Consider the following 72089-nt stretch of genomic DNA (forward strand, 5'->3'; position numbering starts at 1 on the left):
ATTATTTTCTCCCATTCTGAAGGCTGTCTTTTCACCTTGCTTATAGTTTCCTTTGTTGTGCAGAAGCTTTTAATTTTAATTAGGTCCCATTTGTTTATTTTTGCTTATATCTCCAATATTCCGGGAGGTGGGTCATAGAGGATCCTGCTGTGGTTTATGTCAGAGAGAGTTTTGCCTATGTTTTCCTCTAGGAGTTTAATAGTTTCTGGTCTTATGTTTAGATCTTTAATCCATTTTGAGTTTATTTTTGTGTATGGTGTTAGAAAGTGTTCTAGTTTCATTCTTTCACAAGTGGTTGACCAGTCTTTCCAGCACCACTTGTTAAAAAGATTGTCTTATCTCCATTGTATATTCTTGCCTCCTTTGTCAAAGATAAGGTGATCCTATTATACAGAGTGAAGTAAGCCAGAAAGAAAAACACAATACAGTATACTAACGCATATATATGGAATTTAGAAAGAAGGTAACGATGGCCCTATATGCGAGACAGCAAAAGAGACACAGATGTATTTAACAGTCTTTCGGACTCTGTGGGAGAGGGAGAGGGTGGGATGATTTGGGAGAATGGCATTGAAACATGTACAATATCATATGTGAAATGAATCGCCAGTCCAGGTTTGATGCAGGATACAGGGTGCTCAGGGCTGGTGCACTGGGATGACCCAGAGGGATGGGATGGGGAGGGAGGTGGGAGGGGGGTTCAGGATGGGGAACATGTGTACACCCATGGTGGATTCAAGTCAATGTATGGCAAAACCAATACAATATTGTAAAGTAAAAACAATTAATTAATTAATTAAAAAATAAAATAAACTGCTCAACCTGAAAAAAAAAAATGCACCAAGATGCACCACAACTGAAAAATATCTATTTATGGAGAAAACTATTAATTTGTGGTAAAACCATCCTTCTAAAACACCATTTTGTCTTACTGGTTTACTTTCACAGCTTGAACACTCTAATACTTGGTATATAATGAGATATTAAATAAATATTGCTGATGAAAAAAAAGAAAATGTTACACGTTCCACATTTCTCATCCTTTTGAATGTTACTACTCTATCTCTTGTGTTTTCCGCAAAACACACAGACACACATATTCTATCTTCAGATACTTATAATTTGATGCCTCTTGACTAAGCTAGCTTCCTGGTCCATCACTGCTGCTGCTGCTGCTGCTGCTAAGTCACTTCAGTCGTGTCCGACTCTTCGCGACCCCATGGACTGCAGCCCACCAGGCTCCTCCGCCCATGGGATTTTCCAGGCAAGAGTACTGGGGTGGGGTGCCATCGCCTTCACTAAGCGAGTGCAAAGCCTTTCTGAGTGGCAAAATGCCCGAGTGACTGCATACCTTCTTACTCTATCAATGCTTCTTACCCTTGAGTCTGCTTTGGATACCAAGCACACCCGTTTTCTGTTGGTTAATACTTGCATGAGAAGTCTTTTTCCATCTTTTTACTTTCAACCTTACTTTCAGCTATCCTTACATTGTACTTAAGGCATGTTGTTTTCAAGTCTTGTAGAATTGGGTTTTGTTCTCCTTGTAGTTGATTTCTAATCTCATCATAAAAAAAATTCAGAGTAATGATAGTAAAGATGATCCAATACAGATCAAGAAGATACAAGAAACACTAAACACACCAATATTTGCATTATAGGGGTCCAAAAAGGAGAAAAGAGAGGAAAAGGACCTGAGAAAATATTTAAAGATACAATGGGTGAAAATCTCGCTAAGGTGGGACGTGGAACGGTCACCCTAGTCCAGAAAGTGCAGAATCGCAGGCAAGACAAACCCAAGGAGGAACACGCTGACACACATGGTGCTCGCCGGCTTCTCTCATTGCTCAGGAAAGAATCCGACTGCAGTGCAGGAGACCCGGGCTCGATTCCTGGGTCAGGAAGATGCCCTGGAGAAGAAAATGGCAACCCACTCCAGTATTCTTTCCTGGAGAATTCCATGGACAGAGGAGCCCACCCGGCCACAGTCCATGGACCGAGTCAGACACGACTTAGCGACTAAACCACCACAAAGACAAAAAATATTAAAATCAACAAGAGAGAAGCGACAAATAACATACAAAGGAATCCCCAGGTTTTGTCTTTAAGTTGTAATATTTAGTCCATTTATGCTCGATGTATTGCTACATTTGGATTTAAATCTACCTTCCTGGTTTTCTGTTTTCTGTTTGCTCCCAACTACTTTTTTTTTCTCCATTCTTGCCTTCATTTGAATTTAAATTTCATATTCCTTTTCTATCGTCCTGTTAGTTTTACATTTTTATTGGTTTTAAAAAGTATCATAGAAATTAAAGCACACACCCTGATTTATTCATTTCTCATATAAATTAGTGTCTTGATCATTTCCAAGACAATTCAAGGACGTCAGGATACTCAATCCTATTTACCTCCCATCAGAGTTATATGCTATTTTTGTCATGTATTTTAATTCTCTATACATGTAAGACCCCATAAAGCATAAATTGATTATTTTATGGCAATATCCTTTTAGATTTATGCACGGATTTACCTTTCCAATGCTTTTCTGTTTTTTTCTGCACCTCCAAACTGTGATATGTGATAATTTCCCTTCTGCCCCAAAACCCATTAGTATTTTCCTTTAGTACTTTCCAATGGTGCCAAATTCTGTTTTCATTTGCCTGAAAATGTCTTTCAAAGGATATTTTTGCTGCAAGTTATCTTCCATATTGGCTGTTATTTTCTATAAGCTCTTTGAAAATATCACTTACTAGGCATACTTACTGTTGCTCCTTTGAAAATAAGCTACATTTTCCTCTGGCTACTTTTAAAGTTTGTTTCTCAGCAGTTTTACTCTGTAGTAATTTGTCATGATTTTCTTTGTATTTATTCTGCTTGGAAGCCAATAATATTTCTACTATCTGTGGCTCAGTGTCTTTCATCAATTTTGAAAAATTCTTAGCCATTATCTCTTCAAGTGTTGTCTGCCCTATTCTCCTACAGCATCATTCTGAATAAATTTTTTACCTTTTGGTTCACTAATTCTCTCTTAAACTGTGACTATCAAAGCCATCTACTGATTTAACTTCAGTCATATTATTTTTAAGTTCTAGAAATTTTATTTTTATATAATTTCCAGTTGTCTTCTGAAGTTTCTCCATCTTGTCATGTAAATCCTTTAACATTTTGATCACAGTTATTATAAGGTCTCTAGCAGATAATGCTAAATGTATTAATTTTCTGAGGTTTATCTGTTTCATTTTCTTTTTGGTCAAATCTTAATGTGTTTGTATTGCTAGTTATTGTTTTATTGGGATTAACAGACTTTGAACAATTATAGAGACAATTTGAGAAACTGCATGATGTTACCTTTCTTCAGAGGGGTTTACTTTTGCTTCTGACTGTCCACTAGGGTTGGGGCCAGTTGCCTCATTCAGTTAGGGACTGAGACCACTTGAGGCTGGGCTTCGATCCTTGTGCGTATAGAATCAATTTCCAGTTCTCCTTCACTCAAGGGGTAGGCCTTTGGGGATCCAATAAAAAAAAGCCCAGGATGTTTAAAGGACATTTCTTCTTGGTGCAGTCAGAACTCTAATTTTTGTTTCCTATAAGTCTACCAAAAATTTTGCTGTTTCTCTCACTTGTTCTTGAATTACAAGGTGCTTCTAAGAGTAAAACGTGGCACCAAACATAGGTCTCATCTGTGTGGAGTACTGGCCCCTGCTTTCTTGATAGCTCTCTGATGCTTTAATATATCCTAACTTTTCTAGTTTTCTCAGCAGAGGGGTTGGGGTAAAACAAGCTAATCACCCATTACTGGAAGCTGAAGTCTCTACGTGCTTTATTTGAAAAATTACTTTTAGAAAATTCAAGTTCTGAAGTAAAATAGACTTCATTCTGTTACTTACTAGCTATATGACTTGAAGTGAGCTATTTAATGAGTCTTCGTTACCTTATCTGAAAAATGGAACTAACAATAGCACTTATCTTGAGTTGCTTTTTCAATTCAGGTATAGTATTTAGCACAAAGCCAGAAATATAACAAATGTTCAGATGTTAGTAATAACAATTTTTAAAACATTATAATGGTTTCTATTATATAAATTAACACACAATGACAGCCTTTCTCCATGCACCCTCTGTGAGGAATGGTAAATGGTAAAGATGCTATATAGATCTTAATTTTTCCAACTTTCCTATGGCTTGGGAATAGCTGGGCAAAATGGACCACACCATTTCACTGCACCACATGAAATAGTTTATGTAGCCATCAATATTTTCACTTTGGAAAAGAGAGCAATTGGAGTAAAAGAGCTAGAATGTAGCAGCAGGATCAAAGTTAGCTTTGGCAAGAAGGCTCTTGAAACTAGCACCCTATACTGGGGCCTCCAGGGCTTATCCCCCAAGTGTGATGTGAGACAGTAACCACTGAGATGTGCTCTGGAAGGAGTCAGATCTACTGTCCTCCCTATTTGGGCTGAGGCCCCATGATGCTGGGAAAAGCCTTCCACTTACTAAGACTCTTGGACAGTCGAGAAGCTCCAAGTGCTTTTGGAATAGGAAACCTAATTATTCTTAGCTCTTTTTATAAGAAAAACTTTTATTTCAAAGATGCCATGTATTTTAATTTAAAAAGGCTCGCATTGTTCCCCAACACTTTTATTCAAGAAGTATCATTATTCTTGTTTTTACATCTTATTTAAATGTTCTTAAATGCTACTCTGTATTACACACTTAAACATCTGTTGACAGTAGACTTCATGGTAAACATTCTTATCATAATTTTTCAAATTAAAAAAAATTTTTTTAATGTTTAAATATTAAAACAACCAAAATATCATTTATTTATGTGTAAGATATAAGTGAAGTAAAAGTCAGTCATGTCCGACTCTGCGACCCCACGGACTGTAGCCCACCAGGTTCCTCTGTCCATGGAATTCTCCAGGCAAGAACACTGGATTGGGTTGCCATTCCCTTTTCCAGGCGATCTTCCCAACCCAGGAATCGAACCCAGGTCTTTTGTATTGCAGGGGACTCTTTACCATCTGAGTCACCAGGGAAGCCCAAGAATACTGGAGTGGGTAGCCTATCCCTTATGCAGGGGATCTTCCTGACCCAGGAATTGAATTGCAGGCAGCTTCTTTACCAGCTGAGTTTCCCGGGAAGCCCTTGTAAGATATAAATACAATATATATGCTTTATACCCACTATGCAGCCAGTTTCCCAGGTTGCAGTGAGTGTGTGATGCCATGTTGAGGGGTGAGTCAGCTAGCCACATCAGGACTCTCAGGAAAGATCAGTAGTTGGGAATACCACATTCCATCCATCAACATAATTCCAGATACAACGGGCCTCAGGGTCTAATATACACCAGACGTACAGAGAGCAGACATACAGAGCAGCACACCTTAGTCTCTTCTCAGTGAAGCAAAAAACGCCACGGGGTCTACACTAATGAGGCTCCAAATTTGGCCTTGCCTCCCCTACTTTGAAAAGCCAAATTTCAATAGGGATGATGCAGCCAGAGGAACTCGTTAGAATGATGATAGATGGTAACATCAAACTATGGTGAAAATATTTCCAATTCTTCAGCCCTCAGGATCACTCTTTCCTTTTACCAAGCTATTAAAAACCAACGCTTTCACCCATACTGCTTGACCTGGTGCCTCAAATGGAGAAGAATCTGAGGAGACCCAGAATCTCCTCAGATGGTAAAGAATGAGGGAGACCCAGTTTTGATCCCTGGGTCAGGAAGATCCCCTGGAAAAGGGAATGGCTACCCACTCCAGTATTCCTACCTGGGAAACCCCATGGACAGAGGAGCCTGGCGGGCTAGAGTCCATGGGGTCGCGAAGAGTCAGACACGACTAAGCGACTAACACTAGACTAGATATAGAAAGTCTAGCCCTGGGAAGTATTTCAATCCCATCCTGACTGTTGCTAGTCACCACTTAGCCTAGAGACCAGTATCTGGGCTTCTGTGTGGCTCTTTTTCCATCTGGAAACCGTCTCCATGCTACAACTGCCTTCTAAGCACCATCTGGCCCCAGCATGGACAGAGCTCCTCCCTTAATCATCCAAAACATAGCTGACACTGGGCTGTAGTTTCTGACAAAGACTTACTGGAAGTAAGACTAATATGAGGGAATTAACAATGCAGGGAAAATAATTAACATAGAGTAGTATAATACATTTCACTTTTATTAGAATGCTTAGCTACAGCCTTTCACAGGGGGTCAACGAACAGAATCCTTCTCCTTAGGGCCCAACCTGCAGTTAGGATGCAGAGACCTGCTCATTTCCTTCAGATAGGTGTCCCCCACAATAATGCTCCCCTCTATGAATTCTGTGGCTCCAGTTCTCCCCTGTCCAACTCCTAACTGAAAAGACGAGATTGAGACTGCTCAATCTCATAATTACATCTGCTTTCATACCCTACCCATTGACTCTATTTTTAGGATCTGACCTATGGAACATTTCTTTCAGCTCTGACAGTTTATTTATTTAGTTCCCAGGTTAAAATCCACATGCTCCCTCTGGATGCAATGATTGTACAGCCTTGAAACAAGCCATCCCTAATCATGAACCCAAATGGTGTACAAATGTACCATAGTTCACCCTGGTGAACAGCCATCATATACTACTGTAACAGTACTACATATACGTTTATAATACATTTCACATAAGATAAAGTTCTTCCATAGTAAGTTCTACTATCTGCATTTATTCCATTTTAGTTAGCTACCCTATAAGAGACTTACTCCTTTCTTAAGAAAAATCAAATTGACTTTCACAGGGATTTTTAAATAAAGAGGTGGCGACTGCAGCCATGAAATTAAAAGACGCTTACTCCTTGGAAGGAAAGTTATGACCAACCTAGATAGCATATTCAAAAGCAGAGACATTACTTTGCCAACAAAGGTCCGTTTAGTCAAGGCTATGGTTTTTCCTGTGGTCATGTATGGATGTGAGAGTTGGACTGTGAAGCAGGCTGAGCACCGAAGATTGGTGCTTTTGAACTGTGGTGTTGGAGAAGACTCTTGAGAGTCCCTTGGACTACAAGGAGATCCAACCAGTCCATTCTGAAGGAGATCAGCCCTGGGATTTCTTTGGAGGGAATGATACTGAAGCTGAAACTCCAGTACTTTGGCCACCTCATGAGAAGAGTTGACTCACTGGAAAAGACTCTGATGCTGGGAGGGATTGGGGGCAGGAGGAGAAGGGGATGACAGAGGATGAGATGGCTGGATGGCATCACTGACTCGATGGACGTGAGTCTGGGTGAACTCCAGGAGTTGGTGATGGACAGGGAGGCCTGGCGTGCTGCGATTCATGGGGTTTCGAAGAGTCGGACATGACTGAGTGACTGAACTGACTGAACTGAAAGAGGTTTTAGACTCTCTGAGAACTAGAAGATATCCATCTGGAATAAAAAGAGGTGAAAATGACCTTGAAGACTTCAGCAACCCCAGAACTACTGAAATTTACATAGATTTTTGTACAGAGACAGTATAATATGGAAGAGTTTAAATAAATATACCACAAGACAGTTTTACCATAATTGACCTTTTATTTTAAAAAAATTACAGGGAGTGATTTCCAGAATCTTATTTTATAAAAGTACTGCCTATATCAAACATTTTATATCACTACTAATTCCATTGAAGAGCTGCCTTTTTTTTAAAGGTACTAATTCCAATTGATGGGATACATGCCCTTAAAATAGAAAGTTTCCATTTATTCAAATGTCAAAATGAATATTATTGAGAAGTTTATTGCTTTATGGCTGGGTAAGATGCTACTAGCACATTTTAGGTAATTAATATTCTTCATTAAAAACTATGAGGTCATTCTGTTTAAAACTTTTAGGACAAGTCACAGAAAATAGATATATTTATTCAAATTATACATTGAAGGGCTGGGCTATAAGCTATAGACATTTATATGTGAAGCAGCTCTTTAAAGAAATAAGACACACAAGTCTGTCTTGATATAATATACATAATTGAAATTAACAAAACCTGGAAGACCAATATTGTTATGCTATGTTCTGTTAGAATCTTAAAAAAAAAAAAATCACATATTTAGTAGTCTATTTGTGCTTAAAATATTCATATGCATGAGAAGTTTAAAGAAAAAACACCTCTGTACATGATGATGAAAAGAAAGTTATAAATTTTTTGAAATTGCACTGTTATTTAAAACACTTTCCTAAATTCAGACCCTCCTTTGCAGCTGGCACAGTTTTTCAAGTCTAATTGGCAACCTGGGGAGGCCCCTCTGGTATAAGTGAAGTAAAGAATGTGGTGATAAAAGACCAGGCTGACGCCATTAATCCAGGCCTTTGAATCGCACTGGCATCTTCACCTGCATCTTCTCCACTCTCATCTTCAAGCCCATCATCCATAAGACGCTCCTTTCAAACAAAACAAGAAACATATTCCTAAGTGATCTTAACAGCTACCATGAACTCATTACAGAAAAGGAGAGAGTTAAATTCTTCCCAAAGAAGGAATATGAGTATATAATAAGGAAGTAGAACTATCTGGTCATTAGAGATCTTCCTCAAGTCCAAAACTGATAAACTCCTCCTTGTTCAAGTTCAAAGGAATAACTGCCAGTTTAATGCAATAATTTCTCACTGTGAGCATAACTTTCTTTCTAGGCTATTTTCAGGAAGAATGATGTTAGTTCTTTCCACTTAATTCTAATATATGACTGACTCAGTATTATAGGTTCTCTGGGATTAAACCACAAATGTTACATGTTAACTTTTCTTCAATACTATGAAATACCCAGGATTCTTTTATTATATTGGTCTCATACAGTGCTGAAGAAACACCTATATTTAAGTATATGAAAACTTCATAAGCATACCATTTCTTCAAGTTCTAGATTGTTTGCATTCTGTACATCATTGTTAACTTCAGCATTATTGTTGGGAGCCTGGTGCTGAACTCCTTCTTGCCTAAAAGGAAACCATCCAGCTTGGTGTCTGCTCAGTAAAATAAACAGAAAAGAAAATAAGTCACAACTGTTTTTACTCGTAACACTATGAAATATTAGTGTCCTATAACAGCAAAATGATTAGAACATTTTCATTCATGGGTTGAACTATGATAAATGAAAAAACCAAATTTCCTTCTTCAGGTCAAGAACTACCCCTCTCAAAGCAATGACAGGAAAACAGGAATCAATTTAAAGTCTATCCTGAGCTAGTAAGACATATCAGGAGTCATAAAATCATTTTTTGATATTTTTCAAAATGAAATTCAACAAGGTATTTGTTTGCTTCTTAAGAAAAAAGGGGAGCAAGGGACAGTGAGTCTACTTATGAAAAAAAATCTGACCTATATCCAACAGACTTACTATTGATAACTATAATTAATTAAAAAGAAACTCCTCTCCAAGACTTCATCATATACTCAAGTTCTAAATGATTACTAGAGCATACCTAACTGAACTAACAATTTTTATAAGTAGTAAAGGGAAAAAATCTGCTTCTAGACAATTCTCATAAACATTCTTACAAAACATAACTTGCTTTGCTCTTGATGCTAGGTATCTGAAGCCCAACATTCATATTCCTTCACTCAACATTCACAACAGACTACCACGTGCCAGATTCCATGCTTAACAATTTTAGAAAGTAATTATAATGAATGAACATCACTCACAAATAAACCAGTAGCATGGCTCCCATTACCATGATAAACCGACTAAAAGAAGAATAGAAGTATACAATGCTAAGGAGAATTGCAGCTCGTGAGAACGTGTACATCCAGTCTAGCCAGTCTCGATTGAAGTCTTCTTCGTTCAGCACTGGACCTCCCTGTGCATTCATTTGAACATTTTCATTCATGGGTCGATTTTCTTGGGCCACTAGGTTTGGAGCTGGTGGGGGTTCTTCTCCAGGCACATGTGCCAAATTTAGAGGCTGTGTAGCAGCAGGCTGGGCTGGGTTAGCATTTGATGTGGCCTGAGCTGAAACTGCAGCTTGACTGAAATAGTCACCAAAATAAATATTAAAAAGAAAAAGAAAAACATTTATCATACTACATTATATTTTTCAGAACTTCCTGGGAAGCCATATGTATTTTTCATAAACCATACATGAAATATCACAACTCCTATACCACATTTCCTAGGTAAGTATAATTCCCAGTGCAAAAGTAGAGCCAACATGGACGGTAGGAGTTCAGGAAAGGATGTTCTCCCAGCCTGGTAGTCTAGGACAGCAAGGGGAGACGTGGAAGAGATTAAAAATGGCCATGTTATCACTCTTTCTTTCACTAAATTATAAGGCTGTGACCAAATCTTTCTCCAAAACTTTTCCCTAATTGCCTCTTTTGTTCTTCTACATAGGATAAATACTGATTGCCTGCCCCCCACACACTCACCACTTCTCCCTTCAGACCCATGTTTGAAAAGATTTGTCTAAATAAGTACATTAATCATTACCCTGTGTGTACACTCTCAGTAATAAATGATTTGTATTGGTATTTTCAAATATTAACTAGGTCCCAGATAACAATCCCTCAATCCCAATCCTGACTTTTGAGAACTCCACCTGGAGAACACTGGTGTAGATCCTTGTCAAGTTACAAAGATGTGTGGTCCTGAAGTTTGCTTATAATTTGACTGCTTAAGAGTCAGAATAAATTTTCCTGTAAAAGATTACCAGTAAAGTGATAATATACCTGAAATTTGCTTTGAATTATTCAGCAAAGAGGGGAAAGTTGTAGAATCAGACAGTCATGAATTGATAAATGTTTAAAAGCTGGGGGGTAAGAACAGAGGGGTTCATTTTATTTATTCTGTCTTATATATGTTGAATTTTCTCTACAAGAAAGTTTTAAAATCAAGATAGCAAAATGAAATAGAAGTTTTCCATGGTACAAAAGCTTATTTAAGCCAGTATGCTGATACACTGTATCTATAGTGAAAGTCACTCAGTCATGTCCCATGGACAATACAATCCATGGAATTCTCCAAGTCAGAATACTGGAGTGGGTAGCCGTTTCCTTCTCCAGGGGATATTCCCAACCCAGGGATTGAACCCAGGTCTCCCTCATTGCAGGCAGATTCTTTACCAGCTGAGCCACAAGGGAAGCCCCATATTCATTTCCAGAATACTTTCTACCTCATGGACATTCTGATTCATAAGTGAGTTATTTCATTAAAGGTGAAAACTTGAGTCTCTGAAGTCAAATGATGTACATAAGATTATATGATTCAGTACCTAACTACAATAAGCCCCACTTATCTTACACAGTTCCGGTGATGCTGTAAACAAGACAAGAGGTGTAAAGATAAGGTGTAACACTAAGGCTTCCCCAGGTGGTGCTAGTGTTACAGCCCAATAAGAGACGGGTTCAATCCCTGGGTCAGGAAGATCCTCTGGAGAAGGGCATGGCAACCCACTCCAGTATTCTTGCCTGGAGAATCCCATGGACAGAGGAACCTGGCGGGCTACAGCACACAGGGTCACAAAGAATCGGACATGACCGAAGAGACTAATTATAATAACGACTACCGTGACAACAGGTAAGGTATAAAGAGCCTGCCTGGAGCCAAGATATTACTCAGGAGAGCATTAGGATATGAAGTTAATAAAGCAGGTTAGCTTTATGGGGTAAGGTATAGAGGAAGAATCAGAGAAGGCAATGGCACCCCACTCCAGTACTCTTGCATGGAAAATCCTATGGATGGAGGAGCCTGGTAGGCTGCAGTCCATGGGGTCGCTAAGAGTCGGACACGACAGCGACTTCACTTTCACTTTTCCCTTTCATGCATTGGAGAAGGAAATGGCAACCCACTCCAGTGTTCTTGCCTTGAGAATCCCAGGGACGGGGGAGCCTGGTGGGCTGCTGTCTATGGGGATGCACAGTCAGACACAACTGAAGCGACTCAGCAGCAGCATAGAGGAAGAATAAGGATACAGACTTCACACTGTAGGCAAGAGGGCCATCTGTATTTTAGGGAATGGAGAATGATGGACTCAATTATGTGTTAAGTTAACCTGGCAAGTAGTACAATGAAATACAGTCAAGAGCCTATAGGGAGGAGAAGTGATTGCATTAAAGTGGGTCTAATATTAGAAATATCTAAGCAAAACATCAGAAGTAAAATATAGGAAGGGAAGGACAGAAGCTAGAAACAACATACTGATTCATCTTGGTAAGTTGTTGAGTTCAGGGATAACAGAAGCTAGAATCAAAGCTGATTAATGTTAAGGGCTTGGAGGATGATTAAGAAGAGACAGTATCACTGACAAGTCAAGAAGGAGAATGCACATAACAAGATGATGCAGTCGAAGTTCAGACCTAACTGAATTTAAAGGAAAGGCAAATTTCTCTATGGAATTCTCCAACAATTAAGTGGAGGCACAAGATGAGGCACAGGAGATGAAGAACTGGGAGCCATCACACAGAGCTAACAACTAAGGCCACAGAAAAAGGAAAACCAAGAGGACTAGCCTGGGGCTAAATCCTATCTTCCCTACCAGACTGTGTATCGCAAGGCACATGGTAAGTATACAAATACTTAACTGAACAAGGAATGTTACCATTTAGAAAAAGGGGAAAAAACAGGCTATCAAAGAATACAAAATGAGTAATCAGAAAGAGAAAAAGAATGAACAGGGTAACAGAATCACAGAAACAAGGAGAGGAGAACACTAAAGAGAAGCTAGAAATGTTAAATGAATACATGGGAAGCCCAGCGCAAAGAACACCAAGAAACTATTCCATGCTAAGGATGTTTCACGCTGATCAGAAGCAAAACTTACTAAAATACAGAAAAGTCCAGAAGGCATATTAGCCACAAGGGAACCCGACATCAATATGAGCCTCCCTGATGTATGATTCTTTCTATTCCCTTTTTTAGTTGACATCCTATCTTCACACAGATTTGTTGCCTTCCAGTGAAACTTTCCTATGTTTTCTCCTCTTAAATAGATAAAATGTTCTCTTAAAGAAAGCACCTGAATACTGTCAAATATAATTAAGGAAGAGAGGAAGAAGCAGAGAATAGGTTTAGTTGATGTGAACAGGATGTGTATGTACCCTTTTTCCTTTAACCAAATAATTTAAAATAATTTTTAAAAACAAATCATATACATCAGTAAATGAAATCTCAAATCAACTTACTTAGGATGAAAAAGAAAATAAAGCAAATAACACCATGTGTAAAAAAATCAACTCAAACTGACTTACTATTGCATATAATACTGATGAGCATACATCTGTTGCCACCACAGCATCTGCAGTGGGTTGAAAGCGGGATACACCGGGAATCCAGCCGGAACAGCCTGCCCGGGAAGCTGGTTGTCTACATTTCTGCAATAGAGTAATAAGAAAATGTCTTTTAATGCTCCAGAAGAAGTTGAAAGCATTTCTCTACATTTTTATTTCTGAACTATGTCATCCGTTGACAAAACATACTAAAACTCACCGAAAAAAACTTATGTTCAACATTCCTGAAGTAAGACACTGTGTATGTGTGTTAGTCACTCAGTCGTGTCCCACTCTTTGCAGCCCCATGGACTGTAGCTCTCCAGGCTCCTCTGTCCATGGGATTCTCCAGGCAAGAACACTGGAGTGGGTTGCCATTCCCTTCTCCAGATCTTCCTGACCCAGGAATCAAACCGAGGTCTCCTGCATTGCAGACAGACTCTTTATCATCCAAGCCACAAGGAAAGTCCCAAGTAAGACATTATGGCTTATCTAAGATGATCCTGATCCCACACATACAGAACAACTAACATCACAGCCTAGAATCAGACTACTACATGAGTAAGAAACAAACTTCTATGATGTTAAGATTCTAAAATTTTTAGTTATGTTGTTAATTGTAAGTCAATTGTCAAACTGTTTTATAAAAGTGATTTAATAAATATCACATTTTCCATATAAGCTTAAGTAAAAATAAATAAAATTTAAAAGTTGAACTTTGGGCTTCCATGATGACATAGAAGTAAAGAATCTGCCTGCCAATGCAGGAAACATGGGTTCTACCCTTGATCAAGGAGAATCCCACATGCCACGGAGCAGCGAAGCCAATGTGCCACAATTACTGAGCCTGTGCTCCAGAACCCGGGAGCTGCAAATACTGAAACCCACTTACCCTAGAGCCACAAATACTGAAACCCACTTACCCTAGAGCCTGTGCTCTGCAACAAGAGAAGCCACCACAGCAAGAAGCCAGCACATGATAACTAGAGTAGCTCCCACTTGCTGGACCTAAAGAAAAGCCCACACAGCAACAAAGACCCAGCACAGCCAAAAATAAATAAAATTATTTTTTTTAAGCTGAACTTTTTAATATTTAATCAGGCCCTAGATCTAACTACCAGTTTACAGTCAATCTATGAAAACAGAGGAAAATACTAATGATACCACATGGATGCAGTGAGCTGAATCTAGACTACTATGGGAAATTAGAACATAGAACAACAGAAAAAGCATAAAGTAAAAAAAGATAGGGATAGGGATTAGATTAAAAGAGCCTTAAGAAACAAAATTACTCAACCAAATGCAGTAAGTCAATCTCTGAAACTGATCCGATCAAAACCACCATAAAAAGACATTTGGGACAATCAGGGAAAATGGAACACGAATTGAGTAATAAATGATATTAAAGAATTTTTAATTCTGTTGCGTGTTCTAATGGTATTGTGATTCTTATAGTCCATATCTGTTACAGATATACAGTATTTACAGATGAAGGGATATGAGGTCTAGGATTACTTTAAAAATACTCCAGCCCAAGAGAAAAAAAAAGAGGAACAAGGGAAGGGTTGAAGAGCTGTTGTCTATTAACTGTTGCTGAAGCTGGATGTTAGGTAAAATCCTTATAATAGAGATTCATTAGTATGCTTTTAAAGTTAAGAATGATAAAGGAGAGGAGATGAACTGGAAACTTCAACAATCAGAAACAAATTCTTTCAAAGAAAACCTGCATGGAATTCCCACTTTACTTCCAGAATATGCTTTTTCAAGACTCTCCACACTACTCTGTTCTCCCTTGCTGAACTTCCCTTAAAATCAGCCCCAATGTTACCAGCTATGAAGCTCTCCCACCTCCTGCAAGCACACCCTCCTCCAGGCTCCTGAAGAATTTTGTCAAAACCATAGAAGCACATCAGTGAATGGCAATTTATTTGCCGATCTGACCTGCTTCCACTGAGGGCAACTACATAATTCATTTTCCTGTCTTCAGTGCCCAGCTACCACAAATTCTAAGTAAACTTTTCCTGAAGAAAGCCACATGATCCTTATATGACAAATTGGCTTATTCAGTCAGATTGCTTCAAATCTGACCAACAGATCTGACTAGAGAAAAGTTTTAAATGGGAAAGTAGAGGGGAGAGAACCACCATTATAAATGAAATCAAAATGCAAGTGGTACACAGAAAAATATACTGAAACAAATGATAAAATATTCACTTCAACAAGACAGTTAACACAGACTTTCCAGTCAGATGCGGATTTGAATTCTAGTCCTGATACTGACTACTGAAGTAAGGCAGGCTATGTACCTTTTAGCCTCCTTCTCCTCGTTCATAAATCAGGAGAGAACAGTACCTGGGCCACAGAGTTGGTATAAAGTTCAATGAAATAAAGCATGTATAAGTGCTTAATACAATGCCAAGCTTATGCTAAGTAATAATTAATACTAAATAATAATTAATACTCAATAGTATCAATTAGTAATATTCTTTTACATAAAGAACTGTCACAAATGAACTTTTTAAAATACCAACATGCCAACAAATAAGCACTTCACAAAACAGAATAAAAAGAATGTCTCTTTATCATGTCTAAATTAAAACAAGGACATTCCAACTTCTTGCTCTGGGAAGTATGAATTTGTAATGGTATGGTGAATCAGGCTCTCAACAACAGTTACTGAAAGATAAACTATAGCTTTTCTTTTTATGGCTGAATAGTGTTCCACTGTGTATAAATGCACCCCAAGTTCTTTATCCATTTTCTACCTAGGGACACTTGGGTTGTTTCCTTATTATGGTTATTATAAATAATGCTGCACTGAACATGTGGGTACATCTGTCTCTTCAAATTAAGTATTTTCATTTTCTTCAGATACTTAGAACTGGACCTGATGGATCACATGGTAGTTCTGTTATTAATTTTTTTAGGAAACTCCATAATGTTTCCCATAGTGGATGCCCCAATTTACATTGCCAACAACAGTACACAAGGGTTCCCTTTTCTCCACAATCCTGACCAACACTTAGTATTTGTTGTCTTTTTAATAATAGCCATTCTGACAGGTGTGAGGTAGTGCCTCACTGTGCTTTTGACCTGCCTTGGTCTGATGATTAATGACGTTGGGCATATTTTCATATAACTGCTGGCCATCTGTATGCCTTCTTGAACGAAAGTCTATTCAGGTCCTCTGCCTACTTTTAAACTGGATTATTTGGTTTTCTGCTATTGTGTGCGTTCTTTGTATATTTTGTATATAACCCCTTATCAGGCATATGATTTGTAAATACTTTATCCTATTTAGTGGGTTGCCTTTTCATTTTGTTGATGATTTCCTTTACTGTACAAAACCTTTTTAGTCTAATGTAATTCCATTTATTTAGTTTTGCTTTCGTTGTCAAATCTAAAAAATCATCACCAAGTCCAGTGTCAAGGAGCTTTATATTATTCTAGGATTTTAATGGTTTCAAGCCTTACATTCAAATCAAATTCATTTTGAGTTATCTTTTTCTATTTTGGCCATGCTGTGTGGCTTGCAGAATCTTAGTTTCCTAATCAGGGATTGAACCTGCACCCTCAGCAGTGAAAGTACCTAGTCCTAACCAATGGACTGCCAGGGAATTCCTATTTTGAGTTAATTTTATGTAGGATATAAAATAGTAGTCTAGCTTAATTTTGTTGCAGTTTTTCCAACACCATATATTGAAGAGACTGTCGTTTCCTCATTGTAGTCTTGCTTCTTGTCATAAATTAATTGATTATGTATGTATGGGTTTATTTCTGGGTTCTCTATTCTGTTCCACTAGTCTGTTTTTATGCCAATACCATATTGTTTTAATTATTATCACTCCATAGTATAGTTTGAAATCAGGGAGTGTGATGCCTTTAGCTTTGTTCTTTCTCAAGACTGCTATAGCTATCTAGGATCTTGTGGTTCTGTACAAATTTTAGAATTGTTCACTTTTGTGAAAAATATTTGGAATTTTGATAGAGACCGACTGAAGATTGCTTTGAGTAGTATGGACATTTTAACAGCATTAATTCTTCTAACTCGTGAGCATGGAATATCTTTTCATTTATTTGTGTCTTCAATTTCTTTCATCATTATCTTCTAGTTCTCAGTGCATAGGCCTTTCAGGTCCTTAGCTAAACTGATTGCTAATACAAACTTTAAATGTTGTAGATCTATATTTGGTCTGGAAATATGTCCAGACTACATTCTGCTTTTTAAAAAGGTTTATAAAATAAAACAGTATGATGTTTCTATTTAAAAAATATGCTTAGAAAAGTATTTAGAAGGAAACTACAAAAATGTTAGTAATAGTTATCTCTGGGTGGTGGGTTATAAGCAGTTTTGCTATTAAAAAATCAGATGATAGAAGAGTACAGTGAGTAGGTTTTCAGTTTTATTAATTATAAAACAAGGCTGCTACTATTTCAGGCAGGGAAATTAAGTGTACAAAACAGTGGGCAATTTGTTATGAACCAGTGAGCAGTTTTTAGAGTTAAATAAACATGACAGCGTAACACACTGAGTCCAAAACAGTCAGTCAAGATTCATAAATGTGACATTATAAATGGACAGCCAAGGTGCTGATGCACATGTTCTGTTTGGTCTTCTCATTGTTTCCTCAAGAGCTTAATGGGCAAATAATCACCTGCATTAGGATTTCTTGAAAAGCTAGGTTCCCAGAATGCTGTTAAGTTGGCAGAGTCCTAAACACTACCCCAAACCTAGTGATTCAAAAACTCAGGGAACAGTGATCAGAATTTAGCCATTTTAAAGACAGAGTACTAACCTACATGGTGGGAAACACATGTGACTAGCTAAATATAAGCTGTGCTGGAGTCTAAAAATGATGTGGAGAGATTATATTTTGTTGGTGAATTCTTCAAGATCACTAAATTATCGCTCTTGCACAAGTAAGGCAAGGCTGTATTAAATAAAATTTTACTTAAAGACAGATGTAAAGTCTTCTTTAGTAAAAGATTACAACTATAAGATTAGGTTAAATCACATCCATTGTTAAGCCAAATAACCTACTTATTGAACTTTCACTTAAACTGCTTTGTAAATCACAAAGTGCTCTTTCCAAATACAGATTTATTTTCCAGCACCCGGTACTGGTATTCATTCAGATGTTTCAGTGTGTCAGACTCACAAATGCCTATAAATATATTTGCTGAATGAACATACAGCATTCATTTATAAGTATGAATGAATTTATAAATAATTGCTAACATATCACTTAACTCTTTACATACATGAACTCTTAATCCACACAGAAATCCTATACAATAAATACTATTATCTGCAGATCATGAGCAAACTGAAGCAAAGAAGAGAAGAGACTTGCCCAAGCTAGTCAGTGGACAGGGCTAGGATTCAAAGCAAGGTAGGCTGACTCCTGAATCTGTACATCCACTAAGTACTGCCCTCCTGATTTAAAACTAAACATTATTTAAGGATTTTACCTCTCTTCATCTTAATACTCATTTTTAGCAAAATAAACACTATTTCAAATTTTTCTAATCTGTTTTATATACTTCTAAGAGCTAAATGCCTTTGCTCCAAAGTCTGTTGATTTTCTCAACAGACTAGTTTAAAGAAATTATTAATCTGTTTCCAAGATATCCATGGTCTTATTCTGAAAACATGCAACTTCATATACTTTATTACAGAGTATATATTCACTGTGTACGTACTTAATGCTAGTGAACTGTGCACTTTAAAAATGCTTTAAAAGGTTTATTTTATGTATATTTTACCTTAATAAATCAAGAGTTAAAATATATATATATATTAATATATTCACTGTAAGTATGAGAAAGAGGTAAAAATATTATTATATAGACATAACTATTTTCAACATATTATATATTCTTCAAGGTTTATTATATCCATTCTCACTTTCCATCACTACCAACATATTTGGTAAAATATTAGTAACAGCACTCTGTATAAACTGAGAGGAACTGAACTGTTTTATTCTGCAAAAAAGACAGAAAAGGAATCACTGTCATAAGACAAACTATTTTAAGCCACTATTCTACCATGTAAATCGTGACAATACTTTTTTACAAATAACAAAGTTCCGGTTTGTAATAATCATTTTCTGAAAACAAAAATAGTTTCATGAGATGCTTTATAAAAGTCTACAATCAGCCTCACTAAACACTTAATTTTAGAAGAAAAACTCAAGAATATGAGACAAATGAGTCTTTTTAATATTTTTCTATATACTCAGCTTTGTTTTTCTACATTAAGAATTGAATTAAGTTTATAAAGTTCTAAGTAAAAAGTAGCCATATGTTATTACATCCTCTTTGGCATAACAGTTAGTGGCTACTCCTTGGTTACATCACTTACTACCATTTTGGGGGGGTCCTAGCCATTTGCTTATTTCCAGCCTCAGCATCATAGATCTGGAGCACCGTCACACACACCACAGCACAATATGCAACGCAAAACAACTATCAGTAACTATTATTCCTGTTTCCTTTACTTCAAAAGTACTCCAATTTCAGACATGACCCAGATCTAAACTGTATTCCCCAAGATCCTCCTCTCTGAGCTGTCCACAGCTGCTGTGGCTGTTGGCTGCATTCCCCCTGGAACTGCCTAACCCAAGAGGCCTATTGTAATTGCTAAATATAAGGCAGCCATAGCAAGCTTCTTGAGTAAACTCCTCTTAAGAAAGTCTCTGGATAACATGCAATGGTTAGCATATCTTCATAATACATCACCAGAATATTTATCACAATACTCTGTCTTGGTAGTTACCAAGCCTGGCTGATCATAAACACCAGTAGAACTTTTAAAAAACAGATTACTGGGCTCTATACTCTTCCAAGAACACCTTATTCACCCATTTGTTCTTCAGAAGACTAGTTTGAGTAGATCTATAGTGAGACTGGGGCTTCCCTGATGGCTTAGTGGTAAAGAATCCACCTGCCAATGCCCAAGATGTAGGACACGCGAGTTCAATCCCTGGGTAAGGAAGATACCCTGGAGGAGGAAACGGCAGCCTACTTCGGTATTCTTGCCTGTAAAATCCCATGGACAGAAGAGCCTGGCAGGGTATAGTCCTTAGGGTCACAAAGTTGGACACGACTGAGCACTTGAGCATGACATAGTAAGATTGAGTAAAAACAAAAATTTTAGTTACCTAGATCCTTGCTATTCAAACTACGGTCAAAGCATCAGAAGCATCAGCATCACAGCCGAGCTCACTGGAAATACATAATCTCAGGCCCTGTTAGACCAACTGAATCAGAACCCGCATCTTAACAACATCTCCAGGTGATTAGCACAAACATTAAAGACTGAAAGGTACTGCCCCCGACAATTTTAATGTACAACCAGCTTTCAAAAGCACTGCTCCAGGGAATTCAGTCGCAGTCCAGTGCTCTCACTGCAGAGGGCACAGGTTCAGTCCCTGGTCAGGGAACTACAATCCCACAAACCACACAGAACAGCCCCCCCAAAACTGCTACACCTAACCCTCTAATTCACAAAACATATAATCAGGTATATGAATCAATTTCAAATGTACTTTGATTAGTGAAGGGGGCTACCATGAAAGTCTGGAGTCATAGATTTTTAAGAGGACCAAAGCTATCAGTTTCACTCACCCTTGCATTACATATGGGACCTGATGGCTCTGTGCTGGGTCAGTCTGTGCTTGTGGAAGGGTACGTTGCCTCAATCCTTCTGAGGAAGAACTGGTAGCTAAAGTCAAGGTTTCTTGACTGGATGATGGAGTTGATGATCCTGACTGATCTGAACTCTACAAACAAAAATGTAATTATTTTTTTTCAAGGAGATTTAACTCATTATAATCACAATATTATAGACACATTACTAAAAATGCATCTGTGAAATCCCTCCGCAAAGAGTGAATTCTAAAAATTTACTGATTTGACTTGCGTGCCCAGCATAATAGGTATATTTATTTATTTATATATATAGGTATAAATAATTTAATTCTCATGAGACTAAAGAGTTTAGAAAATCAAAATCCATTAATTATACAATAATAGTCCATTTCTCAACTATAAAAGGCTGAGTAGTAATTATATACCAAAAATAGCATACAAAATTTGTGAAAATTAATGCATGCAAAGCTCTTTTCATGATGCTTAACACATAGGAAGTGTTCAATAATGGTACTAATAACTGTATCACTTAAACAGTTACTATGTACCAGCTACTGTATAACATGCCATTAGTCATATACTGGTTTAAAACACTGAAGAGTGTGCTAGAATTTGGTGTTATCTCTGACATTAACAAGGAACATAACCTTACAATTCACTTAACCCCTAAGTCACAGCTTTCCTATAAGAAATGAGATTGAACTAGATTTTCAAGATTCCTTTCAGTCCTAAAATCCTATTAAAGATACTACCAACAAATACTGTTCTTTTTTTTTTTAACAAGATAAACAAGATACCAAACAGAATTTTAAAATTTTAATGCATTAATGGTGTCAGTAGCTTACAGATTCAACAGCTTCAATCAATATAACCCCTTGAAGACCACCTCAATTTGTTGCTGTTTGAAAATAGTTTGTCAAGTGTTTTATGTAAATTTAAAACACAATTACAGTTTATATAAATTACCTACTTTAAAAAACTGGATACAAGATAATTTCGACATCCTTCCAAGTGTGTTAAAATCACATTACTGGTACTGCCTTCCTATTTACAGCATGTCTTTTTACATGTCTACCTTCCTTAGTCCTGCCATGTGAGACCTTTGAAAAATTAACAAAAGCTTTAAAATGTTATTCCATACCAAACAGACACCAAATATCTTACTAGGGAGGCTGATTATTAGGCACACAACCTGGAAAGACTTCTCTTTTGGCAAGATTTCGTATTAAATGGATCATCAAAATATGGTATTCACTAAAAAAAATTAATAGAAGAAAGGCCTAGGCATTTGGCAGCACACCCTAATTTCTCTAGAACTAATTATTTCTGACCTTATTAGACAACTTTCATGAACAGATTTTTAAGACATTATCAAGTCCCACTGAAATTTATCAGCCATAAAAAAATTAAGAGGAATTCAATTTCATTCTCCTTTGATACTTCTTAGATTTTTTTATAACACACCTCTGAAAAACTGAATATATATTATAAAGAAATGAAATCATGGCCGAGGAACTACTAGATAAGGGAAAAGAAAGTTCTCTGTCAACAGAAACTGGAGCAACACAACTGTTCAAAGACTATAAAGAGAATTCTATGCCAGTACAGGGTTTTGTCCCTTCTTATGCAAGGTGGGAAACATACAAAGACCCTTAGGTTTATGGACAAAACAACTTTCAGTTTAGTGAAAGCTGAATTCCCACGGCTAGTACTAGAAAATACTTACCATTGAGGCTATGCTAATTAAAGAGAGCAACTACAAGATCTGGTTTCTTAAAGATGCAGTTAACAACCAGTCTCTCGTTATCACCCCTGCCATTCATCCCCTCCTCAAAATTTTGGCTGGATTCCTGACAAGAAGGAAAGTACACTTAGCAGCACAAAAGTCCCCGCTCCGGGGAGCTTTACACAGCTTCCCACTCAACCAATCCTTTTCCTTCACCTCCAAAAGTGTCCCATAAAGCTTCTACGGGAAACCAAAAATAATTTAACATAAAAGAATTTGGACTGTGTAAAAAAGGTCTAAGTTGAAAAGTTCAACTAGTTTTTTAAATTTCCAAAACAATTTTAGGCAGATGGAAAACTAAAGAGGGAAAAATGAATACTCAAGTCTGAAAGAACTGGGTACATCAAGTAATTATTCTTCCCATAGTTGGAATATACACTCAAATCCAGTCATTTTAAAAAACAATTATTGAACAAGTAATCTTCTTCAAGAAGATTTAGCAAACTTAAAGTTTAAATACTTTAATCTACCTTGATTAAATATAATATATAAAATACCTTAAACATTTCTGAAATATTGGCTGTAGAGTTTATATTATATAACCATATCATAATTCTGTCTTTTCAGTATTTCAGTAATTAAATACTGAAAATTGGGTCTATTACTGACCTGCCATAATGAGTTATAATTTGACCTGCAAATTATAACTCATGGGGAACAGGCTTCAGGGGATTACACTGTGTATTGGATCTCTACAAATGAAGTTTAAATGACTAACTTAAGCTGTTCACAACCCAGTCTCACCACCCATGAGATCCAGTTGTTCTGTTTTCCACTTAGTTTTTAGAGGCAAGAAGGGATAATCAGAAAACTTCAGCATTTACTCTGCCCCAAACAACTCACAGAATTGCTGTTGGATGCCAGTGCTTCATGACTTTCTCTATTGGTGCTGGATTTTGGAGAACTGGGAGGAGTCCGGGAAGTACAGACTAGATGAACCATATGATACTCATCTTGCTAAAATTAAAGAAAATTACATTTAAAGGGTAGTACTGGAAAGTACACAGCTCAAAAATGTCAGTGGCTAGGCAGAAATACTCAAAACTTAAGTGTCTTCCTACCACAGCCCTTTTGTTAGTAACACACTGCTGTCACCCGCACATAAACTGGGACCCTTCTGAATTCAGTGCTTCCTCCACGCTTAGAGAATGGTCTCAATACTCAGGAACTACTACATGAAAAAATTATTATTTGTATACCAAGGAGTTCTGAAGCAAACACTGCTGTAAAGTTGTGTCAACGCAACCTAGTATTTCAGTATAAAAGTACTACACACAGTAATATCAGCACTGTGACAGTCACACTGAAGCTTAGGCCTACAAACTTCGAATAGTAAATGTTTTCATTATTTGAAAACTTACAGTGATAAGGAAACTCAAATAGCCTCACTACAGTCTCATCTGTCTGAATTTTAGCAATAGTATTTTATTTTTTAAGTCAAAAACTGGTTTTATCTCTAACACTTATACACAGACATAGAGCATATGTTTGAACTATATTCTGTAAATATTCCAAATGTTTCTCCATAAATCTACAACTATGAGGAAGGAAAATACTCTAAATATGAAGGAAAATACTCTAAAAATAATTAATTGGCATTTTAGCTTAATGATTTCATGAGTATATCTATCATAGGCATAAAGCAAGTAAATAAGGTAGAGTAAGGAGAGGCAGAGAAGAACAAAGGATGGCGCAACAATTTTAAAAAGAAAAAAATCAGAAAATGATTTTTTAAAAGGGGGGGTGGTGCACAGCAGGAAATAATAAAAAAAAGATGCCCAGTTGTGAGAAAGAGAAACAAAGCTCTGGGAATTCATCATCTTCCATAAACAAGAACTGTGCTTAATTCTGAGGTGAATCCAAGAAAGGGCAGGAGTCAGGCCCTCCCCTAGGGAGACTCATGATGTTGTTAAAAGAACAGACTAGGGCTTCCCTGGTGGCCCAGTGGTAAACAATCTGCCTACCAATGCAAGAGACACGGGTTTGATCCCTGATCTGGGAAGATCCCACAAACAGCAACTAAGCCCATGCACCGCAACTACTGAGCCTGTGCTCTAGAGCCCAAGAGCGGCATTTACTGAAGCCCGGGCGCCCTAGAGCCTATGCTTGGCAACAAGACAAGTCACTGCAGTGAGAAGCCTGCACACTGCAACTAGAGAGTAGCTCCCACTCTCCACAACTGCAGAAAAGTTGGCACAGCAACGAAGACCCAGCAGCGAAAAACAAATAAATAAATAAATATTTTTTAAAAGAACAGACTAGCACATTAGAGAGCAATTAGAGAAATACATAAATCAGTCTTTTGCACAAAACTGAGATGCATGAACTATAACTGTTTATGGGTTTAGAGGAAGAAGTTACTAGGAGTTAGAATACTAAAGGCATTCCCAGAAATAGCATTACATGAGGTACACCAAGCAAAGCAGGTAGAAAGGATACCTGATTTACAATGTCCCCTTAGCTTGGGAATACAGAGCAGTAAAACAAGCATCCAAGTGTAAGATGGTCATCCTTACAAACGTAGTTTCAAAGGTCATATTAACCACAATTACCTCATAGTATTTATTCACCTTTGGGAAATGTTTCTATAAGACATTTTATAACTAAACAGGTAAAGTTAATGACAGCATTTAACTGAAAGAAGTAAAGTGTTATACAGTCCAATGATCTGTTCGAACTGTAAACATACTGTTCAAAATGTTCTATGATAAGGGACACAACAGTCCTTTGACTGAAGCTGGGTGGTTTTTGTTTGTTGTTGTTGTTTTAGTGGGGACGGGGGGAGCGGGGGGGAACGCATTGGCCATAGAGGCACATGTGGGATCTCAGTTCCCTGATCAAGGATTAGGGTTAGGGTTAGGGTTAGGGTCAATTGATCAGGGATAGCAACAGGGTCTTAACCATTGGACCACCATGGAAATCCCAAAGCATTTTAAGTATTCTGGTTGGGAATGATTTCTGGCAGTAAAATCCTTTTTAGAAGTATGCATGTTCAGACTCTAGCTATCCTTGGGTTAAAATAATAAATCTATATTTCAAAGAGCATATAGTGAAAAAAGTTTTTAAGGATAAAACCAGGAAAGAAAATGAAGAGGTGGAACACAGCGGATTTGGGGGGTAGTAAATATTCTGTACAATATTATAAGGTGGATCCTTGTCATTATACATTTATTAAAGCCTACAGAAAGTACAACACCAAGAGTGAACCCTAATGTAAACTAGGGTTTGGGGTGATGATGTCAATACAGGCTTCAACTCTAACTACTGTAGCACTGTAATGTAGACTTATGTGGAATGCTGTTAGTGGGAGTAGCTGTGTGTGTGTGGAGGTAGGAGTTATATAGGTAATCTTTATACCTTCTTCCCAATTTTGTTATGAACCTAAAACTACCCTAAAAAATAAAGTCTATTAAGAAAAGAAAGAGGGGAGGATATATGCTACAAAAGCCAGTATTTTTGAGATAGAGGGAGAAGTAGGGAGAGAGAGACAGGGAGAGATGTTATTAAACCACTTTGGCAACCTGAAACTACATGATTAAAATGAAAATGACAGCAGGAAGTCACACTAGCAAAGCTACAAAGTCAACTATCTAAACAGAAGGAATACACTAGTGTAAAGTTTTTTAAAATTTTCCACAGGTGATCATAAACATACACAAGAGCATAAAGAGATTAGGGATATCCAGAAAACACTGAGTTACATAAAAAATCTAAAGTGAAACCTAACAGCTACATATTCAATTCTGCTACATTTACAAGCAAAAAGAATCTCAAATGCAGAAAAATTCTAAAAGTATAAATTCTATAAATAAACATGAGCTAAAAGCTGCCATTAAAGTAACTAATATTCTATCCAAAAATTATATTAAAATATATTTAACTCTGAGTACCAGGATTCAAAGTTTGCTAATGGACCAAGTGGGCTTCCTTCTGTAATACTTGAGGTCCCAAAATTAAACTCCTAACCCAAGTTAACTTGTATTAAAATGTCATGTAGTTTCATCAAAAACAGATTTAAGAGAGGGGACTGTTACCAGTCTACTTGAGCACTCTACTCCTGCATTAATGATAAGTCAATATGGCTTTCTTCCACAAGATAACAAATCCCTGAACACAAATGTGTAATGCTATCAGATTTAGCTATCAGATGGATATATAAAACTTTTGACTAATCAGAATCACCTATTATGCTACCCAAAAGGGTTGATTTTAAGTGTCTAAGAACTAAATTGGTTGGATATCAAAAGAAAGTTCAGAACATATTTCCTCGGCACTCTGAGTAACTGGTATTGAATAGTGGTGGAAAAGCTTACTTTTCTGAGAATGTCTTTCAGCTGCAGATGATCGGGAAGCAGTCTGCCCGAATACACCAATCTCTGATCCTTCGTCAACTAAGAAATGGGATAAAGAAAAAAATTCAACTTTTTCTAATTATACAAATTGAAAGTTGGGAGTAAGATGCCTTACTACGGGTAAAGTAAAATTCCCTTTAGGCACAAATACGCAGGAAACTGACATAATTTAAGAATTTGGTTTTTCCAAATTCCATGTAAGACATTAAAAGTTCAGCAAATGGTAACATATCTACTGTAGATATAATAAAATACAGATAATTACCAAATTATCTTTAAAACAGGGGGAAAATAAGTAAATTGGAAGTTGGTCTTTCAGCCATAATGCAATGCATGTGTGACTGTCATTAAAAACCTTCAAGACTATTAATGAGAAGGTGGCTGGCTTTCTATTAACAATCAACAATGGGATAAAATTCCAAGGTCACCAGTGTTATTCTGCATTATTTTGTCAGTATTTTTAATCAAAAGTATACATAAAATGTATTTTCTTCTTTAGTAACATCATGCAGGGTAATTTATCAGTTTTAAATTCAAAGCCATTTGCATATAGTTTACAGTTTTAGATAACTATTCTAGTTTTTATTATTCTTGCCATTCTCATGAATACATTTGTACATTTTTCAAAAACACAAGACTAAAGAAAAACAAACTCAAGGGCATGGAGATCCAAGTGCCATCTCCATATACAACCCAAAATATAAAATAAATTCTGGTTATCTCTGCCTTATTTTGTACTTCTAATAAATCTGCTAAGTGCTCACACTACAAGCATTAGGTATTTAAAATAAAAACATTTATGTACAGTTCCCATAAGACCTCCTATTTCATAATGGAGAAACAGGCAAGCGTTCCTTGAATTCTATTAAAACAAATATTGGCTATATTGACAATTACTAAACATGCCAAATCCAAACAATAATTGTAACAATTTTCAAACAGTCTATATATGCAACATGGCTAATAAAAAAGTCTTACATTAAAATTAACCACAGTAAAAAGAGCCATTTTGTAGTTAAGACCTGTGGTTCAAGGGTCCTTAGGTACCAAAGGTATAGTTGTCCTTCCAAGATACTTAGCTTTTAGGCAGAATTTAATTTCCCCAGAAGTATTTTTGAGTGCACCATTCCGAAAATGCACATATACAAATTCTTATATATAAACAACCAAATACAACACAGGATTTTTTTGAGAAACTACATATCACAAGTCTTGAAACTTTAATCAATACATATGAACAGTGAGTGGGGCACAATAGTAAATTATGTAAGTTAAACGCTAAGCGATAAAGACTGATTTAAGCCCTGGAGAAATGAATTAGATGATGCTTTGTAAGTTTCTACAATATACTTATTACTTCAGCTGCAACCTAAAGAAGTTCCTTTGATAAATACTATAGCCATAATAAACTATCAGTTCAAACATTTCATAGATACTATGTTATATCACTTGATACAAAAAATATCAGTCTTTTCTTATGATTTTACTTTACTATTAAAATTCTCAAACACACACAAAGTGGAGAGAATAAAATGAAGCCCCTTACCATCTTTGGAATTCCCAAATATCTAGCTCCAACAATTATCAACATTTTGCTATTCTTGTTTCATTTACCCACCCCCATTTCATTTTTGGCAAGGAAAAGAGTTTTAAAGCAAACACCCCATATCATTTCTTCTCACGTTTTAAAAAATAGCATGTATCTGTAGCAATTATTTTTGTAGCTAACCACAATATTACCACCTTCAATAAAATTAACATTAATTTCTTATTAAGTAATATCCAGTACAGCTCAATTTTCCCCACTTGCTCAAAAATGTCTTTTTAGGGATGTGTGCTGTGCTGTGCTGAGTCACTCAGTCGTGTCCGACTCTGTGACCCCATGGACTGCAGCCCCTGTCAGGCTCCTCTCTCCATGGGGATTCTCCAGGCAAGAATACTAGAGTGGGTTGACATGCCCTTCTCCAGGGGCTCACCCCAACCCAGGGATCGAACCCAGGTCTTCCGCATTGCAGGCAGATTCTTTACCATCTGATGGTTTGTCTAAATCAGAATCAAACAAGGTCCACACATGGAATTGGGTTGTTATGTCTCTTTTAATCTTTTAACAGCTTCTACTTCTTTCAAAATTTTCCCTGGGTACATGTTGCAGTCTGGATGTAACTGACTGTGTCCTGGTATCCTATAGTTTGTCCTGTAGTCTTCTGTAAATGCAGTTAGATCCGGAGGGTTGATTAACTTCAGGTTCTTTTTTGTTTGACAAGAGAACTTCCTGTTGTATCACATCATTATTAGCACATGTAGACTGGGTGACCTACTTTTAGTCATGTTAAGATCGATCAGTGTGTTTAAATATTGTCAGCCTGATTCATCCCTATGAAGTCTCCATCAAACATTCACCGTTTTAATAACTTAGATCAAACTGCCTAGATCCATTATTTCATTAGGGCTAGAAAATAATTTTGACCTCTGTAGTATGTAAGAGCTTCCTTGCTTTCGGGCACATAAGGTTCACCTTCCACATTTCTTTTGCCAGGCCTGGAGAGAGCCACAGTTCCAGGGGCTTTATTCCTTTTAATAGGAAATGGCATCTAAAGACAAAATCTGGGGCCTAAGGCTACTTATGGTCACTTGCTATTATTTCTAAGATTCTTCAAGAGAGATACAAAATATGTATTTTTGCAAAGGAGAAACTTAAACCCAGAGTGAATATTCATTTTTCTGATTTTAATTGAATGGTATATGGTTTTTTATTTTATTTATACATCTGTCACCCTGAAAATCTTTTTTACTAATGATATTAACAAAATTATGCCATTAGCAAAAGTACTTATGTGCTTTATCCTACTATGTATAATCGCAATAATTCTGGATGAGGTTTAAGATTTCTTGTCACTTTTTCAGTCCTTAGATCTATCCTACTAGAGATATGTAGTCAAAATAGTGTTTCAAAATTACTTGTAATTTTGTTAACATCCTGACATTGTTAAACTGTGTAGGAATTTTTTTTCTATTTAATTTTTAAAATTATATATAACATACACAGAAACAAAGGAAAAATTATAGAACAAGGTACAAAGAGGTTTAGCTTCTATCTCCTACCCTCTTCCTCTGTAATTCTGAAATACCCTTCCATGGTTTTTCAACAACATAACAAATGTGGATATAAGCACACTTGTATTTCCCTTCTTTTTTCACATAAAAGGTAGAACACGATACTCACTCTTTAGTACTTTGTTTTCTCACCTATTTTACCCTGGCAATTACTCCTTAGCAGTATAACGATGTCTTCCCCACTCTTTTTAAATGCTCCATTACATAGAAAGACTAAAATTTACAACATGGATATTTGAATGTTTCTAGGTTTTTGTTATATACTCATAACATCCTTCTTTCATACTATTCATTTCTCTATATCCCCCACCATATCCTGCAACATAGAGCTCCCTGGTGACCTTGATAAAAGCAATCTTGGTGGAACAGTAGGGTAAAACTTAACTGGGATGTATTTAAGAGACAAGGAGAGGAGTACAGTTAAAAATAGTGAATATTCACAATTTATAAGGAGTTGTGCACTAAAGACAGAAAGGGAATGAAAGTAATAGCTGGAAGGGAAGTGGAGTCAAAAGAGGATCTTGTTTGTTTTACTGTTTTGTGTTTTTGTTTTTTTAAGGAAAGAGAAATAACATGTTTGTATGCCAATAGAAATAATCCATCCTCAGGAAAGTGATGATGCAGGAGAGAAAAACAGAAAATTTCCAGAACAATGTTCTTGAGTAACTCATAAGGGGTAAAATCTTGTGTGAAGGAGTTGAACTTAGAGAAGAATATGGCAGAGAGAGGCGAAGAAGTGTTAAGAAACTTGTACACAATCCCACTACCACCATTCTTTGCCTCAGTTTTCTTATTTAAAAAATGAAGGCAATAATAGTACCCATTTCACAAGGTTGAATTTTCACAACAATAAAAATGCACACAAACCTCTAACAACAGAGCAGAACACTCAGAAAATGTTCAATGAGCATTTGATACTAATCTCTAACAACTGCTTCTCTGACATCATGCAGTTTCATGAGGATTAATGAGATTTTGTGACAGTATTGATAAGCTGTATGACCAGTGGCAGACTACCTTTGTTCATTATGTATAAGAACATGATTAGGATACTGCTAAATAGGTTTGGTTAAAGTTGCAATAACTATCAATTTAATGAATAAAAAAGCAAGCCCTATTCCATGTTTGAAGAGCTTTCAAGAATCAGTTTAAAATGCCATTTATAAATAACAAAAAGAAAACTTTTAATTCATTTCACCTTCTCTACATAGAAAAATATTTGAAATTAGTTTAAAAAAAAAAGTCAAGAAGTCCATGTGCAAAGCATAAATTACTTACCTTCAGATTTTTAGTGAAAGGATGTACTGAGTGGATGGGATGAAAGAAGTATTTATCAACTACTTCAAAATGTAAGAAAACTATGTATTAGCTGCTTTCTACATAGGTAATCTCCACTTTACTATTAAACTGTAACAGTAATGGAATTAATCATGTACTTTATCACAAGTATCATTTTTAAACAAGATGGGACATAAAAGTGCTAGAATATTTGGACTACTGACATGTATATATATAAATTAAGTACAGTGGCAATCCAACTTAGTTTACTCTCATAACTGTTTAGTAGATAGGTTTAAAAACAATTTTTTCACAGAAACAATACAGACCACTATCAGTCAGCAACCTCACAGACTCCAGAAGCCCATGCTTGAAAAACTTAGCCATATAAATTAAAGACATTTAGGAAGATCACTTAGTTTAGAATATAGGTACTAAAATCTCATGAGAGTCAGCTATAAAGCAATCATTCAGTTATCTATAATGATAATTCTTATGTGAAAATTAAAAACTCCAAATTAAAGATTTTGAGAACTCCTAGTCCTAAAACTATGAGTCCTAGTTTCAGAAATACATACAAATACTCATCAAACTTTCAAACCTAACAGCACACAATCTATTTAACCCAAAATACAGCTGACTGAAATAGCACTACTAAAAGCCCAGAGACTGATAATCCCTTACTGCCAAGTCCTATTTTTTTAAAGCCTATACCCACGGGCTTCCCTGGTGGCTCAGACGGTAAAAACATCTGCCTGCAATGCTGGAGACCCAGGTTCGATCCCTGTGTCAGGAAGATTCCTGGAGAAGGAAATGGCAACCCACTCCAGTACTCTTGCCTGGAAAATTCCATGGATGGAGGAGCCTGGCAGGCTACAGTCCATGGGGCCACAGAGTCCGACACAACTGAGCAACTTCACTTTCTTTCTTTCATACCCACTGAACAGAAAAGCTGGGTAATGGCCAAGCAAGTCCCTCAGCAGGATGAGGAAGAGCATGGCCGAAAGTGCCGCAAAAGGTTCTGACATTTGCGAGGAGAAAAGACCATGGCTTTCACCATTTGCACCTCTGGAAGAGCAATCAAAGTTTACAAAATCCATTAACAGGCATTTGTACATTTCACTCATATCACTGGTCACTGTCCCTCCAGAGTCCTTGGCTAAATTTTTCATCCAATTTTAAAAGTGAAGAAAGCTTCTTCAGCTGAGATGCAAATTTGCTTCTCTATCAAAGGCCTCTCTCCCTCTCAGACCCAGATCCATATACCCACCCATTTATTAGACATCTAACACCTTCAGATATCTTTTTGAGTTTTTGTTGTTGTTGTTGTTTGTTTTTTGCCTTTGGCCACACCGGGCAGCACATGGGATCTTAGTTCTAGGACCAGGGATCAAACTCATGCCCTCTGCAGAAGATATGCAGAATCTTAACCACTGGACCACAAGTGAAGTCCCCACCTTCAGATATCTTAGTAAGCAACTCAAAGTCAAAACATCTACAACAGTTCTCAGTTCCCAAATCTCCAGATCTTTCCCCTTACTTGTTCCCTATTTCTTAAACAACTTGCCACCAGCTGTTTAAGCCAAAACTCTGGGCGTTATCCTCAATTTTTCTCTCACCTTGTCTAACATATCTAACCATCAGCAAATCTCACGGACTCTATCTCCAGAAGCCCCTCTCAGTCCATTTCTTTCCATTTCCATCGTCATTATTCTAATCTAAACTGTTACCTCTTGCCTGAACTTCTGTAATATTAATAAACAGCATCTTTAATTGGTCTTCACACACTCTGGTCTACAGTCAGTAAACAGAGTGATCTTTTAAAAATGTGAATCACTCCTGTCTCTCTCTAGTAGATCCCTACCAGTCTGGATTTAATTCTAATTCCTTACCATAACCAGGTGGTCCCAGCAGATCTGCTTTCCATCTCTTTCCCACATCCTCTGATTTTCTTCTTTCCTCCTCTCTCATTAGCCAAATGGGCAATCACTTAGATCTCCAAACATGCTAAGCTCGTCACCAACTCAGACACCATTCCTGTAGTATTCTCTCCCAGCTCTTGCACACCTAACTTTTTCTTAATCATCTTTTGGGTCTTAACTTTAAAATGACCTTCTCAGAGAGGCCTTACCTGATTTACAAACTTAAAGAAGAGTATTGTCTTTTACACACCCAGTTTGTTTTCTTCATAACACAAGTCATAATCTGTAATTATGTGCACGAGTTTATTTCCCTAAGTGGGATATGACTGTCAAGAACAAAAGAGGGTCCATGTCTGTCTAGCTCATCCCTCTGCTCCCATAGCCTAGCCATGTGTCCTGCAGAGGAGATGCTAAATGCCACTCTATTAAATGAAGTGTTATGAGTCCAAAAGCATTTACATAGATTTGGAAGACATAACTTATTTGAAATTCATGGTATCAGTTATTTTACACGTAATCATTAAGAAAGAAAATGAAGTATTTAGTTAGTATTTAGTCTATGAATCACAATACTAGCTTAAAATACTTGCTGGTGCTAAATTCATCTGGTTCATTTCTGCAAATGGTACTGATATTACCATGTTATTATCAAGGAACAATCGTGTGTTGGTATCTTAGTATTAACTTTTCTCTAAATAAATAGTCTATTTCAAATAAACTTTTATCTTTCCACAGCAAGGGACCATCAATTTTCAAAAAAGCAGAACATAACAAAATTACATTGTACCCCACCCAAAAAATACATGAAGCAAAAACAAGTATGGATGAAAATGTGAAGAAAGAACCCTTTTACATTACTACTGAGAATATAAAATGGCATAGCCTCTTAAAAAGCTTGGCAGTTCCTCAGAAAGCTACCATATGACTCAGTACACATCCAATCCATCCCTAGGTATATACCAAAGAGAAGAGAAAACACATATCCACACAAAAGCCTGTAAGAGAATATGCACAGAGGAAAAAAGCAGAAACAACTCAAATGCCTACCAACTGATGAATGGACAAACAAAATGTGACATCTATTAATACATACTGCTGCTGCTGCTGCTAAGTCGCTCAGTCCTGTCCGACTCTGTGCGACCCCAGAGACGGCAGCCCACCAGGCTCCGCCGTCCCTGGGATTCTCCAGGCAAGAATACTGGAGTGGGTTGCCATTTCCTTCTCCAGTGCATGAAAGTGAAAAGTGAAAGGGAAGTCACTCAGTCGTGTCTGACTCTTAGCGACCCCATGGACTGCAACCCACCAGACTTCTCCAACCATGGGATTTTCCAGGCAAGAGGACTGGAGTAGGGTGCCATTGCCTTCTCTGATTAATACATACAATGGAATATTATTTGGTCATAAAAAGTAAGGAAGAGCTCATACATGTTATAACATGAATGAATCATGTAAACATGCTAAATGTAAGAGTAAGACATAAAAGATCATATGTATTACAGTTCCATTTATGTGAAATTTTCAGAATAGGTGAATACATAGAAACAAAAAGTAGATTAGTGGTTACCAAGGACTGAGGAAACAGAGAACGAGGAGTGATGGCTAGTGAGTATGGGGTGATGAAAATGTTCTGGACATTAGAACACCAGACAGTGGTGATGATTGTACAACTTTGTGAAGTATTAAAAACCACTGACTTGTACGTGTTAAAGGGTAAATTTTATAGTATCTGAATTATATCTCAATTTTTAAAACTGTTGCTTTAAATGGAATATTCAAATGCCTTCAGATAATCAGAAGGAAAAGGAAAAAGAATTATTTAATTTTACTGCGGTTGATAATAGATTAAAAGTTTTCAGATGCATAAATTAAATAAGACTTGACATTTTCTCCACTAAAAAAAATACTGAAAAAATTCAGTTTAAATATCAGTAATTTAATTTAAATATCTGGAAAATCAGTGCTTAGACACGGTAACAAACCACACAACCATCAACTGAATTTTCAATTGGTTTGGATTATAAGCTACAGTATTAGGAAAAGAACGGATTTTGAGATCTCAATTCAAACTCAGTTTAACTTGTAAAAGTGACACAGTTTTATTTATCCAGACATACTAATAACAGTATTTTTTACTTTGATTAAAAATTCATTTCTGTATTAGTTAGGGTAAGTAACACTAACTGCTATAACAAACCTCCAAGATCTCGGTAGCTTAGCACAATAGAAGTTTCATTTTTCTCTCAATTAAAACAACATTACATGGTGTCCTTTAAATATAAGAATTCAGAAGACTCAGGATTGGTAAATTTAAAATAAAGTACTAATGAAATTGTCAATTAAAAATTTCTTCTGTTAAGATACTGTCTACACAGAGTAACATATAAATACACTTGACTATTTCCATTAACAGCACCACCATTCTTCCTTCTGTTCACACCCTACATCAATAGTCAGCAAATCCTATCAGGTATACTATTAATAGTGCTTCCCAGGTGGCTCTAGTGCTAAAGAACCCACCTGTCAATGCAGGTTAGACATAAGAGACACAGGTTCTATCCCCAGGTCGGGTAGATTCCCTGGAGGAGGGCACAGCAACCCATTCCAGTATTCTTGCCTGGAGAATTCCACGGACAGAGGAGCCTGGCAGGCTGAAGTCCTTAGGGTCACACAGAGTTGGACACGACTGAAGTGACTTAGTACAACATACTATTAATACTCTCACCATCTCCACTGCTCCACCCTAGATGAAGCCTGGTGATATATGGCAGAGCAGAGGCAGCTAAATTACCAAGCTGGAAACATCCTGTTGGCACTCTGAGTAGCCCAGAGACAGAACTATACCACTCCAAATAAACAGCTGCTTAATCAGCTGGCCCCAAAACTTAGCTACCTATTAACAGAGATTGCTAAAAACCAAGGTGAGGAAAGTTCATCTGCTAGTATAATATACAAAAATAAATCCTAAACTGGGAAAAGATGTTTTCTTTCTAAAAGGTTTACATATATTTTATCTGAAGTGTCTGACTTTTTAATGTTTAACTAGATAGCAAAATGAAATACTACGTATCCCTAATGCATTTAAAATATTCATAAGAGTCTAACATGAGTTTACTAAGAGAACAACACTTTTTTATTTCTGGCAAGTCATGTTGCTTGCTTGCTCATCAGTCATTAGTTCATGTCTGACTCTTTGCAACCCTATGGCCTGTAGCCCGCCAGGCTTCTCTGTCCATGAGATTTTCCAGACAAGAATAATGGAGTGCGTTGCCATTTCCTTCTCCAGGGGATCTTCCCAATCCAGGGATCAAACCTGTGTCTCCTGCATTCGCAGGCAGATTCTTTATCACTGAGCCACTTGGGAAGCCCAGAAAGTCATGTAGTTGGTATCAAAAGATTAGATTTTTTATGTGAAGGATTCAATGGGTCTCTCATGATTATGTTTGGCTTAAAAAAATCATGTCCTTAGTATATCCAACTTCAACATAATCAAACAGCTTAGCAAATGCAACAGTCAACTTACGTGTTGGTTCAAAGAACTACAGTCCAATTTCTTTGAAAACAGTTAACTATTAACATTTCCGTACTTACATATAATTCAGCTGCAAATGTCAAACAGCCTTAAAGAGCTAGTTCCCAGGAAGTGCACAAAATATCATTTTCTATGGGAAATGAATTCTGTGAATTTGTACTGAAATGTATCTCCCTCTTATTTCCACTAGATCCACCCAATCTAAAGCTTCAGGAAATTTAGAGAGACTGTAAATGGAAGCACAGCTTAATCAAACTGCCTCTACCTCTTATCCTCTTACAACGACAGTAAACAAAAAAAGCTCACAGAGCTTAAACAATAATTTCCTCTAGAACTCCAAAGGGACATTCTGTGTTTAGCTGTTTCTACTCAAAGGCCAAATTAGGTATACATACAACAGAGATGCCAGAATGTATGACTGCTGTGGGTCACACAAACAAGCAGGAATGTGAAAAGACAGGCAAAGCTATGTACTGTGAAGTCTTAAGATATTATGTTCCTATACCTTCTTTATAATTTATCAAAATAACAAAAATAACCACAGTCTAAACTGATACATTAGAACAGTATTAAAACTATGTTACCCATTCACCTGTAGTCTTTAGATGATAAACCATCTGAACACACACGTCTTTTTACAGTTTACTTACTTCTTTTTAATTTGCAAGTATATAAATGATAGAGCCAAGCCCTAAATGCCTTTCTTCATGTTATTATATATAACCACATATGTTTAAGATCTGAGGCTTGCAAGTCAGACCAGACCAACCTAAATACAAATTCTGATTCTACTTAAAGTTGTATGACCTTGGGCAAAAAAAAAAAATAACCAAGTCTCAGCTTCCTCATCTGTAACAGAGAGCTGATAATAAAACTTACAGCATAACCTATGAGGAATAAATGTGATAAATATATAAAACGCTTAGTAGAATGACTGGTATACACAACAACCACTTAGTAAATGTCAGTTTAAAATCAGAGCACCAAATATGACAGTTAAGTAAAACATTCAAGACCAGCAAATCTGTATTTATTATGTATGGGAATTCCATGGCAGTCCAGTGGTTAGGACTCCATGCTGTCACTGCTGAGGGCCAGTTTCAATTCCTGATCAAAGAACTAAAATCCCACAACCAACACACCACTGCAACCCACCCCACCCCCAAACACACACACACCAAAAAATTATTATGTAAAGGAATAAAGTTCTAGAAAAATTCTATTTTTAAAAGCACTGATGCATGATTAAACAAAACATCACCTTCACAGTACTGTTATTTTCCAAGAAAGACATTAGAAAAAGGCTACAAGAGGAGCATAATAAAACAAACTTTAGTCATCATTCATTCAAAACTTTTAACTTTCCATCAACCTTTGATAAAAATCTTATAAAACAAAAATTAGGGTGGATTATAGCCCCTTTAAATCAATAGTTTTGAGGTGATTAAGCAAGCAGATTTTTAAAATGACCTGTCTAGTTATGATAAGTGAAGTAAGTCAGAAAGAGAAAGATAAATACTATATGATATCACTTATATGTGTAATTTAAAAATATAGCAAACTAGTGAATATAACAAATATAATTAGTGAATATAACAAAAAAGAAACATACTCACAGACAGAACAAACTAGTGGTTACTAGTGAAGAGAGGGAAGGGGGAAGGTAATAAAAGGGTAGGGGACTAAGAAATACAAACTATAATGTATAAAATTTAAGTTATAAGGATATATTGTACAACACAGGAAATATAGCCAATGTTTTACAAGTTGTTTTTTTTTTTTTTTTTATAAAAAATGACCTTCCTAAGTAAGGTAATAGGGAATTACAAAAATAAGGGAGATATAAACCTCAAATTATATTATAAAAGCTACTCCCACTGACAATGAAAGTAAGACTTCTATCTGAACTGTAGGCAATTATGCAATGTTACATTCTCAGAATAGAATCTATACAACTAGTTCTATTCCTATTTCTTTAATTCTAAAAGAATCAGAGCAAAGGCACAATTTGAAAAGGCAGCAAGAGTGGGGAAATCTCTCCAGAACTGAGAGACATGTTCAACAGGCACTCTGAGTTCAAGACAGAAAAATGGGAAACAAAAAGATACACGTCCCTTCAAAATTGATTTCAGGGTAAGTCATGTTCATCTTAGTTTGTGTATAAGAGCAAACAGTAAGAAACAAGATAATGAAAAAGGTGCCTAATTGGATTTAGAGATTCTTACTTTTTATTTCCCATTTTTAAAGTTTTGTCTAGGACAGTCCATTCTACTGAATAACTTTAAGTTCAACCATTTTGATATTTACATACCTGGTCTAAACTAGATCAAAGTCTGAAACTGCTCAAGTAAAAGAAGTCCTCTTGATAGGTTATCTTCACCCACTAGTAGCAATTACCTAAATTTCAGAGTAATTATCTCACACTACAGGCCAACTTTAAGAACTGAAAACCTAAAATCATTAAGTGATGACAAATGTCATATTAGAATATGATTCACAATTATATACACTATCAACATGAACTGCTGCACTAACCAGGTCTTAAACCATGTTCTAAACCAAGTATCAACACCAAAGTTAGATAAATCTCCACCAGAGCTCAATTTCAGATCTGAGGTTTTTTGTAATGACTGTTTAAACTTCTGCATAATCTTTTAACACAGTACTATACTACCAGGTACTAGATAATATAAAGCATTCAAAATCATCAGGGCAACAACACCTCTGAAAGAACAGTTAAAAAAAGAAACTATCATCTTACCTCCCTAAAACTGTTCTCAATTCTTTAAGAAAAATGTTTCTGTGAATCTTTTCTAAAACAGCTTCACATTCCCTTATCTCAGCTCGAGTGAACGGTTCCCTTCCTGTGTTCCTACAGCACTCAGTACCTCCTTCTTGTATGACACTAGCCACATGATATTCTATGTCTGTATCCCCCACTAGACCTGAGCTACTTAACAGCAAAGGACTCGTATCGCCTTTTTGCTTACTATATAGACCTTCATATGCCAGATCAATAAATCCTGATTAAATAAATCAATGAAGCCCAAGCACATGTGCTTTGGAAGGAGGAGTATATTTGTTGTGGGTTGGGTTTATTGAGGGAAGGAGAGGTTGAATTAAATGAAGTCAGTATCTGACCACAAAACTAAAATCCTAAGATTTTATACACTGTTGCAAAGTTTAGCCAGAATTCCATTAATAGCATGTAGAGATCCTAAAAGAACAACTTTAAATCTCCATTCTTCTTCCAACAGCTCTCATTTATTTTCCTAGAAGCCACTGCTCACAGGGACCAAGGCCTCTACCTTACCTGACCCACCAGACCCAATAAGAGCAGTAATGACGAGAGCTACAAACTTTCTACTTCTTGCTATGAAACAGTTGCTTCTACCAGGCACTAAACTCTTCTCTGCTTCAAAGTCCACCCACCTCCACCAGGCAGAGATGCAAAGAATTAGGCATGAGAAATGATCTGTTAAACACCAACTAGCACCTGAAACACTTTAAAACAGAATCAATGTTAAGTAGTCATTGTGGGTGGTCATAAGAACCTAACCTTCCTTTATATTATATCATTAATATAATATTGTTTATATTGTTAAATTTCTCTGTTCTAAATAACAACTTTACAAGTAAACTTTAAGAACTCCAATTCCTATGCTGAGGACTAACCATGGCTTTGGAGTACCATTAAACAGTTGGTCTGTTCAACAACTGTGATACTTCAAATCAGTTCTAGATGATAAAAAAGCTAGAATGTTAAGTACGTCAAATCTAATAACCTTACAAAGTTTTCAGTGAAGTTCTATGAAAATAAAACACATGTACACCATCCCCACTCTCATTAACCTAGAAATAAACTTCAGATATTTTCACTTGGAGAAAACCTGCTGGAGGACAAAAAAAGGTTTGCCACAAGGCTAGGTAATTAACAGGCTGCATATTATTTGGTACAGCTTCCAAAACTGCCTCCAGCATGTCCTAGAAGCAAGCGGGTTAGGAGAGAGGGGTGTAGAGAAATTTGCAGCTTATCTATCCTCCAGCAGCTGACTGATGCAGATGGGCACTGACAGCCCTCCACTGGAGATTAGTGCTAAGAGGGCAGAACTCCTGGCAAAAACAGGCTTATCTCAGGTGCAGGTTAAGACAAATGTGTTTTACACTCCTCTCTTATACACTTCCTTAAAAAGAAAAAGTTTCAGAAAAGTGATAACTCTTGTTCTATCACAGTACAAACCAAGTCCCTTTTGGTTTACTCACATAAAGATCCTCACATAAGTATATATTTGAGCATATATCTTAGGTAAGTACTTAAGATATATGCTCCATAATGGCTCTTTTATGAACAGTACTATGGACATCCATGACTTTCAATTCCAACTACCCTAAAAAGCTATTTTCTACTTCATCATATGCAATAGGAAATCTTTCGCAAAACAGAAATTTTTACAAAGAAATTGTTACCCCTGTGTAAATCTTTGCTTTCAAGACAAGATGTGAATGAATTAGAGTTCCAACAATTTTGTTTCAAGTACTTAAGTACATTAGGGTTTTTACTTTTCCTTCTAAGAATATTTGTATGAAAAAATACTGACAAACATAGCTAATGCCAACTAACAGTTGTTTTTCTACATCTCCTGTTTTTGCAATAACTGCCCTATTTCTATAGTTGTTCTAGAAACCTAAACGCCTAACTAAACTTAATACTGTAACACTGAAACAGTACTAATTCATTAATATCTTAATATAGATCAAGTGTCTTCCTTACTTGTGTGCATAAAACAAGTGTTAAGTAAAACCTGGAAACCACAGTTGCCTTCCAACACATCCTTACTGCTGGCTTAAATTTGCCAGATGCCAAAAATATTTGCCACCCTAAAAATCCAAGCCTCTTCATTAATTAAAAAAAAAAAAAAGTTTAGTAATGGCTGAAAACTACTTATTCAGGAACGAAATTTTTACACAGTGGAGAACAAGAAAGCCTCACTTTCACACACTGTACATGACATACTTCTCTAAATTATTCCAAGACTTAATTATCAACTATGTTGATAACTTTCAAATCTAACTTTGGGAACAGATGAAGGTGCACTGTTTTATTTATTATGTTTGCAATATCCAGATATGATTCAGAATGGAAAACACTGCCACACTGATTTACAAATGGCTATATGAACGGAATAAAATGATGTACCAAATGGTGGCGGGGTGGAAGGACTGTTCTCTTCTAAATTAAGAAAATTTCTGTGTCCTCTACAAGAGAAAAATGAGAGAGGGAGGGGCAGGAGAAAGTCAAACTAAAAACTCTTTGCTTCTTAAAACATATATACTAGTGTGGAAACTATAACTTTTATAGAGGTCACATGCTTATTTCCAAGAAAAAACTCGCTCTTCAGCAGAAAGCAAATTTCTGGGCCAGGTGTTTAAAGTAAAAAGGAATTTTATTCTAATAAGTAATAAAAGCTTTAATATGGGTTGTAGTGCTTATCTTTTTTCTTAAAGGATGCATCTGTCATTCGCACATTAGGTTGATGACTTTGAGTACAAGGAAAACAGTCCTACTGTATGCCTGCCAATTCTCACGTCCCTTGATATTTCTGTATACTCTTTACTAATTAACTGAACCTCATCAGGAAGACATTAATGATGGTTCAGACACTCAAGAGAGACACATAACCTCGGGATGCAAAATACCTCACAGTCAAAAAGAGACCTATTTGACTCAAAAGGGGAGGGGATAAGCAGGGAGTAAGGGAGTATAGGACACGAAAAGCTGTTGGCCAGAGCAGTTGTGCCCAGCTTTTAGACACTTACTGGTTTGCTAGGGTACACGTTAGACAGATGCGTTTTTAGTTTCCCCACGGTCCAGTTCAAGAAGCAGCTAATAGTCTGGTCACTGTATTTCTGATTCGGTGCTTTAATGATGAGGGTCACAGGAATCTCCATCCCATTTTGGTCCATGGTGCCCCCAAAGTCTTACAGAGTCAAGAGGAGCAGCAGTTAAGCCCAAATGAGCCGAGATGGTTACTGCCGGCGCAGCTGGGATGGAGACGGAAGCGAGTGTGTTCTTAATACTCCTTGTCCAAGTCAGTCATCGGGCGATACAAAGGCCATTGCAGGTACCGAAGATGATGGGCAGCGGCGGCGGCGAGGTCTGGGGGCCCGGCCGTGGGTGCAGTTTTCCCCGCCAGGTCCGGGCTCTGCCGGGCTCCGCCGGGCTCCGGACTACAGAAGGAGGCCCGGGTGAGAGAGAAAGCGGTGAGAAGGGAGGGGTGAGGGCGAGACAGCCCGAGCCACCGCCCCGCCCCCGCCGCGACCCCCAGCCTGAAACGCAACAAGGCCCCTACGCGATGGTCCCTCCACGCGGGTTAGAGAAGGGGACGGGCCGCTCAGGGCGGCCAGCCGTGACAGGCAAGGCTACCTGAGAGATGGCCGCGGGTCCCGCCACCGCTGCCCTCCGCGCCCAAGCACGGCCACCGATCGCACAGTCTGGCCGGGCGTCCTCCGCGGCGGCCGCACCCTTCCTGCTGATCGGCGGCGCCCAAGGTCCGGCCCCGGGTCTCGCGAGGCGGCGCGGTGGCAGCTGGAGAAGTTGGCCGAAGGGCGCGGTCAGCTCTCCGCCCGACCCCTCGGGCAGCGGAGCCGCGGCTCACTGCCGGGTGCGGCCGAGAAGGCGGCAGGTGGCAGGAGGGCGGGGACTAGAGTCGGGGCGCCGGCCGCGAGCGCGCTGGTTTTGTTGTTGTTGTGAAGAAGGTCCGGGTCCCTTTAAGCCGGAAAACGCAGGGCGGAAATGCGTCACGGGCGGCTCGCCCCGGCACGCGGCCTTCCAGGTCCTGTCGGCGCAGCCCGCCGCCCACCGTGGCTGGCTCCCGACACCTTGGGCCAAATTTTGGCTCGCCCGGAGGCCGCGTGGGTGCGTTGAGCCCGCCAGGGCAGACCATTCCCTCCGCCCCGCTTCTCCAGCAGCACTTGGGCCTTAGCACTAGCACATTCTGGTTTGACCACACCTCGAAGACTTGGGAAGTGTTGCTCCATCCTTAAAGTTGTCGAATGCTGAATCAAACTTCTGCCCAAAATTTCTTGTGTCGACTGTGTGCAAGGCACGGTACCTGGATCTTTAGTGGAGGAGAGACTATGGGTACGTTGCTTATGGGGAAGGCTTTCAGTTAAACCTGAAGGCTACCTGTAATTTACTTGTGATCCAGGTTAACTTTTCTGAGCCTCACTTTGTTTCTCTGAATGGGGAGGATGATGCCTACCTGACTGCGTGCTGTTGAGTAAATGAGCTATGTAAACCATTTGGTACAGTTTTGGCGTATGGCAGTCTGTCAACTAAATATTAATTTCCGTGTCCTTCCTCTTCATCTTCTCAGAAGTTGACAAGTATATGTTGACTGAGCAGGTATTGTGTGTTCAGTGAGAGATGAAGACAGATTTTTCTGTTTTATGTCTGAGACGTTGGGACCGCGAAGGTTCAGGCTACTGCCCCAAGCTGACTTACTCTCTATTCTCTGCACAGGTTTAAGAGTCAGTGCAGTAAGTTAAGTTTGTTAGATGCGTATTTGCTCAGCTCCAGGCGTCCACTTAGAGGTGGATTACAAACAGATAATGCAGGGGGCTTTGGAGACCTGGTCTAATCCTCTCAGCTTCGTAAGACTTTCAGGAAAGTTAGACCAAGAGGAGATTCTTCCTCTCAACGGCTGATGCAGCAGGATCCCTTACATCCTCTCCTCCACCTCAAGAGTGAAGTTTCTTTTATTTCTTGTCATGGAATGAGAACAACTTGCTAGGACTTGTATTTTCTGTAGCAGGTCTTTTTCTGCCTGGTATCTAGTCATTTTAATAGAACCTTAACTTAATTCTAGCTTTAAATACTTTTTCAGGCTCCCTTTCATCTAGCAGCAGCCTTTTGACACAATTATAGCCCATAAGAAGAAAGGTGAAGTTGCTACTGGGGCTTCTAGGAGAGTGTTCAGGTGAACATGTTCTGTAGACTAGAGCTCATCCTTGCCCTACCCCTGTCTTTCTTCCTGGAGGAATATGATGCCAGTGGTGGGGCAGCCACAGCTCAGTCATGAAGCAACAGATAGAACAAAGGCCTATAAATACAAAGATGGTGGACCAGAACAGTTGAAAGAGACTGGATCCTTTATGGCATAATTAGCCACCATTTAAGTCCCAAGTGACTGCTGTAAGTCTTCTTTGATGTCCAATTCTTTTTTAAGCCAGGAAGTCTTCCTGACGCAACTGCTTCTACACTGCTATCCAACCCTGCAGCTCATATCGCTAATGCGCATGTCTCAGACTTCCAGGAATCTTTTAGAGTAATGTGATCATCTCACTTGGCACACTGAGGTGTACATTATTAGTGAAATATACCTTGATTATTAAGACAGATTGTACATTTTACTGTGATAGACACTAAAGTAGGATTCATCAAAGATTGACTAACATGGACAAAACCATTTTAAAATGTAATGAACATTCAAGAGATTGAAATATGACTGTAAAGATGATAACAGTATCTGACAGAAATGATTTTTTTATTATTTTGCTTTGAGTTCAGTTCAGTAGCTCAGTTGTGTCCAACTCTTTGCAACCCCATGAATCGCAGCACGCCAGGCCTCCCTGTCCATCACCAACTCCCGGAGTTCACCCAGACTCACATCCATCGAGTCAGTGATGCCATCCAGCCATCTCATCCTCTGTCATCCCCTTCTCCTCCTGCCCCCAATCCCTCCCAGCATCAGAGTCTTTTCCAATGAGTCAACTCTTCCCATGAGGTGGCCAAAGTACTGGAGTTTCAGCTTTAGTATCATTCCTTCCAAAGAAATCCCATTCAGTCCTTCAGAATGGACTGGTTGGATCTCCTTGCAGTCCAAGGGACTCTCAAGAGTCTTCTCCAACACCACAGTTCAAAAGCATCAATTCTTCAGCACTCAGCCTTCTTCACAGTCCAACTCTCACATCCATACATGACCACAGGAAAAACCATAGCCTTGACTAGATGGACCTTTGTTGGCAAAGTGATGTCTCTGCTTTTCAATATGCTATCTAGGTTGGACATAACTTTCCTTCCAAGGAGTAAGTGTCTTTTAATTTCATGGCTGCAGTCACCATCTGCAGTGATTTTGGAGCCCAGAAAAATAAAGTCTGACACTGTTTCCACTGTTTCCCCATCTATTCCCCATGAAGTGATGGGATCGGATGCCATGATCTTCATTTTCTGAATGCTGAGCTTTAAGCCAACTTTTTCACTCTCCACTTTCACTTTCATCAAGAGGCTTTTTAGTTTCTCTTCACTTTCTGCCATAAGGGTGGTGTCATCTGCATATCTGAGGTTATTGATATTTCTCCCGGCAATCTTGATTCCAGCTTGTGTTTCTTCCAGTCCAGCGTTTCTCATGATGTACTCTGCATAGAAGTTAAATAAGCAGGGTAACAATATACAGCCTTGACGTACTCCTTTTCCTATTTGGAACCAGTCTGTTGTTCCATGTCCAGTTCTAACTGTTGCTTCCTGACCTGCATACAAATTTCTCAAGAGGCAGGTATTCCCATCTGTTTCAGAATCTTCCATAGTTTATTGTGATGCACACAGTCAAAGACTTTGGCATAGTCAATAAAGCAGAAATAAATGTTTTTCTGGAACTCTCTTGCTTTTTCCATGATCCAGCAGATGTTGGCAGTTTGATCTCTGGTTCCTCTGCCTTTTCTAAAACCAGCTTGAACATCAGGAAGTTCACGGTTCAAATATTGCTGAAGCCTGGCCTGGAGAATTTTGAGCATTACTTTACTAGCATGTGAGATGAGTGCATTTGTGTGGTAGTTTTAGCATTCTTTGGCATTGCCTTTCTTTGGGATTGGAATGAAAACTGACCTTTTCCAGTGCTGTGGCCACTGCTGAGTTTTCCAAATTTGCTGGCATATTGAGTGCAGCACTTTCACAGCATCATCTTTCAGGATTTGAAATAGATCAACTGGAATTCCATCACCTCCAGTACCTTTGTTTATAGTGATGCTTTCTAAGGCCCACTTGGCTTCATATTCCAGGATGTCTGGCCCTAGGTCAGTGATCACACCATCGTGATTATCTGGGTCGTGAAGATCTTTTTTGTACAGTTCTTCTGTGTATTCTTGCCACCTCTTCTTAATATCTTCTGCTTCTCTTAGGTCCATACCATTTCTGTCCTTTATCGAGCCCATCTTTGCATAAAATGTACAGCCACCTAAATTAAATACCTGAAAATGCTTTTGATGCTGTTGAACTTGGCCACAATAAAAGCAGTATGTAAATATGATCCCATTTTTGTTAATTATGTGTATATGTGTATAGAACAATGTATGAAAGGTTCAGTTCAGTCACTCAGTCGTGTCCAGCTCTTTGCGACCCCATGGACTGGACTGCAGCACGCCAGGCTTCCCTGTCCATCACCAACTCCCAGAGCTTGCTCAAACTCATGTCCACAGCTTTGGTGATGCCATCCAACCATCTCGTCCTCTGTCATCCCCTTTTCCTGCCTTCAGTCTTGCCCAGCATCGGGGTCTTTACCATGAGTTAGTTCTTCACATCAGGTGGCCAAAGTATTGGAGCTTCAGCTTCAGCATCAGTCCTTCCAATGAATATTCAGGACAGATTTCCCTTAGGATTGACTGGTTGGATCTCCTTGCTGTCCAAGGGACTCTCAAGAGTCTTCTCCAACACCACAGTTCAAAAGCATCAATTCTTTGACATTCAGCTTTCTTTATCGTCCAGTTCTCACATCCATATATGACTACTGGAAAAACCATAGCTTTGACTATATGGACTGTTGCTGGCAAAGTAATACCTCTGCTTTTTAATATGCTATGTTTCTCATAGCTTTTCTTCCAAGGAGCAAGCATCTTTTAGTTTCATGGCTGCAGTCACCATCTGCAGTGATTTTGGAGCCCGGAGGGTTCAGGATGGGGAACACATGAGAAATAAAGGATTTTTTTAATTAAAAAAAAAAAAAAAGAAAAGAAAGTCTGTCACTGTTTCCATTGTTTCCCCCATCTGTTTGCCATGAAGTGATGGGACCAGATGCCATGATCTTAGTTTTCTGAATGTTGAGTTTCAAGACAGCTTTTTCCCTCTCCTCTTTCACTTTCATCCAGAGGCTCTTCATTTCCTCTTCACTTTCTGCTGTAAGGGTGGTGTCCTCTGTATATCTGAGGTTATTGATATTTTCTCCTGACAATCTTGATTCCACCTTGTGCTTCATCCAGCCCGGCATTTTGCATGATGTACTCTGCATAGAAGTTAAATAAGCAGGGTGACAATATATAGCCTTGTTGTACTCCTTTCCCAGTTTGGAATGTCTGTTGTTCCATGTCTGGTTCTAACTGTTGCTTCTTGACCTGCATACAGATTTCTCAGGAGGCAGTTAAGGTAGTCTGGCATTCCCATCTCTTTACGAATTTTCCACAGATCGCTGTGATCCACACAGTCAAAAGCTTTGGCATAGTCATTAAAGCAGAAGTAGATGTTTTTCTGGAAGTCTCTTGCTTTTTCGATGATCAAATGAATGTTGGCAATTTGATCTCTGGTTCCTCTGCCTTTTTTAAAAATCCAGCTTGAACATCTGGAAGTTCTTGGTTCACATACTGTTGAAGCCTCACTTGGAGAATTTTGAGCATTACTTTGCTAGCATGTGAGATAAGTGAAATTGTGCAGTAGTTTGAACATTCCTTGGCATTGCCTTTCTTTGGGATTGGAATGAAAACTGACCTCTTTCAGTCCTTTGGCCACTGCTGAGGTTTCCAAATTTGCTGTCATATTAAGTACAGCACTTTCACAGCATCATGTTTTAGGTCTTGAAATAGCTCAGCTGGAATTTCATCACCTCCACTAGCTTTGTTTGTAGTGATGCTTTCTAAGGCCCACTTGACTTCAGACTCCAGGATGCCTGGCTCTAAGTGAGTGATCACCGTCGTGGTTATCTGGGTCATTAAGATCTCTTTTTTACAGTTCTTCTGTGTATTCTTGCCATCTCTTCTTAAAATCTTCTGCTTCTGTTAGGTCCATACTGTTTCTGTCCTTTATTGTGCCCATCTTTGCATGAAATATTTCCTTGGTGTCTCTAATTTTCTTGAAGAGATATCTAGTCCTTCCCATTCTATTGTTTTCCTCTATTTCTTTTCATTGATCAGTAAAGGTTAGTCCCCAGAATATTGATTGGTGGTGTTTAACTTGGTATTTGGAATAGGAAAAATAGTTAGCATGGAATGTATACAAATCAGCAGTTACTTAGAGGCCGCTATGAGCTGTTTGTTCCTTGTCCATGTTGCAGATATGAAAGGGAAATGTGAAAGAACTACACATTTCAGTTACCATTTGCTAAAGACAGTGTGCAGTGAGAGTGTTTACGTACTACTCGTTATTCAGTTGCTAGGTCATGTCAGCCTCTTTGCAACGCCATGGACTGCAGTACACCAGGCTCCTCTGTCCTCCACTATCTCCCAGAGTTTGCTCAAATTCACGTCTATTGAGTCAGTGATCCCATCTAACCATCCCATCCTCTGCCGCCCCCATCTCCTTTTGCCTTCTTCGATCTTTCCCAGTGTCACTGTCTTTCCCAGTGAGTCAGCTCTTCAAATCAAGTGGCCCAAGTATTAGAGCTTCAGTTTCAGCAACAGTCTTTCCAATGAATGGTCAGGGTTTATTTCCTTTAGGATTAACTGATTTGATCTCCTTGCAATCCAAGGGACTCTCAAGAGTCTTCTCTAGCACATTCGAAAGCATCAGTTTTTCGGCACACCACCTTCTTTATGGTCCAACTCTCACATCCATACATGACTACTGGAAAAACCATAACTTTGACTGGACAGGCCTTTGTCAGCAAAGTGATGTGTCTGCTTTTTAATAGTCTTTCTAAGGTTTGTCATAGCTTTTCTTCCAAGGAACAAGCGTCTTCTAATTTCAGGACTGCAGTCACTGTCTTCAGTGATTTTTGGAGCCCAAGAAAGTAAAACCTGTCATTGTTTCCACTTTTTCCCCTTCTATTTGCCATGAAGTGATGGGACTGGATTCCATGGTCTTAATTTTTTTTCAGTGTTGAGTTTTAAGCCAGCTTTTTCACTCTCATTGACCCTCATCAAGAGGCTCTTCAGTTCCTCTTTGCTTTCTGCCACTAGAGTGGTTCTTGTGCTTAGTTGCTCAGTCGTTTCCAACTCTTTGCAACCCCTAGGCTGTAGCCTGCCAGGCTCCTGTGTCCCTGTGGATTCTCCAGGCAAGAATACTGCAGTAGGTTGCCATGCCCTCCTCCAGGGGATCTTCTGAACCCAGGTCTCCTGCTTTGCACGCGGATTCTTTACCTGCTGAGACTTTAGAGTGATATCATCTGCATATCTGAGGTTGTTGATATTTCTCCTGGCAGTCTTGATTCCAGCGTGTGATTCATCCTGCCTGGCATTTTGAATGATGTACTCTGCATAGAAGTTAAATAAGCTAGGTGACAGTATACAGCCTTGTCATACTTCTTTCCCAAATTTGAGCCAGTCAGTTTTTCCACTTTCAGGTGCTTAGGGTGGGATACTAATAGGTAATACTGGATTTGTGATTTGTTAAAACCAAATCCACCTTAACAATATTAACTGTTTGTTCAATAGACATAACCTTAGTAATTAGTTCAGTAATTCAGGGTGATTTCTGCCCATGGAGTAATTTTCTTTGTTGACAAGCAAAACACTTAAAATTATTTGCAAGTAATAAAATTAATTTCCAGTATTTGTGAGATATTTACTTCCAATTCTTTTCATTGAGAAGGAGGTCAGCTTGAGAAGCTTATATGGACTCCTGTGAGATTCCACTTTCTTTTAAAATTTTAAAGAAAAGTGCTTATTAACCAAGTTTTTCTTACTTGGAATACCTTTCTGGAAGTTAAAATACTTTATGATGTTGAATAATGTAGTTTTCAGTGTTTTGGTTTTTTATTTTTGATAACCCTCTTGGGAGGAAAGTTAAGTGATGATCTTGCAGTTACAGATTTCAAAAATGGTATTGGCCATCTGGCTTCTGATTCCTTCTATTTCTACTTATACCAGACTTGTCTTTTTCCTTAAGATGCTGTGCCATAAAGCATCTAATCAAATCTCAATCAAATTTATTGTTTAAAAACAAGTGAAATCCTACACTTGAAGCCTAGGAAAATTAGCTCATTTCAACATTGCACTTTCAAAATCTTAATTGGCTCCAGATGTTTGATTATAAGCCATATTGTAGACAAAGGAAGGAAGAAAACCATACATGCATTAAATGCCAAATGGGTGATTTGAGTGATGGGTCATTTAATGAATTTTCAGAACAGCCCTGAGAGGTATTGAGGGCAGTAAAGCTCAGAAAGCCTAAGTGTCTTGCCCAAAGTCACACAGCTGCGGCTGCTGCTAAGTCGCTTCAGTCGTGTTCAACTCTGCGACCCCAGAGATGGCAGCCCACCAGGCTCCCCTGTCCCTGGGATTCTCCAGGCAAGAACACTGGAGTGGGTTGCCATTTCCTTCTCCAGTGCATGAAAGTGAAAAGTGAAAGTGAAGTCACTCAGTCATGTCCGACTCCTAGCGACCCCATGGACTACAGCCCACCAGGCTCCTCCGTCCATGGGATTTTCCAGGCAAGAGTACTGGAGTGGGGTGCCGTTGCCTTCTCCCTATATGCAGCCATCCAAGTCCAAATCCCAATAACCTGGCAGTTGTTTCACAACTGCGTACCTTTCCTCTGGCATTTAGGCTCTCACTTCTCAGAGCTCTTTCGCCAATTTCCTCTCCTCAAAATCACAACTATCTAATTCTATTGGCCAGGCTTCCCAGGTGACACTAGTGGTAAAGAATCTGTCTGCCAATACAGGAGAAGTAAGACATGTGGGCTCAATCCCTGGGTCGGGAAAATCCCCTGGAGGAGCACGTGGCAACCCACTCCAGTATTCTCGCCTGGGAAATTCCATGGACAGAGGAGCTTGGCGAGCTACAGTCCTTGGGGTCACAAAGAGTCAGACATGACTGAGCACACACACATACACATAACTGTGTTGGCTTATTTATCAAATGTTTATAAATGTTTTTTGCTAAACACAAATATAGCTTAACTGAGTTTGGGATTATTAACTTTGCTATACTACATTCAAATAACTTTAAGAATAATTACTAAAGTGAACATGGAGAGTAGTCATTGGCCTAACTCGGGGATTCTTAATTTGAGTCTAGAGATGTACCCTGAATTATCTGTAGTACTGTGTACACGTTCATTTATTCAGAGGGAGAGTCCACAGTTTTTATCAGCTTCTTGAAGGGGCCCTTTGTAACGTCTTTCAGAAACACCACAAAATTTAGTCTTCATTGTAAGGTTTTTTCAATTAAAGGAAATGGCTTATTGAGCCAATTACACAGTTATTGCCTCAAGGGCCCCAAACACTCTTCATTGACTGTTTTAAGATAATAGAAGTGTGCATGCTCGGCACGCCTTATTTTTCCTTTTCCAGCTCTCATCATATTAAGCTTTGTCAGCAAAGCGCACTGGAGGGACACTGGAGGAAGAAGAGATTTCTCTACCTGTGTAGTGTAGTATGCTCCTTTAGACAGGCTCTTCAGCGTGTGTGGCTTCTGAAGCCCTCAATCCCAGCAATGTCCTGTGGCCAGCAGTGTGTAGCATATCCCATGAATAGCTTCTCCAGGAGCCTTTGCAGGCAACAGCCATGAGCAGCTGTCCCTGGAACCCCATCAAATGGCTTCACATGGAGCACCACCAGTACAAAGCTGTCCTTGAACAGCTTCCTGTCAGACCCCTTAGGCAGCTTTGCATCCTCAGCAGACTTCTCTGTGAAATGAGCCACAGTTACTGCTCTTCTTCAGGAGAGTCTATCTCAGCCCTAAGGGCAGTAGATGATCACTATATCTGATTTTCCTGTAATCTTTAGAATTCTCTTAATTCCTTACTAGCCATCTCCTTATCAGTTCAATTCCCTGTTATAAGTGGTGATTCTTTATATTTAACCTTCTGTGTTCAAAATATTGTTTGATTTCTGTCCCTTGAATGGACCCTAACTGATACAGAATTGATATCAGTAGTGATCCCAGGAGATAAACACACAAAGAATTTGAGGGTTGCTTTGGTCAGGTCCTTTGGCTGGGCTCCTCCCTGTTGAGAAGTAAGATGAGGGCATTACAAATAACCAGACTTTCAACTGTGGTTAATCTTGAAGCAAATGATTGCCCAAATAGTTGCTACACTTGACTGTTAATGGCAGTTAATATGTCTGTAAGGACAATGATATGGGATAGTCTTCTGAGTGTCCTTTAGCACTTACAGAAAGAAAATGACAAGCTCATGTCTTTCAACTCTCAGGGCAAGTCACAGTCTAAGACCAGAAAGCCTCTATGATAACTATAAAAGAATCTTTTGGTTCTTTCAGACATAGGGGTGATATTGTAAAAAATCAAGCACAAAATTTTATTTTAAGGATCGCTGAATTGTAGTGATAGTTGTACTCATGGTCCCATCAAATTTTTCACATGACAAATCAGTGGTTACCAGTGGGGGATGGGGGGGTGGGAGGTACAAACTATTGGCTAAAGATCAGCTACAGGGATGTGTAGTACAGTATGGGGAATATAGCCAATATTTGGTAATAACTGTAAATGGAGTGTAAACTTTAAAAATTGTATAAAAAATTTAAAAAGGTAAAAACAGAAAAAAATGAACAAAGAAGAAAGACCAGGAATACAGAGCAAAACAAAATATACTGGGCAAAAAGAAAAAGGGTACCAAGAAAGAGAAAGAAAAACCAAAGTGGATTTTTTTAATGTTATTATTATCTCATTATTCTTATTACTAAAATAAAGTGGCTAATTTTTAAATGTTTACATAAAAGTTAAAGCAATGGGAAACAACAGGATTCTGAAAATTGGCATGGGGCAGCTGCTTTATTAGAGATAAAGCTTTGCTGTGCCTTAAAGCACACAGATAAAGAAGTGCGCTTTGCTGACATCTTGAAACTACAAGTCACTCTAAGCTCCCTGTATTCAAGAAAGACATTTGCCCTCTGGAGACTAGCCTTCCTTTGCTTAAAAACCCTGTGATAACTTTACCTGGGGAAGAGGTCTTAATGGGGCCTCTTATTCTCCACAAGCGAAGAGGACAATGGCACCCCACTCCAGTGTTCTTGCCTGGAGAATCCCAGGGATGGCGGAGCCTGGTGGGCGCCATCTATGGGGTCACACAGAGTCGGACACGACTGAAGCGACTTAGCAGCAGCAGCAGCAGCATTCTCCACAAGACACACCATAACCACCCCCTATTGCCCCTAGACCTATAACAGGTTAGATCTCAGCCTGCTCCATGGGGACAGGAACACACATTGACCCAGGAAGAAATAGCTTACACACCAAAGTAATTGCAAGACTTAACTAATCTAGATCAGTAGAAACAGGAAGTATATCCTAAGGGTGTTAGACCTCAGAGGTTGAAATATAACACTAGATTAAGCCAGATTTTGGATATAAGTGCACTTTGTAGAGATTCCAGGTTTAATGTGTTAGTTCATGAAGCCGAAGGGAGCTCTCACAGTTTACTGATTGGATGACTGAAACCTGGACTCAAACTCAACCTACATTTAATGCAGCTGAGATACCACAGCCACCTACATCATGTAAATAAAGGAATCCAAGGGCCTAGGAAGATAGGAATGTTAACCTGTATCATGTGTTACCTGCACACCCACCTGCCCCCTTCAGCGTTCCATTAGAAGGCCCAGAAGATGCTCACTTCTCTAAGGCATTGAGAAATGCATGAGTGAGGGGAGCCCCCACCTCCTTGTAAAGCTCTCTGTTGCTCTTTTTGTAGACCTGGCCTGACTAAAGGAGACACTGCCACTGAGATGAATTCACTAGGCATAGTGCTATTTGGAAGACCCTCCCCTGAAAGGATGAGGATCTGTTTTGTAGGATTAGAGACCCCTGTATGCAGATGAATACCAATTCTTAGCTCAACTGCAAAAATATTTACTGTTCACCCTTTGCAGTAATATTTGTGTTACTCACTATTATAAAGGACACAAGAAATGGTAAGATGTACTTGCCTGCAAGGAGTTTACAACTTAAAAGAAAGTAAGACACTCACAAATAACTGTAAAACAAAACAGAGTAAGAGAAGTAGGCCCTTCTACAACCCAGCCAGTTTATTTCTCAACCAAAAAAGAGGGGGGAAAGTGAGGAAGAGTTTATGATCTGCTGTATTAAAGTGGGCTGAGGGCAAGAGGTAAACAGTAATTTGACATGATTCTTCCTTTCCTCAGCTTTTCCCAACTTTTTCTCACATTTCCTGCAGCTTATATGTTCAGTAAAACCAATCCACTGCCTTTCCTCAGGCCTAGCTGAGACTGTAAGTTCAGAGAGGCCCAGCTATGCCCCAGGAGGTAAGATGGACCTCACTGCCAGGCATGCATGTCCACTTCCCCCTTATTAAGGCCTGTTTTTCACTGTGCCATTAAGGACAACCTCATCCTTTTTCATCATCCTCTCTACCATCCCTCCCATTTCACTTCCAGCAACTACAGCAATTTCTCTATTTTGGTAGTGGTATCCCAAGCAGTTGTGTTAAGATTCTGAGGCCAGATCTGGGATCAGCAGGATAACTGATTTAACTGACATGGATAAGGAAAGGGAATGACAGCTAGGTCAAGTACTTCAATTACTGTGTGCTGGAAACCCACTTCATTCATTCAAAGTATTTCACATTGCAGAGGTTTTGTACTTTTTGTCTTATCTTGAAAAATGTTTCCAAAAACATGCATAGCAGTTTTTAAATAGTTTCATAATTGGTCAATAGAAAAGGTCAAAGTTCTTGAGAAAAATCTTGTCTGAGTTCACTTTTCTTTTTCTCCTTCTTAGTTTCTTTCTTTGTGTCATGACTCCCTAGGGTTTGTAAACAAGGCCGAGTCTTTGAAAGAGCAAACTAGCTTTGACTAAGACAATTTGTTGAATTCCAGGTTTTAGAGAGTAATAAGACAGTTTCTTGAGTATAGTCTTTGTAACGCTCATTCTTAAAGAATGCAGGATTTTATCTCCCTGAAAGAATTTATGTTTCACAACTTTGATGTTGCCCAGTACAAAATGCTCAGCTCTGTTGCAAGAATTTGTAACTAAGGTCACTCCAGAATGAGGACAGCAAATTAATCGAGTGGGGTATGCTTGATGCATTTATATAGTGATCTCTTTAGTGATCTCTTTGAATCCGTTCAAGATAAACCCTGAGGCCTCACTTTCAAACTTTCCCTGTCCCGTCCTTAGACGGTTTGTGCTTCCATGTGAAATTTGTTGTGCTTACCATGTGATAATTATCTCTTGATAAATCTGTGAGCTCCCTGAGGCTAGATATTATGCCTTAAATTTTTTATCACTATTGCCTAGCACAACGCCTTTTTCTTTTAATAACAATGAATATTATTGACTAAATTATAATATTCATTTTACAGAAAATGTAAATGAGTTAAGTAATTTGTTCAAGGTGACTCAGGTAATAATTGATAAAGTTACTGATACAAAAGCCCATGAATTTTATGGTGTTTCCTATTTGTTTCTATTTAACACCACTTCTGGCTTTCACATCTCTGGGATTTGGAGTAACCGTCTATGTCCTCTTTCATGTATGCAATAGCAGACACTAGAGTGTCTAAGAGAACTACAGGGCAAAAATCTGGGCCAAATTGAGATGTCCCATGAGGTCAACAAAAGGATTACAGAATCGTCACAGGGACAAAGTTCCTAAGTGATCGGAGGACACCACCCTTCAGACATCTGCTAGGAATCCCAGGGAGCCAAAAGCAACCTCTCTGATTAACTATAAGCATGCTTGTTATCTGCCCAGAAGAAGAAAGAAAAACCACAGAAATGTCAGCATTGTACTAATTCTTATCTCATACGCTCTCCTCTGTCATTTAATGATTAGCCATACCATTTCCTGCTAACTCCTCTGCCAAACTCAGGATTTTAATCGATATTTTTTTTTCACTGCACATATGACTACAGTCTCCTATAATTACTATATTCTTGTGGCATTTTATTTTATATGTATGAGAGAAAATAGACTTAATGAAGGAAAACAAAGTTCAGTGTACATCAGTACTTTTTCTCAGGTTCCACGTGGGAGTTGGTCATCTTTGCTCCCCACCATTTATGTCTTGGTTCTCCAAGGTTTTTTTCTTTTTTTTTTCTTTTCCAAAATTTATTTAGAAACCTCCATTTTGGATATGGGTCTCTCCTGACACAGAGACCAAACCCACGTCTCTCGAGTCTCCTGCATTGGAAGGTGGGTTCGTGACCCCCGCACCACCTGGGAAGCCACATACAGGCCTCGTTTTCTCTTCTTAGCAACAGAGACCTTTTTAAAAAATGATTTTATAGGGTTTTTATCAGCTTCAGTTTTCTTTTATTTAAAACATTGTTTAACTTTATAGGAAATCCTAGTCTAATTTGTATACCTGCACCATGCTAAGTTAGCACCTATCATTATTTTTTATTTCCTCTGATTTCCACTATCTCTGAGTGCATATTTATAATTAATTCATACGTATGTAGTTTTATAAAGTTGTAATAGTGTGCACACACAATTTTAGAAATTCCTTTTTTCATGAGTGTTTTTATAAGTTTTTAATTTCCATTTGATTATTTTTTTATTTCTACGTAGTCATATTTATCAGTGCTGAAGTTTCAAAATAAAATACTGTATCAACAAGCCATACTTTTATTTAATCATTTCTTAAGTCTTATATAGATTCATAGTTTTTCATTATTACAAAGAATGCTTCTGTAAACATCCTGGTTTGCTTAGCCCTCACAGGACTGGAAAAGGTCAGTTTTCATTCCAATCCCAAAGAAAGGCAATGCCAAAGAATGTTCAAACTACCACACAATTGCACTCATCTCACATGCTAGTAAAGTAATGCTCAAAATTCTCCAAGCCAGGCTTCAGCAATATGTGAACCGTGAACTTCCTGATGTTCAAGCTGGTTTTAGAAAAGGCAGAGGAACCAGAGATCAAATTGCCAACATCTGCTGGATCATGGAAAAAGCAAGAGAGTTCCAGAAAAACATCTATTTCTGCTTTATTGACTATGCCAAAGCCTTTGACTGTGTGGATCACAATAAACTGTGGAAAATTCTGAAAGAGAAGGGAATACCAGACCACCTGAGCTGCCTCTTGAGAAATTTGTATGCAGGTCAGGAAGCAACAGTTAGAACTGGACATGGAACAACAGACTGGTTCCAAATAGGAAAAGGAGTTTGTCAAGGCTGTATATTGTCACCCTGTTTATTTAACTTCTATGCAGAGTACATCATGAGAAACGCTGGACTGGAAGAAACACAAGCTGGAATCAAGATTGCCGGGAGAAATATCAATAACCTCAGATATGCAGATGACACCACCCTTATGACAGAAAGTGAAGAGAAACTAAAAAGCCTCTTGATGAAAGTGAAAGAGGAGAGTGAAAAAGTTGGCTTAAAGCTCAACATTCAGAAAACGAAGATCATGGCATCCAGTCCCATCACTTCATGGCAAATAGATGAGGAAACAGTGGAAACAGTGTCAGACTTTATTTTTCTATGCTCCAAAATCACTGCAGATGGTGACTGCAGCCATGAAATTAAAAGACGCTTACTCTTTGGAAGGAAGGTTATGTCCAACCTAGATAGCATATTCAAAAGCAGAGACATTACTTTGCCAACAAAGGTTCGTCTAGTCAAGGCTATGGTTTTTCCTGTGGTCATGTATGGATGTGAGAGTTGGACTGTGAAGAAGGCTGAGCGCCGAAGAATTGATACGTTTGAACTGTGGTGTTGGAGAAGACTCTTGAGAGTCACTTGGACTGCAAGGAGATCCAACCAGTCCCTTCTGAAGGACTGAATGGGATTTCTTTGGAAGGAATGATGCTAAAGCTGAAGCTCCAGTACTTTGGCCACCTCATGAGAAGAGTTGACTCATTGGAAAAGACTCTGATGCTGGGAGGGATTGGGGGCAAGAGGAGAAGGGGACAACAGAAGATGAGATGGCTGGATGGCATCACTGACTCAATGGATGTGAGTCTGAGTGAACTCCGGGAGTTGGTGATGGACAGGGAGGCCTGGCGTGCTACGATTCATGGGGTCGCAAAAAGTCAGACACGACTGAGCGACTGATCTGATCTGATCTGATCTGATACTTGAAATATAGTCCCAGAAGAATGATTACTAAGTCAAAGGATCTAAACTTTTGATATACATTGGCCCATTATATTTTTAAATCAATTGAAAATAAATGTAAGTAAGAATTGCAGGTTGATTCTTTACCAGCTGAGCCACAAAGGGAAGCCCATGAATTTATTATTATTTAACTTGCTTTAGTCCTGGTGTTAATATATTATGTGGGGTCATCCAACATCTTAAAATATGCCAAAAATACATCATTTAGTCCATTTGTTGCAAGTGGTAATAGTTTATCAAAAAGGCATGAATAGATTCAGGAATCGTCTTTCCCATTCTACATAATTTTACCATTGATATTATCCATATCATTCCTTGTTGGGCTTTCTCCATAGTAGGAAAAATGGCCACTAGAGATTTCAAGGGCTTCCCTGGTGGCTCACATGGTAAAGAATCCACCTGCAATGCAGGAGACCTGGGTTCAGTCCCTGGGTTGGGAAGATTCTCTGGAAGAGGGCATGGCACCCACTCCAGTATTTTTGCCTGGAGCATCCCTGTGGACAGAGGAGCCTGACGGGCTGCAGTCCACCAGGTCACAAAGAGCCAGACACGACTGAGTGACTAAGCACACAACACAGAGATCTCATCTATTTATTTAAGACTTTCACACACCAGATCTCATTAAAGGATTCTGATTATCCTTGCTTGGCTCTGATGCCCACCCTGGATTAATCATTTTGTCTGTGGGGACTTCCCTGGCTGTCCAGTGGTTAAGACTCTGCCCTTGTAATGCAGAGGGCACAGGTTCCACCCCTGGTCAGGGAACTAAGATCCCACATGCTGTGCAGTGCAGCCAAAAAAAGAAAAAACCAGTAAGGAATCATCTTGTCCTTGAAGACATAGTACTCTGAATGGCCCATCTTGGTCACATGATGACCATGTCGGGTAGAAGGCAGGGTACAGTGACTGACAGTCCTGAAAAATCATGAACTTGGAAAGAGGTAAGGGGTCTTAGATGGGCTATTAGCAGACAAAAACAATGTATCTATTATATGCGGTTTTTTATATTGTTTCTAAACTTCTTCACATTTATAAATGTGAATATGGACTTGACCCTATTTAAGACTGTGAAGTAAGAAGGTTTACTTTCTGGCTGTCTTATCTCCCCTTTTCTGCATCCTTCTCCTTTTCTCCCAGACCTACCCTGAATGTCCAGTGACCTAAGGATTTCTCTGTTTCCCATCAAAACTTACTTTCAGCTAACAGGAGTTGAAAAGAATCCAGAAAAATCAAATTAAGATTCAGGGTTCAAATTACTATCCTCCATAGAGCTGATTAGTTTTTCTTCAAGGACAATCATAAGACTAAGTAAGGTAAAATTTGCAGAGGAAGGAGACATCTGAGCACCTTCAAATAATCCCCTTCTACTAGGAATTCATTTTTTCCCCCTTCAATTGCTAGTAATATCTTTAGTGGAAAGAATATAAGAAATGACTAGGACCCAGGATCTTTAACTTAAATCCTATCTATTTATCATTCCCTGTGTGGCTCAGATGGTAAAGAACCTGCCTGCTATGTGGAAGACCCGGGTTCAATCCCTGGGTTGGGAAAATCCATGGAGTTGTAAAGAGTTGAACATGACTGAGCGACTAACACTTTCATCGTATGATATGGGCCTCTTCAGTGGCTCAGATGGTAAAGAATCAGCCTGCAATCCAAGAGACTCAGGAGTTGCAGGTTCCATCCCTGGGTTGGAAAAATCCCCTGGAGAAGGGCATGGCAACCCACTTCTGTATTCTTGCTTGGAGAATCCCATGCACAGAGGAGCCATAGGGTTGCAGAGTATGACTGAACAACTGAGAACACACGCACCATAGGAGATACACATATAGAAATCAAGGCTAGCCAATGCTACAGTGAGGCTTTTGCCCAAACCCCACTATTTAACAAAATAGAAATAGTCAAGAGCATAAGCTCTAGAATCGCCCCAATCTGTGCTCAAAAGTGGCTCTATCATTTATTACTGGGAGTCAGTACCTTCACTATATGATGGGGATAGTAATTTCTACCTCATGGGATGCTGTTAGAATTTTTTAAAAATAATGCATACAGACTACTTAGCTCAGTGACTGGCACATAGTAATCCCTCCATAAGTGAGAATCATTTGATACTGTTGATGATGAAGGATGAAAAGGAGGTAGAAGAGAGGAAAAGGAGGGGGAAGAGAAGACAGAAGAAGATGAGGAGAAAGAAGAAGGCCTCGCCATCCTACCTGAAAGGCCAAACAAATCACAAAGAAACCTTCTTTTCACTTGGCTGCAAGTTGGTCTTAGGACCTAAGATAATGGTCTTCAAAAGTGTTGTCCTTATGCCTCTGAAATACTTTTTTTAAACTATGAACTTCTCCTCTATTTTTAGATTGATATCTGAAGGTTTTCATTTCGAGTTTAAATAGTTACAAAGGATATTCCTGCATTTTACAAATAGTGACTTTTTCAAATCAAACTTTTATGTCACTGTCATTCCCTCTCTTAATATCCAGGGTTCCCAAGCCTATAACAAGATATCAAAATTTTAATTACACCTCTTTTTCTTTCACTTGGCAGTAACTTATTTAATCTACTAGAGTCAGAAAAGGAAATTTTAAGTTTGTTAATTTCACTACACTTTTGCCATTACCATATGCTTAAAATATATTTTCATGAAAATCTCAGAGCTACAGATGTCACTCATTTTGTTCATGACCCATATCTGTTATATAATTTAATTACAAAGCCATCAGATAATTTTTTTCTCTAGAAAAGTGAAAGGAAATGAATTCTGAGTAAAAGACTATATATATACACATGTATCAGGTATATATACCCAGTTGACCCTTGAACAACATGGGTTTGGACTGCAGGTCCACTGACACTCGGATTTTTTTCAGTAACCACGCACTTCAGTGATACATGATCAGACTTCCCTGGTGGCCCAGTGGTTGGAAATCCGCCTGCCAATGCAGGGTACAGGGATTTGATTCCTGGACCAGGAAGATTCCACATGCCACACGCTAAGCGTGTGTGCCATGACTACTGAAACCTGCATGTTCTAGAGCCTGTAAGCTGCAACTACTGAGCCCAAGTGCTGCAACTTCTGAAGTCCCCCACCCTAGAACCCGTGCTTTACAACAGGAGAAGCCACCACCATGAGAAGCCCGTGCGCTGCAGCTAGAGAATAGCTCCAGAGATGCAGCAACAAAGACCCAGTGCAACGAAAAATAAATAAATAAAATTTAAAGAAACACACAATCCCCAGTTCCTGGCTGGTTGAATCCAAGAATGCAGAAGTGTGGATACTAAGAACTAACTGTAAATTGTAAGTGGATTTTCCACTGCGTGGGGTGGGGGCTGGGAAGAAGCACTCTAAATCACCACCCCTCACTCCTAGTTCAAGGGTCAGTTGTACATTCATACAGATAGTTTGGAGAACCAAGTCCTGTACCAGTAATGTTAGGCTGCACTGCCTTTCCTTCCCAGGCCCTTTTCCTATTCCCCCGACCCCTTTCTTCTTAAACCCACATCAAAGTCCAGCGCGGCATCTGTCTAAACACTGAGATGATCGACCCAAAGAAAAGGACAAGGAACTGAAAAAACAGCCCAATTGTGTAGTAATGAGACCCAAGTGGTGTCTCACTTTTGCTGGACACTTACTGGGGTGGGTGGAGCTTCCCTTATAGGTCAGTAGAGGCCAAAATGCCTACAACTGTGTGAAATGTCAGTCACAGTGAACTGAAATTCAAAACTGAATTTTATTTTCAAATACTGTCTGTGAATCAAAAGTACAACTTTAGTACTGCCGACATGTCATTTGATGTAATTCAATTTAATATTTTTCTACTAAGTCCATGAACCAACAGACTGCAGTTACTTCCCAATCCTTCTCTCAGATGGACACCTGGGGGAAAGGGACAATTTGATGATGCTTGTCAGAATCTTAAAAGAGGATTGTAATTGAGAAGGGATAAGGATGTATTCTGGGGGCCAGTAATGTTCTGTTTCTTGACTTGGATGGTGGTGGATACACTGTAACTTTATAACTGTTGAAAGCGTTCATCTAAGTATACTGCAGAATTTCAAAACTATTGCAAAGTATACCTACTAGATTATTCACTTTAAATAGTTCTCCCCAAATTTAAAAAAAGATGTAGGAGTAGTTTTATATTATTATATATAATAGTAAAAAATTAAAGCTAAAAATCTGATAGTGAAGGTTTGGTTAAATAAAGTATAGCATAGCCACACATTGGAACATTATACAGCTTTTTAAAAATTATATACAGGTAAATAAGTATGGAAATAGAATGACATTAAGTGAAACCAAATTGCAAAAACTATGTTCATTAATATCCCATTTCACTTACATAGTCCATATGTAAAGAAGACTTTCTGGAAATATATAAACCAGAGGATTAATAGTCGAATTGTGGTGAGAGTTTTATTTCTTTTTGCTTACTTTTATTTTCTAATTTTTCTAAATAAACTTGTTTTACTATTTTGATAAGAAAAATTATTTTTAATTTTTAAAATCTCATCCTTTGAGCCAGCAGAAAGCCCTGTTGGCATTATTCTCACTTTTGACTTTTTAAATTTTTTGAATAAATAAACATTTTAAAAGGATGATCAGTTCTCTTCATAAACCCTTATATTTTTAAATATGAATGTATTATTAACAGTTGAGTAGAATCAGGCACTTTTAAGTGTTAAGGTAATTTCATGTTTTAAGTTTTAATTTCTATAAGAAATATTTTCTGAAATCAAAATTGGTACTGAAAAAAAACTATTTTGATGTTTTTAGAAGCTGTAGTTTTAAAAAGCTATTTCAGACAGAATTAGATGATATTTTTCTTTTATTCTATTTTTTAAACTATTTTGCTCACAGATTCTTCAATCGTTTAGACAAAAGCCTCATTTGAGAGTGATAGTCAAGTTATGAACTTCATCTTTACTATTACACTTTTAAATTTCTTCTTAGAGGTGCTTAGTGCAGCAGCAGTGCCATATTCTCAAGAGGAAATACTCTCATTTGCAAAACAGGAAACTGACGAAACGCACCGTGAAATGCTCTATTGCTGCGGTTAACCGCATTAGCCACTGGGTGGCTCCACTGTTTCGTTCCATTCACTGTCTCTGATAGTGGAAGTTTCCAATGAAAACACGAGATCAAGAGCAGGGCTTTATTTGCAGAATGCTTAATTAGGAACTGATGCAGCATTTACATTCTAGACATTTTATTTAGAAACAGTTCTGCTCATGTATGCAATATTCTCTTGTGTTCTTTGATATCTGGGCATTTAACTTGCCAAGGAGGGGAAAGGAAAACTATTTTTTTTCCCCTTAGTATTGCATCATTTCCTATTCCAATTTTTTAATCAGAATCAAGAATTCTTCATTGATGACATCTTGTCTATTTTCGTAGCTATCATTTTCAGAGTCCTATAATAAAATAATAATAAAGAGTCCTATAATAAAATAATTCGAGGGAAAACAAGAAATTACCACTAGACCAGGAGTATATTATGTTCTCCTTTTGGAAAGGTAGAAAGCTACATTGCTGATAGCTTCCATCTCTAAGAGATGTCATTGTGTTTCAGTAAGGGCTGGTGAATAGAAAAAAGAGATAGAAATAACCCACAAAGATGTAGAATTGTAGAAGGGATCACTACAGCTAACTCTTCCTGGAGTCACAGATCTATACCTTGGGACTGATCACAATTTAAAAACTTGACCTCAGTTTGTATTTCTGGATGCCATGCATTTTGTGTATTCATGATAAACTTTTTCTCCATCCTGTCTTCTTTTAGTCTAATTTTTCTAGCCCAAACCTATTACTTTCTTTTGTGTTCTTGGTTCCTTTTGTAATCCCTATCCCTGTTTATCTTTTTTTTCTCCTGTCCCTTTTCATTTGCGAGATTGAATGCATAAATTTTGAATGACAGTTACTGTTTAAAATTTTGCTTTAGACCTGAATCATTCTGTTAGAGGAAAGAAATTCCATACATCGAACATAAATGGCTCAGACATTGAAATGCCTCTAAATATGAATACAATTAAATATTGGAGCTAGTAATCACTATTTTTTAATAAATTAGCTGTATAACTAATTTCCTTATGTCCTTGGGGGAAACTCATGAATGGTAGAATCAGATGAAAAACATTTGAATTCAAACAACAGTGAAATTAGAGAGCATGTTTCTGATTGTAAACTATAAATAGAGTAACTAAAACCAGAACTTGGTGTAGACGGCAGAAAGTAGAATTTAAAGTGAGTAGAATTTAAATGTCAAGTTCACCTTATCAGGAAAAAATACAGTCATGAGTTAGAGAATGCATCATTTAAAATGTATTCAAATAGATGAGGTATTTCAAATAGATGAAGTAAGGTAGGTCTTGGATTCTAGGTTTCTGAATTAATATGAAATTCACAGATTTCCCTGCAGAAGAAGAGGGGAGTAAAGAATCTGACTGCTGATACAGGAGAGAGGATCAATCTCAGCTGTCCTCCTAGCAGAAGACAAATCCACACAAAAACCTACAAGCCCAGTCATGAGTCAAAGCCCTTTTCTGGCTATCACATACATCAATTGTACTATCTCTCCTGTTGAAAACAAGAATATTTCCAAAGTGTGAGAGCCAAACAGCAGTAGCCATTTCCACCTGGAGGCTTCATTATCTCCCAAGGCTTCTGGGATTAGACTTAGGTTTTGTTGAATCAGGCTCTGCAGTGGCTGGGTCCCATGAAGCATCAGTTTTTATTTGAGTCACATAACTCTTGAATGAGGCTAAATCAGTAAAATTCTTCATCTGTAAATAAATTTGTATAGATAAAGATTTAGATTAAAAACAATATTCTTAAATGTCTAATGTATTGGTGCAAATATGCCATCCCCTCTTGCTGAAACTTGAGTCCATCATTTTTTCCTTCTTTTTATTTTAATAATGAGGTGTTTCCAAAATACAGAAGATTATAAAGAGTCATATAATGAATTTCCAGGTACCTGTTGTCAAGCCACATCTAATTTTAACATTATTTGCCTGATGTCTTTACCTAGAATCTTTAAAAAAAAAAAACAAAACATTTAAAACATTTCAGATACAAATGAAAGCCCTAGTAACATCTCTGCCAGCCCTTCTCTCCATCATCCTGTCTAAAAACTAACCACTACCATGAATTTGCTGTTTATCATCCCATGCATGTTTTTATATTTTGCAGTGTTTGTATGTATTCCTAAATATATATATATATATATATATGTATATGAATGTTTTAACCTTTTATAAAAATAGCACCACACTGTATATAACTTTCTACAATTTGATTTATTTACTTAGTGTCATATTTTTAAGATTTATCTATTATGGTACATTCACCATCAATCGTTGCTTTAATTTAGACCGATAGCTAAGTTTTCTCTGCTTTTGCTCAAATCACTGGACAATTTGTCCATATAGAAGTTTACTATCTAGTGGAAAAAGTGAATAACTTTTTGAAATAGACAACTTTTTGAAACACAGCCATGATTTTAATCCCATCTGTTTACCATGGAGAAACTAAGAAAAAATGTATATTTTCAGACTTTCTCATATAGTCTGGACTGAGCTATTCAAGTCATTTCCCAACAATTCTTCAATGTGTTATGAAGACCAATAAATATATCACTGAGCTGTTTGGCTAACAGATAAAAGTGGAGAGATGTTGTCCTCGGAGTTAGTAGTCCTACAGTATCTTTCACAATTTATTTAACTTCTCTGGACTCTAGTTTCTCTCATAAACAAAATGAATCAGTTGAACCAGAGAATCTGGTGCTAATTTTCAATGACCTATGGAATATTTAAATAAAAATTATAAAGGCTTAAAATTCTTGTCATATGCTTTAGTAGAATTTCATTTTCTGTATGAAATAGATTTTTATTATAATTCTTTGACAAGGAAAGTACATAATGTATGAATACCCAATCTTTAAGGACATAGACTATATTTAGGTATGAAATTATTATATAAATGTATAGTTATAATTTTGCTTTCATCACACATTTTGTTCACATCTTTAATCTATTTACTTCTGAGTCCTTGGTGATGAGCCCCTGTCCCAAATGTGACGTTGCTCTTATGGGGAAATAGGATCCACTTCCATGATGCATTTCATCACGTGGACTCAGGAGCACTTTGTAGGAACACTCTGTAGGCAAATTATAAGGGCTACAAATGTGAGCATATGGTATTAGAATTACCCTCAGATTATTTGGCAGTTTTGGTTAGTATTTCTGGGCCCTTCAAATACAAGGATAGAGCTCTTAAAGCAGCAGCTTACAGAATCCTCCCTCAATTTTTTATCAGAAAAACAAAATCATTCATTTTAAAGGATTTTTAAATCCCTAATTGCAGATGTAAATATCAGTTTGGAAAATGGCTGAATATAATAAAAAGCATAATCTTCCCCATAAAACTAGAAGCTTTATAGTAACACAAAGATGCTTTCCTTCTACTTCCATCCTCCTCCTCCTACCTACCAACTCTGACCTACCAACTGCTACCTACCAACTCCTGTCCACAATACAAAAGAGACAATAGAAAATCCTTTTCAACCATCATTTACCTTGAAGTAAACCTGAAAGTGTGATCAGGAATAGAAACAACATAGGTGCTAACAGGCTATGAAAATAAATTTTGAAGATTGCCCAAATATCTAATAGCTTTTTCACCAATACTCTGCTTAAAAAATATAAATTCACATGAATAATGGATTATAATGATGATTTGCCTTTGAACAGCCTGTTTTCCCCAATTTATTGCTATAGGTAATTGCCCTATTTTGCCTTATTTTTAGAAAAAAATCTTTTTGTGGAAAGCCATCTTCATCATGTAACCTTTTAGTCCATTGTTTCTTAAGGTTTTTGCATTCATAAACACTAGTTATATCATCTTTTAGGGATATGATAAAATTATGTTAAAAACTTGTATTAGAGCTATAGACTTCCATTAGTGCTGTATAACAGCCTTATCCCCATTAGGCTTTGCAAATTATATTTAAGGAATTGAGGAACTTCCTTCCTTAATTTTATTCTCATTAATTCTTCTAGGACATTTATTCATTAAACAAGATGGTTATTGAACTATGTCCATTAAGTGTGTAAGGCATGTTACTAGTCAAACAGCAAGGCTCTAAGTCGGTAGGATTTCATGATTAAGTATAGCTCTCTTAATACTCATGATCTTGTTCTCACATTCCCCGCCACCAAAGTCTTTCATTTCACTGCTATAGGTTCTTACTTACTCCTACTAGTAACTCCATTTAGATCCTCTTATCCCACTTCCTTTCCTGTAATTCTTTGCTCACAGTTTCATTTTTCCCACTTACGTTCAGTCACATCTGCTCTAATCTATAGTCATATTTTGCCTTAAACCCTAGGCAGATGAACAGAGGCAATACTGTCAACCTGCCCCAGAGCACTGCAGTTGTAAAGGGTAGATAGGCAGGGTAATGAGCATTCACGTGACTCTGGGCCAGGCCTGGGGACCTGCTGAGCTGGCCAGCTCAGAGGCAGAAACAAGAAGGTAACATGAAGCAGGAGGTATCACCTTTAAGTTCCTAGAGCAGAAACAAAGAAGGTGTTCCTCCTTGGACATCAAAGGAGAAAGAATTCTCAAAGAAAAAGTAGGAAACCAAGATTGAACTCCCAGAAGATCAAGTTCCAGTGCTATGTCCAAAAGGTCGAAGGAAGGCCCCAAGTCAGTGCGGTAGGGCCAAGAGTTTATCTTGTGGTTTAGCTTTATCAGTATGTGGATGCATGTAAGTGCTATCAGCTAAGCTGATAGCTGCCAAGAAAGGCAAGCAAGAGTGTTGGAGAAAATATGATGGCAGAAGAAGACACCACAGGAGTTGTTGAGGCCTGCGTTAGGAAGTAGACTGCAAAACTGGCAGAGGCTGCTGGGCCTAATCGGGCACCAGGAATGACAGAGAGGCCAGCACAGGTTAGTCATGAGACTGCTGGGCATGACAGACCAGATTGGCTAGTACTATAGCTGAAGCCATGTGGGCTTTGACTAAGGGACTTATGAGAAAAGTTGGGGCACTTATGAGAAAGTAGAAGAAATGCAGTAGATAACCCAAAGTAGTGAGTGGTCAGGATGAATAAAGATGGGCCAGGCCAGATGGCTTTCTTACTATGTGTTCAACTTTCCAGCTGTGATCAAATAACCAAATTAAAATAAGTCAACTTATGCCAAGATCAATTTTAATTCTGTGTTTTTCTGGCAATACAAGATCATTGACTATATTAGTAATGCCCATGTTAAACCCGTTTTGAAATGGGAGCAATTGTGTCCCTTATTATTGGTCTGAATATGTTCAACAAAAAGGAGAGGATGAAGGCAAGACCATGCAACTTTTTTTTTAATTGATGTAGGTTAATAAGGTCTAGGGAATCTTAAGATTTAACAGACAAAGTTGAGATTGATATAACTATGTTGCAAACTCATTTTCCAGAAATAATTTATTTCAATTAGTCATATTTTAATCTTCCACTAAAGTATAATTTTAACCAAAAAAAAAAACCAAAAACTACCATTTAAATACTAATGCAATCTTTTTCTTTATACAACACATAAAAAATTGTTTTTGTATTTGTGAAGACTGAACATTAAACATGGGTTCAAGTCTTTGGCCAAGAACAATTAATTAGCAAATTCACAAGTTAGAATTTGTAATTCCATTGTGAAATTGAGTAACTGATTAGTATAGATAAGGTTGTCAGCATGTAAAAAAAAAAGGGGTAAAACTCAGTTATACCTATAGATTGCAAATTTTGTGTCAGTTCAAATTTTTGCCAACAGATGCTAATAACTTTACCGAAAGCAGAAGATAATTAGAATGGAAATGTAAATATAACCCTAGTTGATTAGTGTGCTCATTGTACTTCCTTATTATGATACTAGAAGATATTCAGTCTTTAAGTTGATCTGCAATATATTGAACAGTGTCATGGGAGCATAATTTTTTACATGGTTTTTCCAAAGTTTCTATCAATTCATCCTAGCAACAGAGACAAGTGTTAGAGTTATTGCTGCCTGAGTTACAACAGCTGCCCGGGAATCTTATCCAAACAGCAAGTTAACTGCTATTCACAGTAATATCTGGTCTTTCCCACCCCTAAACATACAAAAAAGATTTTTGTCATTCTTGGCACCGGGCAATAGAAGTAGCGAGACATGCCAGTAGAACTCTAAAGGCAAAATGTCCTTCCACCTGTTTTATCCTGTAAGACACACTTCCAAGTGCGAGGCGGTGTGGAGGGTTGTTTCCTTGAATGGCAGATGAATGTGCCAGCAGGATCTTTGGCAGCAATGCCCAGGCACTGAAGCTGGGCATTCAGGAGAACTAAATGGAGAAAAGAAACTTGAGCACACTGGTTCCTGGAACATTGAGAACCTGAATGGGAGATTCAGAAGTACCAGATTCTCTCTATTCTTGCACTAGCCAAGGTCAGATTTCCAAGCTCCTATTTATTCTAATCATTCCCAAAAAAAGTGTGATTGTAATTTATGAAGGTAATAAAAACATTCTTTTCTTCTTTTAGAAAATAGTGTTACTTACTGTTGTAGTATCCTCTGGCTTGAGAATTTTTTCCCCATCCTAATGTAAAAGCTTCATACCACAAATGAAGCAAGACCATGGTGAAGAGCTTGAAGGAAGACAAGTGACTTATTCTACACCTCAAATGGACAACTCCTTAGGTGAGGGGACTGGATAGGATAGCTTGCTTATTGACCATCCTTTGATGTCTTGTCAACAGAAGGCTGGAGCTGAAGTCTGGCCTCTGCCTGCTTGGCAGACAGAAATCTCATCACTCAGCAGGACATCTACACGGGCAGAACCTTAGGCAGATATGCATGCATGCATGCTCAGTCACTTCAGTCATGTCTGACTCTCTGTGACCCCATGGGCCATCGCCCACCAGGCTACTCTGTCCATGGGATTCTGTAGCCAAGAATACTGGAGTGGGTTGCCATTTCTTCTTCCAGGGAATCTTCCTGATCAATCTTCCCAGGCACTGAACCTGTATCTCTTATGACTTCTGTATTGGTAGGCTGGTTTTTTACCACTGCCATCATAAAGCACTTATTACAAGTAAGGAGGGTAAATCGATAGCAAAAGACCTAAAAGTCACAGGCCTTTGTTAAATGGGCGCTGTCTACCTGGTGTCCTCTGGAACCTAGCTTCAAACCTAGAAACCTAGCCATTTAGGAAAATAATAAGCACCATCTAAGGGGGCAAGGAAGAGTTTCTTTAGCTATTTTCATTTGTCAAGAAGCTTAACATAATTGTTTACTCACAATCAAGCCTCAAGGATGACTTTTAGTTAGGAGGAGAAAAGGCTTGACTTCTTGGTTTCCTCTTGGGAAGATAAATTTATTATTATTTAACAAATGTGTTTGCTTATAAACAAATTCTTTCAACAGGGATTTTTGTGGAGGAAATCATATTAAAAGGGGTTTTCCAAGAGGAAGAGATTAGAAAACACCATGCTGGTGAAAACTGTTTAAGGGATGTAATTTTTCAAATTGTTTTCATAAAAATTTGCAGGCAGTGGCTAACTTCCCATTATACTTTGCATCTGATTCAATCAAAGCACTAAAGATTTTAGAAGACTGTTAGAGGAGTGGCTGTGGGAAATTCCAGAGCTGCTGCCGCCTGCGGAGACTTCCTTTACTGAGTGTCTCATACCCCAGACACTGCCTTATTTGCCAGAGCTGCAAGGAAATGGTAGAAATTCCGTAAAAGAAGGTCTTGCTTAAGCCAGGGAGCCTTCTCATAGAGTTACAGATTCTTCAAATACATTTTGCCACAGCAGAGGCAAAGCATGCATAGGCTTCCACAGATTAAAGAAATGTAGAAAGCAATGTCTATTATTAGTCCTCCTCTCATTTACTCAGCAAGAACAAAATCCATTGTTTTCAACTGACACAAAAGCAGATTTATTTATTAAATCATCAGGCATTGCTCATATACCTTT

General features: G+C 38.1%; 1 protein-coding gene across 4 annotated transcripts; it reads right to left on the bottom strand.

The window, feature by feature from the left end:
• Positions 1–7526: 7526 nt before the first annotated feature.
• On the bottom strand, positions 7527–43612 carry HERPUD2 (HERPUD family member 2). Of its 4 annotated transcripts, XM_027539514.1 has the most exons (9): positions 43273–43612; positions 42666–43076; positions 26967–27044; positions 23497–23610; positions 20844–20998; positions 13194–13316; positions 9654–9977; positions 8854–8971; positions 7527–8392 (listed from the first exon to the last, which is right to left on the bottom strand). In XM_027539514.1, exons 2-9 carry the CDS (start codon positions 42810–42812, stop codon positions 8231–8233), a joined length of 1221 nt encoding a protein of 406 aa, XP_027395315.1. In that variant the 5' UTR covers positions 42813–43076; positions 43273–43612; the 3' UTR covers positions 7527–8230. The 4 variants fall into 4 exon arrangements, with proteins under 4 accessions (XP_027395315.1, XP_027395318.1, XP_027395316.1 ...); XM_027539517.1 differs by lacking the exon at positions 42666–43076 and having other exon boundaries at positions 43273–43592; XM_027539515.1 differs by lacking the exon at positions 26967–27044 and having other exon boundaries at positions 43273–43592.
• Positions 43613–72089: the final 28477 nt, after the last annotated feature.

The sequence above is a fragment of the Bos indicus x Bos taurus genome, chromosome 4, assembly GCF_003369695.1.
Source record: "Bos indicus x Bos taurus breed Angus x Brahman F1 hybrid chromosome 4, Bos_hybrid_MaternalHap_v2.0, whole genome shotgun sequence".
Lineage (NCBI taxonomy): Eukaryota > Metazoa > Chordata > Mammalia > Artiodactyla > Bovidae > Bos > Bos indicus x Bos taurus.

Excerpts from the sequence above, each read along its gene's own strand:
- HERPUD2 (XM_027539514.1), bottom strand. The coding sequence starts at position 42,812 with ATGGACCAAAATGGGATGGAGATTCCTGTGACCCTCATCATTAAAGCA. Across the intron at positions 23,611-26,966 it reads TGAAAGACATTCTCAGAAAA|CAAGATGAGTATCATATGGT; the intron begins GTAAGCTTTTCC and ends CTTTAATTTTAG. Across the intron at positions 8,393-8,853 it reads ATCTAGAACTTGAAGAAATG|GAGCGTCTTATGGATGATGG; the intron begins GTATGCTTATGA and ends TTTGTTTGAAAG.